General features: G+C 31.4%; 5 protein-coding genes across 11 annotated transcripts; 2 read left to right on the top strand and 3 right to left on the bottom strand.

Moving 5' to 3' along the window:
* Nucleotides 1-12,358: 12,358 nt before the first annotated feature.
* Nucleotides 12,359-13,080, bottom strand: LOC102669210 (uncharacterized). Its single transcript, XM_006589786.4, has one exon. It carries the CDS (start codon nucleotides 12,958-12,960, stop codon nucleotides 12,598-12,600), a length of 363 nt encoding a protein of 120 aa, XP_006589849.1. The 5' UTR covers nucleotides 12,961-13,080; the 3' UTR covers nucleotides 12,359-12,597.
* Nucleotides 13,081-27,759: 14,679 nt separating this feature from the next.
* LOC100783290 (CAAX prenyl protease 2) lies at nucleotides 27,760-33,296 on the top strand. The gene is made up of 8 exons (XM_006588778.3): nucleotides 27,760-28,076; nucleotides 29,122-29,181; nucleotides 29,332-29,544; nucleotides 29,762-29,873; nucleotides 30,805-30,876; nucleotides 31,029-31,091; nucleotides 31,964-32,041; nucleotides 33,053-33,296. Exons 1-8 carry the CDS (start codon nucleotides 27,870-27,872, stop codon nucleotides 33,208-33,210), a joined length of 963 nt encoding a protein of 320 aa, XP_006588841.1. The 5' UTR covers nucleotides 27,760-27,869; the 3' UTR covers nucleotides 33,211-33,296.
* Nucleotides 33,297-37,835: 4,539 nt separating this feature from the next.
* On the bottom strand, nucleotides 37,836-39,819 carry ZPR3B (protein LITTLE ZIPPER 3-like). Of its 7 annotated transcripts, none has more exons than NM_001368783.1 (2): nucleotides 38,759-38,959; nucleotides 37,836-38,416 (listed from the first exon to the last, which is right to left on the bottom strand). In NM_001368783.1, exon 2 carries the CDS (start codon nucleotides 38,371-38,373, stop codon nucleotides 38,137-38,139), a length of 237 nt encoding a protein of 78 aa, NP_001355712.1. In that variant the 5' UTR covers nucleotides 38,374-38,416; nucleotides 38,759-38,959; the 3' UTR covers nucleotides 37,836-38,136. The 7 variants fall into 7 exon arrangements, with proteins under 7 accessions (NP_001355712.1, XP_040861495.1, XP_040861500.1 ...); XM_041005561.1 differs by lacking the exon at nucleotides 38,759-38,959 and adding an exon at nucleotides 39,601-39,819 and having other exon boundaries at nucleotides 37,839-38,416; XM_041005566.1 differs by lacking the exon at nucleotides 38,759-38,959 and adding an exon at nucleotides 39,329-39,590 and having other exon boundaries at nucleotides 37,839-38,416.
* A 13,778-nt stretch (nucleotides 39,820-53,597) lies between these two features.
* LOC102669083 (uncharacterized mitochondrial protein AtMg00810-like) lies at nucleotides 53,598-54,710 on the bottom strand. Its single transcript, XM_006589785.1, has 2 exons — nucleotides 54,594-54,710; nucleotides 53,598-54,314 (listed from the first exon to the last, which is right to left on the bottom strand). Exons 1-2 carry the CDS (start codon nucleotides 54,708-54,710, stop codon nucleotides 53,598-53,600), a joined length of 834 nt encoding a protein of 277 aa, XP_006589848.1.
* A 6,427-nt stretch (nucleotides 54,711-61,137) lies between these two features.
* Nucleotides 61,138-65,013, top strand: LOC100782755 (purple acid phosphatase 22). The gene is made up of 5 exons (XM_041005682.1): nucleotides 61,138-61,464; nucleotides 61,707-61,998; nucleotides 63,456-64,024; nucleotides 64,095-64,183; nucleotides 64,557-65,013. Exons 1-5 carry the CDS (start codon nucleotides 61,318-61,320, stop codon nucleotides 64,771-64,773), a joined length of 1,314 nt encoding a protein of 437 aa, XP_040861616.1. The 5' UTR covers nucleotides 61,138-61,317; the 3' UTR covers nucleotides 64,774-65,013.
* The last annotated feature ends 7,076 nt before the right edge of the window (nucleotides 65,014-72,089 follow it).

Genomic DNA, 72,089 nt, shown 5'->3' with positions numbered 1-72,089 from the left:
GCAAACGTGTCATATATTTTATCAGTTTTCCACTTATTATAGCCATAATGTCAAGTAAGCATGCAAGATTTGAGCTTGGAATATATGACATGTCAAATCAAAGGTTTTTCCGAAAAATCAGGATCAACATGATTCTTTGAAAGTTGTGTCTTTCTTTTTCGTTGGAAATTAATATTAAACTAGAAGGGTGTGTTTGATTTTAAATTTGGATGAATGGATATACGTGCGTTTATGCATGTTTTGTGAGAAATTTCACTTTGTTACTTTTTGGTTCAACATCTATTTGGGAGCTTCACAACGGAAAAACAAAATGCATTATCATTCCTTTTTAATCTAGTAGCTTTTCTAACATATCTGGATGCACCTCTACGATTGGTTTAAATTACGTGCGAGTGGTTCTGGTCACTAATTATAAGGTACATTTTCTTACATTTTATTTTAAATTATGCTAGTATCCTTTTATTTTTGTCAACAGTACGTATTCTCGATTTTGCCAAAAATCAAATATTAATTTCTTGAGATATATAAAAATATATTTAAGTAATTAATTTCTTTCCACACATATTTTTTCTTACATATAACATGTACCTAAATTGAACCTCAAATCACGTGCAAACTTGATTTATCTATCAAGTGTAACACACAATATTGGCATACTAGTATCCTTTCTACTCATTGCATATAAATTCCTTAGCTTCATAAAATAAAAGGTGCAATTGCCCCCACAATGCTTAAGGTGGATCCGTCCATGGATACTGATAATGTTCTTGAATGGTAAGGAGCTGAAAAGGGAAAACGATTCTATTTTGCCAATTGGCACATACGGAAGAAGAGAGCGGGATGATGTATTTTTCACCAGAATATGTAGAAACTACAATATTTAACTTCTTTTACATATTTTGTATTTTTTTTTATTCTGGCTTCTCTCTTCTTTTCTTTTCTATCATTTTCTTAAACTTTTACTTTTTTATTTCCTCTTATACCAAGCAATCTAAAGCTAACGAGAAGAATTTTCGACATCAATCACTTCATATCCCTTATCCAATGGCGACGTTGGTATATCATTAATTTAAACAAAAGTTAGATTTCTTATAAATGATTGCGATAATAATTAAATCTTATAGATTAACAAAATATACTTACACTAGTATTATTTATATAACTCAAATTTATAATAAATAAATATTTTAAATATATATATATATATATATATATATATATATATATATAAATGATGAGAATGAGAATAAAATCACTACTATAAAATATAATTTTTAATATTATCATTTTAATATTGATTTTATCAAAACTTATGTTAAAAAAAAATAATGACATATTTATAAATAAATTGAGTTTGTTATTATCAGTTTTTAAAAAATTAATGTTATTTAATACTTGTTAACATCAATTTTTATTGAAACTCAATCCAATATGTAGTTTGACTCTCTTGTTCTCGTCTGTCTCACCATTTTAACTCTCATCTGAAACCCTCTCATCGTTCTTCCACTCAACAAAACCCTCGCGCACCCACTTGTCGGAGTCCCTCCTCCTCACGCGGCAGTACACCGGGTGGCGCGTCTCCCGGAACTTCTTCCTCCCGGCGATTTCTTGGGATTGCTCGCCGCCAGAAAATAATCCTCCTCCGCCGGCGCCGATGCTGCTGTTGCAGACTTCAATACAATCAGTACCCAAGCGTTCTCTTTTCTTTTGCTCTCAGATTTGTTTCTATTTTTTTCTTATTTCTTAATTTGGATCTGGATTTTTGTTCTAGGCATGGATTAGAAGTTTGTTGATGTTCCAAATTTGTTGTTTTTTTTTATGATCCGGAACAATTTATGAATTCATGTTTTGTAAAGGATTAGAAGAGGCAGAGATGGAGTAGGGTTAGGAGTTGCAGGCTCAATGAAGAAGATGAAGTCATGTGTTCCTGATTGATGGTGATCAGATCTAATGCGGTGTTGAGTGTTGTGGCTGCAGGAGAAGAAGCATAAAAGATAAAAAAAAAAAAATGGTGTCACCGCCAGAAAATTGGATAAGGGTGGTTTGAGTGAAAGGGAAAGGGGAAGGTGAAGAGAAGGAGAGTGAGGGAGTGTGTCTTGAATCTCTTGCAAAACCCTCTTATTCTTCTTCTGTGATAGATTCTTACAAGACCTTAAGAATACAACGAGGTGCCTCTGAATCTGAGGTTAGGAAGGCTTTCAGACAGGTTTTCCTGCAGGTTTCAATACCCTAGCATGCACCAAAATAGGGACAAGGACATATACGGTACATGGACATGGACAGAAAAACGGTAAATTTAAAAACCTCAATATACGGGTAGGATTAGAAAATGACAATTTTTTTTAATATTTTTTATTATTTAAAAAAAATTAAATTTTTTTTATAAAAAACATGAGAAATAAATAGCAACACTAGCCTATTATAAACTTAAAGATAATTCAATGATTTATCAAAATAAAACATTAACGTGCAAAATGTAAAATTAACATTAAAAAATATTACAAACAAGTTAATTCAATGTCTAAAACAACAAATAAAATAAATGATAAATAGTTATTTTTGTCCCTCAATGTGTAATTTGCTGGCAAATGCGTCCTTGAAAGATGAAAATATAAAATTTAGTCTCTAAAAGTGTAAAAAGTGCGACAAATATATCCGGCTGTTAACTTCCGCCCGTCACCGTTAATAAAATAGTCCACGTGGCACGAATAGACAAATTTGTTACGAAAATGATTGTCAACGTGGATTGTCAACATATAGGCATATTTGTCATAATATTTTTTTGACTTTTCATCTTCCCACCCTGCTGACAAATGCATCCTTGAAAGATGAAAATGCAAAATTTAGTATCTGAAAGAATAAAAAGTGCGACAAATATATCCAGACGTTAATAATAGATTGTGATTAATTATTATTATTATTATTATTATTATTATTATTATTATTATTATTATTATTATTATTGTTATTATTATTATTATTATTATTATTATTATTATTATTATTATTATTATTATTATTATTATTATTATTATTATGTGTTTGTAATTTATTCCTATTCGTTTAGTACTTGTACAATATATTTTTTAAATTGCCTTTTAATATATATATATATATATATATATATATATATATATATTAATTATTTTGATTTTTTTGTCAAATCTTAATCTTTGCTGTTAAAAAAAACTTTATCTTATATCTTATAATTTTATCAAATTTCTACTAAATTTCTCACTTTTAATCTTTAAAATTATTTCATATCTCAATTCTAACTTAAGTATCCTTATATTTAGATTGAAAATAACATGTCGAGAGTTTTGAGTAGAATAAACACAACCGGCCACGAGACCAAATTTATTTATTTTTAAAAAAGAATTTAATCAACTATTTTTTAAAAAAGTCTTTTTTCTTAATCAATAAAATGTGTATATATACCTCAAATATGAAATAATCTCTTAGATAACTTTATGTGCTTTCACTTGAGACAACACTTATTATACATAATATGAATGAAACGAAAACACTTACTAACAAATAAAGAACCCAAATAAATTTAAATAAAAAATACAATAATGCTCAAACTAATACAGAGGTTAACTTCAAAATAAAACAAAAAAAAAACTAATACAAAGATTTATTTTTTGTCTTTGGGATGTAGAGTTGTATCTCTCGCTGATTTAGGGGTTACAGTAACCTTGCATTCCATTTGACATACTGTGATAGAGTACGTAATAAAAATTAATAATTAATTGAAGAAACAAGAAATAAAAGGCTTTTTATTTTTTTAAATGGTAACTCAATTTTTTTATATCATAAAACTAAAGAAATTTATTTTATTTTGGAAAATAAGTAGTTATATTGATTAATTAAAAAACTAATTAACAATTTGATAGATGGATAAATAGATAGATAATCAAAGTATAAGAGTTCAAATCTTAAGTTGTATTTTACTATTTTTTTAATCCTTTTTTTTGCTTATCTCTTATACAATTTATTATTAATGTGCGGATATATTTGTTGCACTTTTTATACTTTCGAGGACTAAATTTTGCATTTTCATCTTTCAGGGACGTATTTGTCAGCGGAGTGGGAAGATGAAAAATCAAAAAAATATTATGACAAATATGCCCTTATGCTAACAATCCATGTTGACAATCATTTCAGTGACAAATTTATTCCTCCGTGTCACGTATGTTATTTTATTAACGGTGACGGACGGAAGTTAACGGCCAGATATATTTATCGCACTTTTTAAACTTTCAAGGACTAAATTTTGTATTTTCATCTTTCAGGGACCCATTTGTTAGCGAATTATACATTGAGGGACAAAAGTGGCTATTTACCCTAAAATAAAACATGAAGTATTTTTTCATCATGAAAGGTTGAATTTTGAAAAGTGAAACTTAATGCCCATCAACCAATTAAGCCTATGCAAGCCATAACAAAATTACCCATTATGGCTAACGCTAGAATTTTATAAAAAAAAATAGCAAAATTAAATGAGACCTGATAGGATTCAACAAATTCAAGGCAAGAATGACGTCGAATAACACCCCTTGTAAATAGAAAGAGAGAGTGAAATGCAAATAGCAATGAATGAAAATGAAAAATTAGAACGGAAAAAGATAATCTTTTCCCGGTATAGATAAGGAGACGATGGTGCAGCCAAGATTGGTGAGGAAGACATACATGCTGCCATTGTTAAGTTCGAAGGTCTCTGGTTTGGGGCTCTCATCCGCCATTGGAATTAGGGAGAGAGAGGATATGAATGTCAATGAATGTTCTGATGCGATTAAGTCAACGCTACCTCAATCAATCCTTCCTTTCTCTGGGTTTGTTGATTTTGTAGCAATGATTAAGAGAATGGCAGAGGAGAGGGATATCGTACCTATTTTTTAAGTTCCAAGCTTGTTCGGAGTCCATGTAGTTGGTGAGTCGTGTGATGGTTCACCTCTTCCGTTGGTGGTTTGCTGGTGGTTTGTCGGTGGTGGCTGCCCAACGAGGAGACAGAGTGAAAGAGAGGAGTAAGGAAGCCCTATTTTTTCTGTTCATTCTCATCTTTCCTCTTTTTTATGTTTTCTTTTTTAATTTTGGATTGTGGGGACATGCGTGTAGGCCATTGCCGTCCACGTCTTGGCCAGCCGTACCCAATAAATTATCAACGAGGCTTATGATGTGTGTTATACACCTTTTTCTCTATATTTCAGTTGCATAGTTATTTTTAGCTTTTGGAAATAATTAGGGTTTGAAATATTTAATTTTACGCTGGCAACATTTCAGAATTATAAAAATAGGTTATTAGTTCTTTGTGTTGAGGTTATATATTCAAGGTTTCAAATTGTGGTTAGACTTTCGACATGTGACTATATGGTCTCTAATTGAATGTGTAGAGCTGACACATGCATTTAGATATACTCTGCATTGTAAAAAATTCCTTGGTAGTTGGTATATAACTATGTTCTCAAACTTATTTTTTTTAACTCAGAACTTTGGAGTGTGGTTAATAACAATTTTGGTCATTATTTCCCGTGTACCAAAAAAAAAGGTTTTGGTTAACATATAAACTTTGTTCTTACCCCTTGTTTGTGGATTATTGAGCTTGATTTGTTGATAAGACTCTTGGTTGATATTTAGATTCTTAGCATGAAGTTACATAGCATATAATTTAATACACGCAACTAGCAAATATGATGATGCCTTAGTGGTTGATATTTAGATGTAAGGGCCACAGAGAGGTTCCAAGATTTCATTATCGGGTGGTAAGTAACAATCTTGACATTAACAAATTCACATCTTGGGATTGCAAAGGACCAATTACTCAAAAAATAAATAAATTGTTATGTTAAGAAACAAGACTTTTATATCTCTAACATGTCCCTTCATATAAGAGTCCTTTAATATTAAAGCATGACAATGGACACACCACTTTACCTTGCAAAGTGGAGAAGAAGGGGTTAGGGTTTGGGTGGGCATTTGGAAAGGAGGAGAGTGAAAAATCGTGTTTTTCATGTTGAAGAACATATTTATAATTTAAAGATCTCACTTAGCGAGACGAGCTCGCTAAGCGGGAGTCCACTTTTGGTGCTATAGCATGACTTTTTGAGCTTAGTGCAATTCCTCTCGGGTTGGGATTTGTGCTGAACGCGATAATTCACACTGAGCGCAATTCCTCTTGCGCTAAGCACGACAATTCGCACTTAGTGCAATTCCCTCTATGGTTGAAATTGTGCTTAGTGTGCTTGTTGCGCTAAGCAAGAGGTCAACAATTGTTATTTCAAAAATCTTGACATTCAAACCGTGTGCACATGGGTTACAAATCTACAGTTCAAATTTGAAGACGATCTAACGGTTATTGAATCAAGGATCGCGGTTTTACCATGATAGGTTTAGGTAAAATTTGAAGTTTCTTAATTTCAACTTAGGTCAATAAAACTCCACATAACTTAACATCCACATCAAGCAAATCACACATGGCTTATTCACACCATACCTCAACTCATCCAAGTCAATCATATAATCAAATAACAATATAAATACATTTAAACATCAATATATAGTTAGCGAAATTTCAGGATGTTACAAATGTGAGAATGAATCATGTGTGAGAGAAGCTCGTAAGTGAGAGAGCAATGTCGGGATTGAGAATCAAAAATCGTTGTGGTCGAAAATGGCTTTGATGGTTGCAGCTATGGCTTAATCACGACTTCGATTAGGCAAAATTTTCTTGGGGCCCTTAGAGATCGGTAAAAGGAGAGATTCTATCGGTTTAGACTTAGAGGACAAGATTTAGGGTGGTTGGAATCAACATTGGTCACGATGGAGCAAAGGTAAGGTGAGAGAGAGAGTCTGGGTTCGAGCAAAAATTTCAACTTGGTTACAAGAATTTTTGTGTTAAAAGGTGTCTAAAAGTATTTAAGTTTAACTAGGAAAATCATTTTAGTAGCTAATACATAGATAATTAGCTTTAAAATAACTACAAAATTTATTGGTAGCTAAAATTTGTAGCAAATCTCAACAATTCTTGTAGTGAGTAGTAGGGCTTTCGCGATGCCTACTAGGACTTCTTTGGGGATTGGGTTTTGTACCCCTTGGAACAACCTGTAATACGTTCCAACATGTGTTGTGTCTCTTGATAGTGCGATGTGTGTTGTCCACACAAGCCCGATCTTGAGCATAGGATAGAAGTGTGACCACACTGGGCCCAGGCTAGGAAGAGGCTCAAATTTTTATTGGGTAAATAGTCATTTTTGTCCCTGAATGTGTAATTCGCTGACAAATGCACCTCTGAAAGATGAAAATACAAAATTTAGTCCCCAAAAGTGTAAAAAGTGCAACAAATATATCCGGCCATTAACTTCCATTCGACACCGTTAATAAAATAACATATGTGGCACAGCGAGATAAATTTGTCATTGAAATGATTGTCAATGTGGTCATCTCTAATTCCCAACATAGGGACATATTTGTCATATAATATTTTCTTAACTTTTCGTCGTCCCACTCCCTGGGAATATGAATGGGTAATTAGCAACTTTTGTCCCTAAATGTGCAATTCGCTGACAAAGACATCCCTGAAAGATGGAAATACAAAATTTAGTCATCGAAAATGTAAATAGTATGACAAATATATCCAACTGTTAACTTCTGTCCATCACGATTAATAAAATAGCCAAGATTCGAAGAAATGAAATATGAGATATATTTATCTTTTATGGTAATTTGGAAAAATTTATAATAATTGGTACACTGTTACAATGTTTTATTTTGGTAAACTAGTACAATGTTTATTTTGGATATTTATCTTTTATGTTTGTCAATATATTTTTTTAAATGATTATTGTAATGTTATGCTTGTAATGATAAAAATTTATCCTAAAATTATAATTTACCATTAAATGAAATTAAATTTCAGGTCTAACAAATTAGTCCAATAGAAACATACTAATATTTAGGTCCAATAAAAAATTACTAACATTTTTCGTTTAATAATGATAACTTATTAATATTTTTTATCCAATGGAATGTACTGACATTTTTTCTCTAATAAAAACATATGGACATTTTTATCCAACAAAAAATTACTAACATTTAGTCCAAAAATAGTATCTTATCGATGTTTTTGTCCAATTTAGTCAACATGATTACGTTGACAATCATTTTAGTCACAAATTCATCCTTTTACACCAAACAAGTTGTTTTATTAACGATGACAGATAGAAGTTAACGGTCGGATTTATTTATTGCACTTTTTACTCTTTTGAAGACTAAATTTTATATTTTTATCTTTTAGGAACACATTTATTAACAAATTATATATTGAGAATAAAAGTAATTATTTATTCATTTTTATTTTACCCTGGATATATCAAAAGAGAAATCTAGTGTGATTGTTTGTCTTTGTGGCTTTTCCGATTCTACTCATTACGTAACCCCAAATTTTAACTTCCCAATGACTTAGCATTTAATTTTTATTAAAACATAACATAAAGCAACCCCACTATTTTCTAGGTTTGTTCGTTTGATAGCAAAGAGATACTTTTTTTCAATAACACTTACTGATTATACGTCGGTACAAATACACTTTGAATTATTGATATATTAAATTACCGGAATTTCATTCAATCTTTAAATATTGAACGGCTAAAAAGCATAAAAAAGTAAAAGAAAACTTTAAATATTAAAATTTTCATAAATGCCCATATATTTTAAAAAAATTCTATATGAACTTTGAAGGATATTAAAAATTAGTAATCATACTTGATAATTTTTAATTTTTTAATGTAAAATAAAAATATTTAAATCATAAAATTTACATTTCTTGAAATAAAAAAACATTTAAAATAGATTAAAACTGCAGTTAAAATTTTTAAGGGTCCCTTATCTATTTGTTTTCCTCTGGGTTGCTAAAACGTGAGGACCGATCCTATCTCCACATGTCATTGATGAACAACCTAGACTCTATAATGACATCCAGAGTGAAAGAACATTAATTGAGACCCCATTAACGGTATAAATAATTGTGAAACCCCCTTTATACCACATGCACCCTCTTGGTACCCCAATCTAGCTTTTGTCCGTTAATTGATGAATGGTATGATCCGTTCGTGAACACATATATAGTTGAGATCATTACAGTCAAACACATAAGTATGCATTACAATGATAAGATTACAAAATGCTAACAGATAAACAAAGATTTGCATGCATTCCTAATACGATTATTAAATATTAAATTTATTGTATTCACATTAATAAGAAACAAGACCATACAGCATCACAACATATAAACATAAGATTCAAAATAACATGATATTAGTCAAGCAATGAAAGTAAACATGACTCCAAAGAGATTCCAAATTAATACTTTGAGTGATAAGCCTGGCATGTCCCTTAAACATGGTTTAACAATAGCAATAAAGGACCACACAGATCCACAAAGAGACACACCCCGAAAACCGTTGGGGTGGCACCGATCTTGATCTCAAAGTAACTATAGCTTTGTTAGGATATGCGTAAGTGGGTAGTTATCATCACGACTCAGAATTTACAAGGGTGTCGACCATGTGTGTTTTTCATGCATTCACATATCCCCAAGGATACTATGGTACTTCTACTGGATTTTCGAGCGTTCCTCAATGACTTAGGTACGAAATGTATAGTCAACCAATAACATCCATATTTAATCAACAGTTTCAACAACATTTCTGCTTAGATTTCCCCCCTTTTTCTATGGATTATGTACATTAACTGTATGTCAATCACCTTATATGGATCGGGCCTTTCCACCAAGTACTAAGAAAAATGTCACCTTAAACTTATGGTATAACATTAGAAAATTTGTTAGTGTGTTTTTATTGAACAATTTAATAGGGATTTTTTCAAGGAATTTAAAATGATTCATGATAAAATAGCTTTTGGATAGAGTACTTAAAAGGAGATTTAATTTTTGGTATTTTTATGAATCATTTTGATAGATTAAAACAGTCAGATTTCAAATTCTCTTAAAAAATATAGAATTTGAAATTCTTTTTTTTGGAGATGCTCACTCTAACTCACGTTATTACTCACGACTCTTTCTGGCTCAATACTCACTACTACGTGTGACCAAAGTTTTTACGGCCGATATTGACATAAGTTTTTTTTCACTGACGTTGGCCAAGGTTTTTTCGGTTAGAATTTTTTTGTATGATATCAACCAAAGCTATTTTTTGCCGATATCGACTAAGATTTTTTTTAGATGATGTTGGTTAGGGTAATTTTCTCAATGATGTCAATCATGGGAAATTTTTGTCAACGTCGGCCAAGGATTTTTTTGGTCGTTGTTATCCAGGTTTTTTTAGTTGATGTTAACCAATGATTTTTTTCGCCGATGTTGGCAAGATTTTTTCTACTGACATTAGTCATGACTAACTTTTGAGTAGACACCTGTTAGGATTTTTCAACTGACGTCAGCTAGGTTTTTCCATCCAACATCAGCCAAAGCTATTTTTTAGCCAATATCGGTTAGGGTTATTTTTTAGCCGATGTTAGCTAGGGTGTTTTGGCTTATGTCAACTAGATTTTCTTAGCCGACGTCGGTTAGGATTTTTTTGCTGACATCGACTACGGTTTTCTGGCTAACATGAGCCAGAGTTATTTCTTAACCACATTAGCTAGGTTTTTTGGTTGATGTTGGCTAGAGTTTTTTTTTGCTAACACCAACTAGGTATTTTTGACCGACATCGGACATGACTATTTTTAGTTGACATCAACTAGGTTCTTACAGTAGACATCCATTAGAGTTTTTTCGGTCGACATCGGTCAAAACTATATTTTAGCCAACATCAGCCAAGACTATTTTATAGCCGATGTTGGGTAGGGTTTTTTGTCCGACATTGGTCAGGGCTATTTTTTAGCCAACTTCGACTAGAGATTTTTTGGCCAACGTTGACCAATGATGTTTTTTAGCCGACATCAAGTAGGTTCTATTAGTCGGCATCGACCAAGCTATTTTTTAGCCAATATTGGGTAGATTTTTTTGTCAACGCCTGCTAGAATTTTTTAGGCTGACGTTGGCTAAAAATAGCATTGGTTAATGTCATTCGAAAAGACCATAGCCGGTGTCGGCCAAACAAATCCTAGTCGACATTGGTAAATTATTAATATTTTGTATTTATAAATTATTAAAAATTGAAAATATTTTTTAATTAATATTTCAAAATTAGATTGTGTTTATTTTCTATAAAGTTTAATATTAAAATTTTATTTATTTAAAATATAAAATCGAAATTTTGCATATGGAGGAAATTGAATTGTCCTATCCAAACAAAGAATTTAAAATGGAAGAAATTTGAATTGATTTATCAAATTGTCCTATCCAAACAAAGAATTGTCCTATCCAAACAAATTTGAAAAATGAAAAAAAATTAAAATCAAAGCAATTCAAATTCTAGACATTTCAAATTCCTTCAAATTTTGAAATTTCTTATCCAAATACAAGGTTACGACTTTTTGTCAACAACTTTTCAACTTTCACATTTTTTCTATCTATGAAGTATAATGTACAACATAAATTCTTATGTAGCTATTTAAATATGGATTTCACTTGAGTTTTTTAAATATTTTCAAAATAAAATAAAATTAAGTATTGTCAACTCTAAATTAAAGTTTTATTAATAGTTAATACTATTATTTTTTCATAAAACTTAATAAATCTTTAAATTACAAAACTATTTCAAATGGATATATTTTAACAAAAAAATTATCTCATGCTAAGGGACCTATCATGTACTTGCAGAAATATTTAAAAGTCTTTTAGAGGTAAATTCACATTTTTACCCCAAGCTTAACTAAATAATTAAAATTCATGAAAATTAACAAAAAAATTATGAAAAATGCCCTAAAACTTTAATTTCATGGTAGTTTACACTAAAATGTATTATGTTTAACATATAGGCAATTCTCTAAAATTAAAAAGACCATTTTTCCCTTACCATTTTTCTCATTAAAATAACACTAGTTGACTAGTTTCTCATTTAATTTATTAAAAATAAAAAATAATAACAACTAAAAAAATTACGTTACACTTTATGTACAAAAATTAATATTTTTAATTTATAAAAAACAAATATTTAGAAGTTATATTTTATGAATTAGTTTGAGGTTTTGGGCCTAAACTATGCTTAGATTTGACCCTTTTCCAATTCTAACTAATGTAATTAATTTATGTCCCAAGCTTATTTATATTTTAAGATTTCTTTAATTAATATCTTTTTTTTTATAAAAAAAAAAAAAGAAGCGATATACTGATCCTCATATCTTAGTTCGTATACTATTCGTGCAAACAAGACTACATACGAAATAGCATTGCTTAAAAGAAATAATGGTATTATTACTCATAACATCAGCACTGATGATTTCATGAATCACAAAAATTAGTAAACGTGATAAAACCTTGTCATATAATAGTAGGAACGTTATTTGCACAAACTGCAGTTTCTCTTAAAAAAAAGGAAGGATAAGTACTAAAAAAGCAACTAATTAGATATTTTCCTATGTTTCTCCTGCCTATAAAATTGTGTAATCAAGCATTTTCCAACTTTTAATTAGTCATCACTAACGCTGAAACTGGAAATGAAATTGTGCTTCCATTTTCTCGTGTATAACTCCAAGAGTCCCCAAGAAGGGTAGCCTAAGATACTCCCCCAACGATGTGGGCTCTGTAATCAACACAACATTGGTCCTCTCTTCAAAAGACACTGCAGGAATAGCTTTAGAGACATCAGATATGGGTAACAAACAATTGGCCAAAAGGGCAATATTCCCTGTGGAAGTGTAGTAACAACTTTCCAAGAAATGGGGTGGTGGAATGCAATTCACTGCCTCAAGATCAATCTCAAACAATTCCTCTTCCTCCTCCAATTCAAAATCATGAGAAACTTCTTTGTACTCTTCTGAACTCTTAACTGAAGAAGTCATGACTTTTTTTTATTGGTGAGAATCATATATTGGAAGATTTACAATAACTCATACATTCTATTAAATCAATACAACTAGACGCTAGGTGAAGAAGTCATGGTTTAATTTGTCTCTTGGTATATCATCATATATCATAGGGAATGTAACATGTATATATAGTGGCAATTTGGGGGTTCAGGTGGATGGTGGCAAGTATAACGCTCCCCAACAAATCTGCAACGGTCAAACATGATCAAAGAGTGATTATATTATTATTAATTAATATGTTTTCAGAGAAGCAACTCCTCTAAGCTGCTCCACCATAATTCAACGCCCGTGCTGCTGACTTTGCCTTTTCTTTTGTCTCAAGTGTGAAACCAAAGTGAGTATTTGATTCACTTTCACCAAAATCATATCATGAAGTCAAACGTACAGCCACCTACCCAACAAAATGGGAAAATGTTGCCATCATCATCTTAGTTAAATAATGAAGTAACAATAGCAAGACTCCCCACTTCTGTTTCACAAAGCTACCAAACTGAAAGATTATAAGATTAAAAAGTGGAAAAAAAATTATGGTGATTTGCATTTAGGTGAAACAACAACCAACAGACTAGTGAACAAACTCACATTCAAGCTTGCCATTGCCAAAAAATATTAATATCACTAAGTTTACTTTTCATTTACTTTTTATTCCATTTATATATTCTTGTTTTTTATTTTAATTTTTACCGATTAATTTGGAATTGTATTTATGTTTTATTTTTTTAGCATTCTTGAATTTTCATGTTTCTAACCTTTATAATTTTTTTTCTATTTTTATTTAATTTTTTTTATATGAAATAGCAATTAAATGCGTATTAAGATTTAAGGGACACCTCATAGAGGGATATCTCATGCACGCTCAATTCTCTTAATTTTGAGTCACGGTTTGCAAATTGCAACCCTTGAAATTATAGGATAGAAGAGGAAATTGATTATCAATTCATTGGGGGTAATGGATGAGATAGTAGCCCAACCTAGTAAATTGAAAAAATAAGGAGCCCAAACATAAAAAGAGGAAGCATCCTGGCACTTGATATATACACCACTATATTTACTAAGTGCACCATCCCCCTTTTATATTTTAAATACCCATTATACCCTTTTTCCTTAAAGGGTTACACTCCTTTGAACCTCCTTTTTCTTTTCAATAATTTTTTTCTAGAAGAATACATATTTCAAAAATGTATTTCTATAACTATGACACATTTCTAGAATAGGTATATGTTATTTTGGAAAGATATTTTCGGTAGTAAAAAAAATATATCTTAACCAACTCACTCAAAAGACATTACATCCTACAATCTTTCATGTTGTAAATCTATATTAAAAAAATGAAAGCTTATTTGAACAAGCTTAAAGGAGATAAGCCATTCTCAAAAAGCTTTGCTTTGTAATTAAGGAATATAATATGTGAAATTAGTGATGAATGTATCTAGAAGGTAGTGTCCCTCAAAGGAAAACACACAATGTAACATGTAATATACATAGTACTATATAATGAATATGTGGTGAAGGTGATGTTCAAACTTAGAGTTTAAATAATAATAAAGATAGGGTGAAAATAAAATTTTAGATAGGACTTAAAGAACAATAATGATAGAATGAAAATAAGACTAACAAATATGGGGTGTAAGATATGGATTTAAAAGGATAAATCTGATAGGAAAAAAAATATAAAAAATGGTAACATTGTGTTTTATTTCACATGACACTTCATGTCAAGGTACATTCATCACTAATTTCATCTATTATATACCTTAATTGCAAAGCAAAGCTTTTGACAATGACTTCTCCTTTAAGTAAGTTCAAAGAAGCGTTTATTTTCCAATCTAGCTTTATAACATCAACAATTACAGGTTACAATGACTCTTAAGTAATTTGGTTAAGATATGTTTTATTCTACTGGAAATGTCTTTCCAAAATAACATTTCTGGAAAGAGAAAAAGGAGGTTCCAAAGGGTGTAACCCTTTAAGGAAAAAGGGTATAATGAATAATTAAAATAAAAAAGGAGGTGGGAGTTTACTTAGCATAAATAACGGCTGTAAATAGCATATGGCCATCTTTATATAGGGATAGATGAAGGCCCAAATGTTGAAAAAATAGTCAACCCAAAATAGTTACCTTCTACGGTTGTTGGTTGTTGGGGATCACAAGAAAACCATTTATGATGTAAAACTTATTTTAAGCACCATGGCTAGAAAGGATCATGAGTAGCACTGCCTACATCTGATAACATAAAAAAGAGAAGCATTATCATTCCAAACTTTGATTTCAAGTGCCCTTTATGCGGTTTGGAGGAAGAATCAGTGGATCATACCTTGGTTTGGTGTGGTGCTATACAACAAATTTGGGTACGGTGCTATTCATGGTCCAACACTTCTTCGGTTTGGCCGGAGCACATTCATCAACACTATACTCAACACACTCTGTTAACAGGATCAACATAATCGAACAGAGTTCGGAAGGTTCTTTGGTGTGCAACTATATGGATTATCTGGAACTGGAGAAACAACATTGTTTTCAGAGGTACAGTCCAATGCATGATAACCTATTCCAAAGTTGGTCTTGGCTGAAATCCTATGAGCCAAACTTTGATTATTCTTTTGTGCAATGGGAATCAAATACTGGACCTTGTATCTTTCATTAGTCATCTATGACTCTGGCAGTTGAAAAAGAACATTTATGCAGTTGGAAATGCATGATGGCCATTTGTTATTTCAGATTTCGAAGGTGCATCTTTGTCCGTGAGCAACTTGTTGGAGAGCTTTGTATTATAGAGTAGTTAAAGAGGGTTATGTGGTCTCATTCCTAGTATCTTTTTATATGCATCCAATGTGTATATTTCAAGATTATTGTGGATGTAGTGCTCCAAAATTTGTGCTATAATATATCTTTGCAAGTAGGGATGTTATTCTTTGTTTAAAGTGTTCACATTGGATTTTTGCATTACTGGAAACACTTCTTCTGTATCATGGCACTAGTGCTACTTATTAATATATTCACTTTTTCCTTTTAAAAAAATTTCTTTCAAGCCCTCAGAAAATCCCTATTTAAGTATAAAAGAGAAGGATATTTCCCCAAAACCTCCATACTCTAGGGATATGCAAATTATGCAAATCGATAGAAGCACCTAGACCATGGAAATGTCTAATGAGTTAAAGTGTGAAAGAACATGGCTTGTAGCTGGACAGGTGTCCCCCACTCTCCTATATATTATTTTTTGAAATTATGCATCACTAAAGAAAATCACTCCAGTCTCCACTTTAATGTCTATTTTGTTATTCTACTTCAAAATTACTCTAGTGATTTTGTGTGACCATATTGAAAGATAAGTTTTAGAGACTTCTTATAGTTAATACTAATGGTAAATCTAGTGCTATTTTGGCTATGCTATGATTTAAGTATACCAGAAAAGTCCAACTCAAAATTAGTCTATTAGATGGGAGAGTCTTATAACTTACGTATGACATCAAATTTCTTATTCTACTCAATGTAAGATTCATATCATTGTGAATTCTTCTAAGGATCGGTGTTAACGAGTTTACTTTATTGACATTGACTCAATAATAACTCCTTTCTCATACATTGATAGCTTGACTCACTTATTAGTATTTGATACATTGCACATTAATTTGATCTACAAGTAGCCCTTTTATACTCAACTCTCAATATAAACACCAATGATATTTCCAAAGAGATTAAGGATAACTACAATGATGTGAAAAAATATTATTCCATGATCATTTCCCCACCATATTCTACTATTCTCTAATGATTCCTTAATCAATCCCTAGTTTTTTAAACTTTCTAGATATGTATACCATCACATAAAATCCTTTAGGTATCTCGGCCTCATCGTGGCTTATTTAGATATTTTGAGAATTTGTTGCTCACTCAACTTTTCGCCATTCATGAACTCAAAATTCAAAGATTTTTTTTGTCAGCCTTCAAACTTCAAAGATTGATTAAGGACATCTACAACGCGATGCTTAAAAAACACCCATTCTTAAACGAAACTGATGCTTATCTAGTTTTGTCTATTAGAGTGTAGTGCTTGTCAAGCATTAAGTACTTATAGAAGCATCAATGCTTAACACAACTAATAGGACTTAACAAATAACTTTTAATAATAAATTATAGTAAAAAAAATTAAAAATAAAACATACTTGTGGGATGAAAAGATAAATAATGTGTAATGGTGAGATTCATTTAAGATATTAAGAGAGAGAGAGAGAGATGGGAAGTTAGAGAGATTGGATGCTTAAGTTGAAAAAGGATAAAAATTACTAATATGTATAAGGGAGTTCCTTGGGGCATTAGTAGAATTACTGGTACAGCAAATAAATTTTTAAAATTCCTATTATATCCCTCTGTTATAAGTTGTTTTTCAACGCTTTCCTTCTTCACAGTTCTTCACGTGACCTTTTTTATCCTTCACCTTCGTTCTCATGAGAGGTGTTCCGTGAGAGTTTGTCGTTTGATCTTGTGTCCTCTTTGGTGGAGGTGCATTGTTTTCGGTGGTTCGTCGACAAGTGGTGGTTGCTTTGGCCATTAACGACAGAGGTAAGTTCTTGATTTGATTTTTTTCGCATAATACTTACGGATTGATCGATAATCCTATATAACTTACAGATTGGTAATTTGTAAGCTTCCTAGGAATTGTCAATCCGCACGTTTTTTTAAAATTTATTTGTTATTTTTATAATTTTATTTTATTTTTTAATTAGATAAAATTAGAATTGTTAATTAAAAAACTTTTAAATAGATATAGTTTGAATATTCATTTGAAAGTTGTTGCTTGTATAGTTTGAAAGTGATATTAATGTGAAAAGAATTTATACACAATTTTTTTTCGTTTTTAATTTAATGCATTATATTAATAAATATAGTAAAAAATGTGAAAATTATATGATAGTATAATTATGGTGTGGTTAGGGGTTATTTGTTTGTCAGTGAAATTTTTTAATATTTTGTTAAGATGAACGAAGATCAGTGGATGTATGACAATATAATGTTTGAAGAAGTTGATATGAATGAACAAAATGAAGACAAAGCTAGTGTGAATGAAGAACATGTTGATTGTTCTGATGTGTTCAATACTTCTCAGATATTAATATGATATATTGTTATTAAAGTAATTAAATGAATATCCCTTGAAGACTAAACTTGTATAGATTGCATTGCAGGTGTTTGTTACCCGTGATGATGTTCTACATTGGGCTCGATTTGTTGCTTATGAAATTGGTTTTGAGGCAGTGATTATGAGATCCGACACAAATAATGATATTAGAGGAAGGACCTAATTTGTTTTAATTGATTGTGAAAGGAGTGGTCAGTATATGGCCAAGAAGAAAGATTTGGTCAAAACAGTTACTGGCAGTAGAAAATGTGGGTGACCCTTTAAGGTGCATACGAAACCAATTGTGGGAGGCAAAGGATGCATGGTGAAGTTAATTTGTGGGAGTCATAATCATGAATTGGCGAAGTCATTAGTTGGACATTCATATGTTGGTCAACTAACTAAGGATGAGAAGACCATTGTTGCTGATATGACAAAGTCAATGATGAAACCAAGAAATATTCTTCTAACGTTGAAGGAGCACAATGTCAATAGTTATACAATAATCAAGAAAATATACAATGCAATAAATGTTTACCGTTCTTCCATAAGAGACAATAATATTGAAATGCAACAACTAATGAAACTTCTTAAACAGGATCGGTATATTCATTGGCATAGATTGAAAGATGAATATGTTGTACGTGATATATTTTGGAGTCATCTTGATGCAATCAAATTAACTAATGTTTGTAATTTGGTATTTTTGATAGATAGTACCTACAAAACAAACAGGTACAGATTACAGTTACTTGATATTGTTGGTGTGACACCAACAGAGATGACATTATCTGCTGCTTTTGCCTATTTGGAGGGAGAACGTCTGAATAATGTTGTTTGGGCTCTACAACAATTTCGAGGTCTTTTCCTCAGATGTGATACACTCCCTAGAGTTATTATTACCGACAGAGATCTAGCATTGGTGAATGCAGTGAAAATTGTATTCCCTGAGGCTACCAATTTGTTGTATTGGTTTCACATTGATAAGAATGTGAAGGCAAAGTGTAAAACCTTGGTTCGTAAAAAAAAATGCATGAGATTATGTCATGGATGCCTAGGGGAGTTTGGTCGATTGTCCTTCTAAGCAAGAGTTCAATTAGTGCCTTAAGAAGTTAGAAATTGTTTGCTCACCATGGCCAATGTTTGTTGACTATTTCAACCAAACATGGTTGATTCCCTATAAAAAAAGATTTGTTAAAGTCTAGACGAATAAGGTGATGCACTTAGGAAACACAACAATTAACAGGTAAGAAAATTCTAAATTTTTGTTGTTGGTAGGGTTCACGATTGAATGGATAATAATAATTGTGTTAGTTTACTTGGTCGTGTATTTCATATGCAGGGTTAAGTTTGCTCATTGGGCCTTAAAGAGACTACTACAGAATAGCCTTGGAGACCTATGTAGCGTTTAGGAAGCCATGAATAACATGATCACGCTGTAACATATTGAAATTAAGGCATCTTTTGAGACAAGTAAACATGTCGTTAGACATTTTTTTAAAGTTACCTTACATAAGAGACTACTTGGCATGGTATAAATGTATGCTTTAAACCAGATTGATGCTGAGTTTGAATGTGTACATTATGCTGGCAAAAACCTTTCTCGTTGCGGATGTATCATGAGAACTACTCACGGTCTTCCATATGCATGTGAGCTAACTAGATATGTTGTTAGTACCATACCACTTAAGACAATCCATATGTTTTGGCGAAGGCTAAGTTTTTTAGACCAAGGGTTATCTGAGCCTAAAGTTAGCATAATCGAAGATATGAAAACCATATCCAAGCGGTTTGAAAAGCTTGATGTTTGTAGTAAAGTTAGTCTGAAGAGTAAACTTCGGAAAATTGCCTACCCTGATCTAAACTCTATGTGTGCTCCTCCGAAAAAGGTGAAAACAAAATATGCTCAGAAGAAATCGATGACCAAGAAACAAAGATCAACAAAGCGTGATCTGTCTTACTAGGAGTATGTTGATGCATTACATTGTGCAAAATAGTAATTCTTCAGTCAAACATAGTGCATCATCATCTGAGCAACCAATTCAAAGAAGGACCATGCCGATGTTGGATCAATTTCATCCATGCATTCATGATTTCATTGAAAACATTGTTGATGTCAAAACTGATGGTAATTGTGGATATTGTGTAATTGTTGCCTTGTTAGGTATGAGTGAAGATTCATGGTCATTGGTGTGCAACCAGTTGCTTAAAGAACTTACAAAATGGTTTGATGAGTACATCAACCTGCTTGGTGGCATAGACAGATTTGAGGAATCAAAGCGGTCCGATTATCCATGGTATATAAGTTTATTGTTACATTTTGTTCGATTAAACTTGCTTTAAATAAATATAATTGTAACTGTTACATGTAGGTTTCCATGGACAAGCGGATGAATATAACCGACATGGGATATGTCATTGTATTTAGGTATAATGTCATCCTTGTTTCTCTTTCACTCCAACAAAGCATAACATTTTTTTCTCTTAGAAGTCAACCACCAATAGATTCTTTTGTGCATCGTGTCATATGTATCGATCATGTGTATGACAATCATTTTGTTCAAGTAAAAGCATGATCATCTTGTTTGTGTAATTTTTGTATAAAAAAAATATGTTCTAATATTTTGAATGTGTATGTCCTTATGTAACAAGTATTTCTAAGAGACTGTTGTTTGTTACTGCCACTAGCTTTGTTATGGTCTACACATTGTCATCATCAGGCAAAACAGTAGCTCACACCATATATTAGTAAAATGTAGCAGTATACAAATTAGTCAAAGTTGAAAATAGAATTTACTGATTTAGGTGAAGATTGAACCTTTAGTTACTTATGCGGATGTCATGTAATACGATAATATACGTGTGTTTCATTGGACGTTGATATAATTATGTATTTCACTTAACTTTGAAACGGTATTTACTTGGAGTATGTTTTAGTGTGTTTATGACAAAGACATTTCACTAATCAGGGTTTAGTGTCACGTAAGTAATTAGGGTTATGTTTAGGGTTACTATAGTACATAGTGTCTACGGTCACGTCACTAATTAAGGTTTACCTAAACCTTTCCAAGTAAGGAAAGTTTTTACGTCACTATTTAGGGTTTACTTATACCTTTGCAATTACGGGTTAGGGTTAATTCAATACTTAGGGTTTAGTGTTACTTGAATAATTAAGGTGGTTTGACTAATTAGGGTTATTAAAGGTTTAACATAATAATGTAAATTGGTGATTACTTTTAAATTCAAATACAATTTAAATGGAAATAATTAAAATGCTTATCCAATAACATCAAATAATAAACATTGTTCATTCGAATTGTATACATAATTCATATAAAACCTAAAGAATAAAAAAAGTCTTCATGCGTCTTCCATATGCTGTCTTCGTCTCGAATGAACGTATGCATTTCGTTGCACAATGACACCTCATGCGATCCTTAGGTAGTCTTCAATGACAGTGTATGTTTTTGTCCCTTCGATCACTATCTTTAGGTTGAGCAACCTTTCTAACCTTTCAACTATGGATAGGCAAGCCTCTTAGGAAATTGAGAACAACAGAAAAAGTTTAGAGTTAATGAATGTTCAGATAAAATGACTAACAATCACAATTGAAAATATATTATACCACTGCATGTTGAGTCTGGTCTACATCAACATGTGCATCTGCAAGTGCTTTGTCCATAATAGTTGCCGCCATCGGGTGCTGAGGAACATCTGGTTCAACAAATGTGTTATTGTGCACCATGGGCGAATGTCTAGGAGGATCCCCTGGTTGTGCCAGACTCATGGAGGGATGAAATATCAGGTAGAATCACTTCCTATAGTTTACTGAAGACTGTCCAGGCGCAACACATATCTGACCAACTGGTGCAATGTATTTAGAAAACTAAATCCATCTATCATCGATGTCTTCAATACATAGAGAAGAAGCAACAGGGTGTGGAGGAATGGTCTGCACATACCCAAATTGTCGTACAACCCTCTCTGGTCGATGTATGATAATAGATGGACCCCATCTGATATGTCTGGAAAATAAAGAGATAATCTCAAACTCTCTGAATGCACGGTGGTCACCATAGGGAATCCAACACGTAACATTAGACATCAATCTATCCAAACGCTTGTGATATGTCGAAACTGGTAATGCCTTCCCAGACTTCCAACGACAGACAGGTGGTTTCCTTTCATGGTAATCTTTGACAGCAATAGAATAAGCAACAAAAGGAAAGTGTTCATAGATCCAACACTAGACATATTTTAAAAACAAAAAACAATGAAAACAATACTCAATATAAACTAAAGAACTAAAAAAATAAAATTAAAATTAAAATTACCTATAAAAGTGTGATATATCCTGTAAGTTGTATAGCGGGGCTCTTTGACACATCATTCAAATTCTCATACATATGGACCAGTGCAACAGCTCCACATGCGTAGCTTCCACTTTGCATCAGGTCACGAAATGTGTCCAAGAATACCACATGAATGTGTGTGTCACTCTTGTTAGGAAAAAGTGTTCAACCTATCAGATGCAACGAATATGCTCGAGCTGCTACAGTCCACAGTGTTGCGTCACATTTGCTCAGATATATGTCTCGCATCCAGGATAGCCTAACATATGCCTCATGGTATTGTATTATCTCAGCTCTTGCTTCTTCTAAACTAACTTCAAGTAATTCAACTAATAGCAAGACAACTTTGTCCACATGCAGAGCCTCGAAGTTGTGGAAGGCCCCTGTAATCGGAAGATGTAGCAACGATGCCACATCGTCGAGGGTGATAATCACCTCTCCTACAAGAAGATGGAAACTAGTAGTTTCCTTATGCCACCTCTCCTACAAGAAGATGGAAACTAGTAGTTTCCTTATGCCACCTCTCCACAAATGTCAATATAAGTCCCCGATCACCAGTGTCCAACGAACATGCGATCAGAGGACTTAATCATGTGCCAACCACTAAGCCTTCAATCTTTGGAGCAGGCATGCCAAATTTATCAACCTTCCTTCCATGGGAGGATAACTTTAGCTTAGGACGTTCCTGAAAATCATAATTTAAATCATTTCCACAACAATAACAAATACTTATGAAAAAATTATTTATTTAAAAATATAAATTCCTCTTCATTCCAAACTTTTGTTGCCACATGATAAACATAGTACATCAAAACTGATGTGTCATGGGACCCGCCTGGAAAACCCTCGGCATCAGTAAATACATCATCAACAACTGCTTCTCGAGGCTGTTCATGAACCTCTCATTTGCATGATTCACATGTTGAACATCCTCATTAACAGGTGCAGCTTCTCATTGCTACCATGCATATGCTGTGGGCCTTCGCCACTAGGGCCTTCATCCGCATCACCACTGACTTCTCTCCCTAGGGCTCTTCCTATAACTCTGCCTAAAGCCCGACCCAAACCTCTGGTTCTAACCATAATTTACCTATTAAAACAGTCATAACAATTTATGTAAGCGTTCAAAAAATACTTCAATCAATTACTATTTAATAATTCATAAATAAAATTTTAATTATGTTTTAAATAACTTTTTCGTTACTTTAATATATTCATAAATGTATATAGAAATTCTTTTTTCAAATATATAGAGTTGACAACACTAATTTAGTAAACTTAAATTAATGACCAAAATGAAACTACAATTTTGGTTTTTATTTCTAACAAAATACTATTTCATTTTTCAAAAAATTACTATGACAATAACTTTAATTTTTTTCAACTAATGAAAAAAAAATTAATTTTATACTTCTAAACATTATTTATATAAATATTTAATACTATGACTGTAATAATGTATATACGACTATATCAATAAAAAAAATTATAGTTACAAATTTACATTTTCTTGTTAAACTAAATTGTCAAATATATACTAATAAAAATTTTAAATTTATGATAGCTAACAAATTTATAAAAACCTTTTTAAAATATCAAATATAACAAAAATTACTTATACTTTTTTAAAAAAATTAAATCACAATAATACATATACATTTTTTTTAAAATAAACAAATTACTTAACTTCTTAATTAAAAACAAAAAATATATATAGCAACATTTATTTATTACAAAAAAATTAACAAAAATATTAATTTATTTAAAATTATAAAATAATTTTTTCTTTCAAATTAAAATAAAAAAATTAAAATAAATTTACAAATTGGATAATCGGTATGCCTTATATGGATTCTCAACCTTCCTCACGCAAATGGAGAAATAAAAAGAGGGAGAAACCTAGGCTACTTATGTAACAACCATTCCATTGGTTTTCTTTTAAATAACTAAATGAATAAATAAACAATCAAAATAAGATTATGTTATTAGAACTCTCACTATATAAAGTAACTTTTAATCCCAGAGCACTTTTACAAAATGTTGTATTCCTTTTTTCTCTGACTCTCAAAAATCCTAACAGAGCAATCGGAGGAGGAGCTCTACAGGACACCAGAGACGTAACCATTGCTAACAGAGAACGCTTAAGTGACTACCTCGAGGTAAGTGATGAGTTACTCACGCTTGAGGATTAGAATGAACATGTGTAAGGATTCCTAGAGGATCAATTTTTGGGTTATTTTGAGTTGTTTTTTGAAATGTAATTTTGTTCTTATGTTTTAAATCGTGAATTGGTTGTGTTTGACAGACCAATTGGTGTCCTAATACGAAATTGTTATGAAATTGATGTGTTCCTCTCTTAAGTGGGAATCCTAAAAATTGGGTCATTTTCTAATTGATGAATTAAGCAAGGAGTACGTTAATATATATGTTCATATTAAGTATTACATGTATTTGTATAGTGGTGTGTTATATATATTTGATACATGTAAATATATTTATAAGCTTTGAAGTTAGATATATCTTATTGTTAAAATATATGCTTATCTATTTGTTAAGTATATTTTGTAGTTAGTTAATAAGTGGGATGTTAAATTATGGACATGAGATATGATTGTGAATAAGTGAGTAGTTAATATTTGATGTGATATTACTTGTGTTGTAAGTTGTTAATTATACAATAACCCGACTAACGTTTATCTTGAGAAAAATATTTATGCGCGAAGTGTTAAAAGAAAAGTGTAGGGTTCCAAGTTAGAAATTTGAAGTGTTAAATTGTAGCATAATATGTTAAACGTGTTTGAAACACAAGTGTGAGGTTGTGTGTATTATATAATTCATGAACAGTGTCTGCGTGCAAAAGTTATTTTTTAGGGGTTGGACTTGAATCAGGAAAATGAGATTCTAACGGATTCTTTGGAGTTTAGGTCTTGGGAGTAAAGACACTCAGTTTGAGTGCTTCATTAAACCTATGTTGATCTCATACGGTTGAAGCATTCTCTCATAATAAAGTGACCTTGATTGGTCACCTTATGATTTTACTTAGTGAGAGTGACCTGACATACCCATTGTGTGGCGTGTCTTGTTATGTATTCATAAGCGCCCAAGTGTGATTTTTCACTGACATGATACCACATTGCATATAGATTCAAGTCTCACTATAATTGTTGCATAACGCCTATGAATTGTTTATCATAAAATTGGTGAATGTTGTTATGTTTTAAATCAACTGTGTGATTCATGTGTAATGTGATTGGTGATTGAAAGATGAATTTTAAATTATAAAGTGGTGAAGTGACGTGGATTGTATTAAGTTGAGTTATGTTATAAATAATTCTATAATGTATTTTGCTTATGTTTTTGTTTATCCGTATTTTATTTAGAAATGTGATAACTCACTCTCGGTGTGTGTTGGTGTTTGGGTTGAATGTCATTTTGTTTCAGGTAAGCCAGCATATGATGAGTTTCATGCTGGAGACAAAGAAGCTTAGCCTATGTTAGGGAAATGCTCTAATAAATGTGACATCGGGGCATAGGGTTTTATTTCATATGTTATAATTCCATGAATAATATAATTATTTTATGTTTTTCCCTTTAGTGTGAATTCTCTTCATTCAGAATGGGCGACCTTGTTTTGAGCCGAGATAATTTTATCATTTATTTGAACAAATTCTATTATGATTTCACTAAATAAATGTAAACCTTTTACCCTTTTGAAATGTTTTTATTTAAATGTGTTTTAAAACTTTTAATTAATTTCACATTCTTATTCTTTTTATTATTAGTATATATATGAGTGGGGTAGAGGGTGTCACTTTTATGGCAGCGGAAGACGACGACCACAACAACGACGGGGCACAATGCAGACGGACCAGGCACAGAAGCTCAAAATCATAGAGATGGCATGGAGGAGGAAGAGAAAGACTAAACAGTGCACGTGAGGAAGAGAGAGGGAGAGGGAGTGCTTTTTAAAATTTTAAGTGAAAGACATTTTTGTCACTTCACTTAAAATGCTGGGTGTACCAGCAATACGGATGGTGCCCAAAGCAAAAGCTTACGTATAACGGGAGTCCATTTAAAACTCCAAAAGACGGATCTAGGTAGGAAATGGCCCATGACAATTATTAAATGTGCCTCCATTATTACTAAATGTACTTTCTTTCTTTTTTAATAACTTCAGTCAAATATCCTTTTATCTTCTCTTTCTCTTTTAATCCATTAAAATATTTGTTTCCTTATATTTTCTCCTCTTTTTTTTTTCTTTCCAATTCTCCAAGTTTTCTCCTGCAAGAATTTGGCAAGTTTTAGATTCAGCAAATTAAGTTTTGAAAGATATCAAAGTTTAAAATAAAAGCATTGTTATTGATATTACTATCTTACCTTCTTGCAGTAAAAAAAAAAAAAACTATCTTTCCTTCTTTAGTAACACGTTTATTTTTTAGATTAAAATTAAAAGTGTGCCCCATTTTTTGCAAAGAATTTGGTGAGATACAAATAAGACTATAAAAGATCTCAAATTTTAGTCTGTTTCATTTTACCTTAGAGTACTAACATTCATAAAAATGTATCATATCAAAGCTAATACTAACTATTCAATTATCCAATCAACCAATAATATAACTTATGGTGGGGTATTTTGAGATTACAGTAGTTCCATTATATCTACTTTTGCTTGCAACATTATTGGGGTGTTCCAAAGCATATGCCTTGCTTTGGAGATTGTCTAGGCTTTAAAACTTTGCTAAGATAATTGTTGAATTTAATTCAATGTGTACTACTCGATTTATTAACCAAAGATGCCCACGGACGCATTGGTTCCTAATGTTTTTTTATGATAAGTATTGGATAAGAAATAATGTATTTAATGTATTGGAAATATAAAATACATTTAAAATTTAATATAAAAGATAGTAGAAGGATTTGTAAGAGGATGAAATGTTTGAGAAGTTTCTCTAGAAGTATTTTTTTAGAAGATAAAAATAAAATAAAATTTTCTATAAGATAAAATTATTTATTTATTAGCTAATTTATAAATATATTCTGGTTTTTAAGAGAAATTATATGAAAAAATTTCTATAACATCTTAGATTTATTTTAAGGATTATCTAGGAGAGATGATTTTTTTTATTAATATTTAGGAGAGAGGATAATACTTCATAAACAATTTGATTGTTTATTCATTTTTAAATATATTTTTATTTCCATAGAAAACATTTATTTTTAATAAAAATATTTTTTTTCTGAAAAAAAAAACACTAATAAGTAAGAAGTAGCCATGAACTTGACTTCTTCAGGTGACCAAAATAGTAACCGTCCTCATTCCTCAAGTAGTCAACCAATGTCCTAAAGAAATAATTCAATTGACCACTTTCCCCCTTCTTGCTCTCTAGGGTTACTACAAGAAGCAGCATCCGCAATGGAGCAAGACGGTGTCGTTTCGCAGCCAGTTGCGTTAATGGCGTGCATAGCAATGGCCCTGTTCTACGTGGCCATCCTCTACGCTCCCACCGTGCTCATTCGTCTCCCACCTCCTCCTTCCTTCAAAGCCTACATGATCCGTCGCTTCCTATGCGCCGTCGTTTCCTCCATTCTCTCACTCTTCATTTCCGCTCTCATCCTCCCCGTATGCACTCTCCCATCTTATTATTAGTATTATCAGTAATAGCAGGCAAGTTAGGTATTGAAAATGGAAAGTTTTCATTGGGAAATATCATGGATTTGTTTCAGCTTAACCAGAGGTCTCGAGTTTGAGTCCTAAGATATATGTAACTGTGTTAAATACTTGGAGTGAGAACTTTGTCGCCTCATAGTGGTCTTATTGCGTCTCGAACAAGGAAAAAAAAAATTAATGTGATTTCCAATGCATCTTTAACATGACTTCGAATAAAAAAAAACATTCTATTTCAAATTACTTAGTGAGGACATTTCTTAGCAAAACCCTTGTGTTATTAAAGATTTAACGAGCTACTGTTGTTTTTGGTGATTTGGATGCATAATTTATGGCAATTTTTTACTGCAAGAGAGATTGAAAAGAACATTTTTTAAAATTGAAGGAGTAACAAAAAGCAAATTTAAATTTGGGGACAAAAACACGGTGACATTAATTTGAATTTCGAGGGACAAAAATACATATTAAAACAATTATTAAAAGACTTAGATGCATTTAGCAATGGGAATTGAGTATAGGGAAAGGGGATAGTCTTAGTCATTGAATGGGTAAGTCACCAATCCTTAAAACGGACTATTTAATGTACTTTATCCACCCGCTGGGTTACGGGTGAATATTTTACCAGATAGCTAACTAAGGTTTGAGTTTCCGTTGGGAGAGGTGTCCTACATGTATTATTTGATAGTGTCTTGAACAAGATTGCTTATGAAGGAAAATTACGTTTGGTAAAAGAAAAACTTACATGCATTTGTTTTGATAATTTTGGTGTTTTGCAATTAGAATTACAGTTTTACTTTTACAATTTTAATATTTTTAACGCAAACCTTTATTATACTGGTTCATGAGGTGAAATTCAGTTTTAAATAAAGAGTAACAAAATACATCTAAGTTTTGTCCTATATTATTGTGAAATTGGTGGGGAATTTGTAGTCATTTTTGTAAAAATTAGCTAAAATAATCACAATGTTTGAGTTTACTCTTGTGATTTTTCTGTGTGAAGGTGCAAACTAAGGAATCGCGGCACATGTTTGGTGTATTTGGCATCCGGAGGGACCATATTGTGAGTAATGTGTATGAAATTCATGGTTCAATTGAGGGATGAAAGAGCATTTTGTCTTGTGTTGTGTGGTGATGTCAAGTTGTTGTTTTTGTTATCATACGCAGATTGGGAAAAAGGGTCACTCATTGCTGAATTTTCTGTATGAAACAGTGGCAGGCTGTGGTTCTTCCTCTTTGCTTGACCTCTCTAATGTATTCTGGGTCTATGTTCCTCAAGTGTCTTCTCTTGCTGGCTTCTTGGAGGCAACACACAAATTCTGGTGCTGCCCTTTCCTTTGATTCCTGTAAATTTGCCTTGCAGAGGTTTCTTGACTGGTTATCTGCGATTTCATCAAATATTTTGGTGTGGCGAAACTATGTTGTGGTTAGTATCATTATCATCATCATGCATGTTTAAGCTTTTGCTATCAATAAGCTGCTGTGTGTGTAGCTTATTTTTCTCTTGTGCTTATAATGAGAATTTAAACATATCTGTTTGCTGACTTGTGAATACAGCTTAGTTGATGTGTGTTTCATGGGTTCAGTTTCATATCTCACATTTATTATGGAAATGATTTATTGTGGTATACTATACTGAACAGGCACCCCTTACTGAGGAGTTGGTGTTTAGGGCATGCATGATACCTTTACTTCTGTGTGGAGGACTTAAGACATACAGTATTATTCTTCTTTGCCCCATTTTCTTCAGCTTAGGTAAGTACATAGATGTCAATTCTAGAAGATGTATGTGATTTCGATAGTTATAGAGTAGAATTTTCTATTGTTGGATGTAAATGAGAATCTTTTATCATTTAATATTCAAAAAATTGTTTTAAGAGAAGGCATCAAACATCCATTGTAGTATAACAATGCTATTGTAACAAGTTTTATTAGAGCTGAAGTTCACTGCACTTTTGAGAAGTTTTATTTTTAGTAAGAAATTTTATATAAAACATTTGGAAGACTTTGTCCTTGAGAATTTGGTTTTTAACAAAGTCCAAAGGTGTTATGTGATCCATGTAGTTGAACTCACTCAGTGGGATAAAACTAGTGTTGTTGTTGTATTGAAGACTTTAGAAGGGGACATAATAAATTCATTTTATGGTTACAAGTTGAAGAAGCATGTGTGTGCGTATGCACGCATGTGCATGCATATGTATATGTATATGTATATAAGAGATTCCCTTTGTCCCTGTACTATAAGGAATTAGTGGCCAATATCTTAACTGTCTTGTTTAATTAGACTATATATGCAAGAGTAACTTGCTGCCTTTATATTTTAAACAAGACACAAGAATAAATATTAACTACTAATTAGCAAAGGGTACCTACCAGAAAGGAAATGTAGTGTCGAAAACTCTGTTCAGTGTTCACACTATCTCTCACATGCACAATCCTTTTCAACAGTGTTGTCCTAAGATGTAATCTTAGAAATAATTTTGGAAATTCTTTATACTTTAATGAATTATTGTATATTTTGCATTGCATAGATACCAGATAAAAAGTTTTAATGGTGAGCTATAATCCGTTAAATATTCAGCAAATTTTCGTTTGGTTGTAGATTGAAGAAAATAGTGAGCAGAAATTGTTGTCCTTTTCAAATGCAAGGCTAAATAAGAAGTTTTACTGCATTATTGGTTTGCAGCACATTTAAATCATTTCTTGGAGATTTACGCCAAGCAAAACTACAGAATAGTGAAGGCTGCTATGGTTATAGGTATGGTCAATGTTTATGTTGTTCATTACCAATGTCACACTGGCAAAGTTGCTGTATCTTTTATAGAGAATTTTAGATTTTGGGGCATTTCAACAATCTCAACTTAGTATTGTTGGATAATAATCTCACTGCAAAATGAATTTTGTCTCCAGGTCTCCAGCTTGGCTACACTGTTGTCTTTGGGTCATATGCATCTTTTCTTTTCGTTCGAACTGGTATGTGGTGTTTGGGCACTTGATTGATTGGTAATGTTACTGGTTATGTTGTGGTTATATTTGGTCTGACTTCTATTAAGTGATGATAGAATGTGCTTCTGAAACACAAATATGAATAGATTCAGCATTGCTAAAAAAATGATTGGATAATGACGTTTAGGGTTAAAATGACTCTGGATTTTACCCTTTAGACTGGAAAGTTTTGTTTTTAGTCCCCTTATAGTTTTATTTATTTATTTGGTTTTGGTCCCTGCCACTAACGATATACCACAACACATATTCTTCGAGAGACAACCATCAAGGCTAATTTTTGGTATGAGATCTAAACCTAAACGGAATGAAACTATAGGAACCAAAAACTAAAACAATGAAGTTGTGACTGAGACAAATTTTTAACAAAAAGGGACCAAAACCAAAATCATGATAAACAATAGAGTCCAAAAATATTTTAAACCTTTCTATAATTATATATGCTTGCCAATATTATAAAAATCAGGAAGGTAAGTACTAAATTTACAAGTTAGTGGATCTAACTCCTCTTCTATTTTAAAGTGTCCCTAACAAGAAAACACACAGAATAAAGCCAATATTAAATGTGTTGGATAAATGTAAATTCCAGCACTTGCCTTAATATACAGAAAGTTTATCTCTGTTATGGGTTGAAATGATAGGAAAGACAGATAAGTATGATATATTGATATTATATTATTATGACATGCTATCATTCTCTTCACTGTTCATTAACCTTACTTTTCTTTGAGCTATATAGCTGTAGTTAGCAATTTGATATCATTCTCTTCACTGTTCATTCTCTTGTGTTTGGTTGCCGTTTTTTTCCTGTCTCTCATTTGCTAATGGCTTATGCTTTGCAGGACACCTTTTAGCTCCCTTAGTTGTGCACATATATTGTAATTTTATGGGACTGCCTGTATTGTATTCGCAGAGAAGTGGTACGTGTATCAAGTTGCTTATGGAGTAAATTGCAAATTTGACTTCTTTGGTTATTATATCAAACTACTATAGTACTATTATTATTATTATTTACTTTTAATCTTCTTACCCTTTTTCTCTTGTTTTTTCTTTTCATCCCAAGCCTCTTTGCTTTTAATTTGTCTTTCATTTCTTGAACTATTCTCTACTTACTATATAATCTAGAGCTCAAAAAGTACTGCCATTTTGTGATGAACTTATGATAGATTTGGAAGTTTAGTTTCAGCTGGACTTCTGACTGGAGGCACAAGTTAAGAATTTTTAAATTCTTAGTAATTGCTTAAATTGTACAGTTAATTAGTTATTTTCCTCCATATCTCTTTTCATTACGAATTATTTACTAAAAATATGAAGAAAAGAATGTAGAAAATATATAGTTATCAGTTACAACTTTAACCTGAGACCTTTTCCTCCTTTCCCTCCTTCTTAACCATCCAACCAGCCTTATATCTCCTAGAAAAGTACAATATTATTGGAGTAACTAAGACATTTCACTTACAATAAACAAAATTTTAATTTTTTAACAGTTTGGTACATATGGGACTGAAATTTTACACTAACAGTGAATCAAGATTAAATCACTAGTTGTAAAAGTTTGATCTATGATTCTAAGTATGTTTATTTTAACCGTTTCTCTAGCATGAAACTTGAAATATAGTTCTCATGCTTCTGTGGCCATTATCAAGTTTTAGATCTAATATCTGATGGTGACACACCGACACCCAATGAGCTCTCCCTCTTCATAAGACCTTATATTATGCATGCATAGGAAGATTTATTTTATTTTATTTTATTTTTTCATAAAAAAAAGAAGAGGGGGCCAGGGATAAAAACAGTGCTAGTTAGTACGATTAACTGTACTCATGGTCTGCTCATTTTTTTCATGGAACTATGAATAAGGTGATTTATGGCTTCACTATACATTTCCATACAAATGTTGTTTTGGACTTATTCATCTGTTTCTGTTTCAGGGATTGTAAGTGTAACATTCATAATAGGATTCCTGGGCTTCTTGTGGCTTCTTTTCCCAATGACGGGCCCAGAATTGTATAATGATAGAATAGATAACTGCAGTTGTTGGCAAAGGTACTGCACATGGAGAGAAACGATAAGAATAACCCAGATGTAAATGTTACTATCTTTTTTTTGGTGGCGAAGGAAGAGTAAACTAAGAATGATTGAATAAATTCTAGAAGAACACGGTTTCACTCAAAATTGCTAGAAGTTAAAATGAGTTTAACTCAGTTGGTTAAGTAAAATGTGTGTTATAAATTTTCTAATATTGTTTTTAATTCTTACAAATAAAAAATACTTATAAATATCTTATTGTAAGACGAGATCAAACAAGTTCAGTAAAATTCATGCAAATGACTCCATAATACAATAAAAGTGAAGAGGAAGAATGCTTGTAACTCATTTTGGCTTGAAATGGTGAAGGTTTGGTAGTTTATTTGTCCTTCAATTGCTCAACTACCGAGTTAAATCTTTGTATGCATTATTAGTCTCGGAGGCTAAGCAAGCCAATTTCCTAATCTTAGAAATGGTGAGTTTCTCCATGTGCATAAAAAATATTACTGTCTGGACCTTTTACTTAGATATGGGTTTTTAATACATTTTATTTTCTTTTCAAATAAGTATTTTTAAGAAAATGCTGCACCAACACCGCATCCTTTTCTGGAGTGATGATAGTTTTACTGTATTTTTTTTAAAAAGAAATGGCAGTTGGTTGAAAAAAAAATTAAGAGTTTAATTTTTTTTATATTATTAAGGTAAAATTTTTACACTACCAATCAATTAAAAATTATTATAGATATAAGTTTTAAAATAATTTATGTAAAAGTTAATAAATTTATAACATACGACAGTTTGTATTTAAATGATAGTATAAAATTCATTTTCATTTAAAGTTCATCCACTATTTACAATTATTCCAAAATTGTCACCCATTTATTCACATTGTGAAAATAAAACATTGTGAAGATTCTCTAATTTATTTATTTATTCCTGAAGCGGCTGTTAAGTGGGATTCAATATTACAATTCACCACCTCAAAACCTTAACCTCAAATTCATATTCACGCCAAACTAATCGCAATGTGACTTGGGACAATTCAAAACCCCAAGATGATGACTTTGAGTTATGAGATTCCTTTTAATTTTTCAATTTGCCACTCGAGCTAATCATTTTTTTATTTTCAAAAGCCATTTTTTTATTTACATTTTTTGTTTTTCATTTGTCAAACCCGTCCTAACTCCATAATATAGTCTTAGATATGGTTATGATGGCCGAATCTGCAGGCTGCAGATACTCTGTAACAAAGAGAATATAATTTCAACAAACATTTAATACAGCTAAGTTAAATCCAAGAGGGGGCAGTGGTAAAATGTTAGATATGTTGGTCCTGCTCTGAGGCATCTCTTGGTTTAGCCATATGGTTCTGTTATACTTCAACTCCACATTACTATTGGTTATTTTATTTATTGTTTTATAATATATATAATTTTTCTTCAGTATCTTTCGTCATATTTTTGGACCCATTTATTAAAATCTATAGATTTTGACTGACTTGTGGGTCTTCAAAGGGAATCTCAGTCATCATGCCCCGGTCCTTAATTCCATATCAAAAACATGACATACTGAGCTGGTTTGGTGACCTTAAGAGGTCAGTTTCAGTTAGATGCAGGATTTACATGATGAAAAATTTGTGAATTCCCTTTGGATTTTGATTGGACATTCTTTATTGTATTTTGAACGGAGATAAATGCAAATTTGTTTGCAATTTTTTTTTTCCCATTAGAAGTTTGAACACGAACTTGTATTTTTCACTCTGAAAATGATGATGTCATGTTCCTTAAAATGTCATCTGTAAATCGAATACTTGGCAAAGTTTTTTAACTGCATGCTACTTGATTTGGTTTATTCAACAAAAATTTAATAAATACAGCAATAATTACAATAGTGTAATGTTAACCAATAATAAAATTTTCTCTAAAACAACAATGATAAAATAATATAATAATTAAATTAAATATTTGTGATATTTTAATTACATTTTGTTATGTTGTCCTTGTGCAAACCTAAGATGAGGAACAAAAACACCAAAGTAGAGGTACAAAATGTTTTATTAGACTAGTTGAGTCAATCCATTTATTTATGTTTCTGTTTTTGTAGGGTGGGTTGGAGTCTTCAATCCACCAATTAATCCACTTTGACTTGCTCTGCTTAACTTGTCAGCCAAATGAGGTGAGGCAGGTTGGCTTGTTGGGTTAGTTTGTGGGTTGGCTCGTTAGATTTGTGTACTTGTTTTTTTTTTGTGATGTGTTTTAAAACATTGAAATTAATTTGTGTTATTGAGGTTGTGGACGACTGGACTTATGTTAGTGGAGACTTGAGAGTAGTTGGTTTCAGATTTCTAATATTTTATGAATTGTGGGACTCATTGAAATTGTGATTTTTTTTTAAAAGGCCTCATTGAATTTGTGGTTGACTGGCTCTAGTTATTGGTTTATATGATGAAATAATTCATAACTTCTAATTGTTGGAATTGTTAGATGAATCCTAATAATTTAGCAGTGTAGTATTGTCATGACATTCCCTTAGATCATATTTTACATGTTGCTTGAATTTTCTATGAAATATGAATGAAACACTTAGCATTGTGCTTTATAGTTGACAACTAGAGATAGTATTTCCTATTTTATTTTTGGTCATAATTTTGTATAGATGAGTAATAAAAAATTTTATTTAGATAATCTTTATTCTTTTCTATTTGTATTATTATTTTTAGTAAGTTCATTAATTTTTTAATAAAAAAAGTACAATACCTCAATTCGTCAACCTGTCTATACAGAGTAGGTTGAGATTTCCAATCCATTTTGTCTACGTACCCCTTGATCTTAGGCAGATCAATGGCTAGATGAATTGCTCCCTTTCATCACCCTTACATTCGAGGTGTTGCTTAGGAAGAAATGAGTTCGTAAATATAGGGATGAGAGTTTTTTCTTTATTAAGAGAGGATAAATTAAAGAAATATAGGGATGAGAGTTTTTTCTTTATTAAGAGAGGATAAATTAAAGGTTAAATAATTGGCTTAAATATGTTTTAGGTGTTAGTTTTTTCTTTTTTTGATCGATGTAAGTCTATTTTTTTAATTTTAGTCCTGCTAAATTAGCATTTTTTTAATTTTGGTTTTTGTAAGTTTTTTTGTTATTTCTATTCCTTTTAAGTTTGTATATTTTCAATATTAATCGTTTTAAGATTCTAATTTTTTCATTTATAATCTCCATAAATTTATGCATACATGAATCAAAATTAAAAAGACACAAACTTATAAAGATTACAAATGAATAAAATATCAAGGATTAAAATTAAAAAGATACAAAATTATAAAAATTAAAATTTAAAAAATAAACTTATAGTGACAAAAAAAGAGTGCTAGCTTACAAGAACAAAAAACATATTTAAACCTAAATAATTTAACAACTTTTCAAATTATTCTAATATTTTTTTTTACCAAAGAAATCAAATTATTTTCATCCTTTCCACTCCTAATTTTTTTCTCTACCAAACAGACCATAATAGAGGTATTTGTGCTCGTGCTTACTTTTAAAGAACCCGTGCCTGTTAATAATTTTGTTAGAACTTCATCTTATTAAGGTCAAGCAACATTTGCCTTTTTTTTTTTGTTAGTAATATGTGCTTACGTAATTACTACTTTACTAGTGCTAAATTTTTATTGTGGACCTTGCAATGTACATTTTATTAAATAATAATTGCTAGTAATTAATGTTAATTCAATCTAAGAATATAAAATTATTTGGGAAATTCATTTAATAAAATATTTCAAGTTATTCGGTTGAAGAAAAAAATTACTGAAGTTAGTAAAAAGTAAAAAAAAAAATAAAAATTGGTGTAATGGTATAATTAACTAAAGATGGGTAAAAAGTAAAAAAAAAAGAAAAAGAAAAAAAAATGATGTTGAGATGGACATACTCATAAATCTTAATGATAAATTGCTAATATATGTTCAATTATATATAATTTTTAATTTGAAATTAAATAATATTTAAGACTTTTTGACACAGTTGTTTTATGATATGATACGTTCTGCATCCGAATTGCAGTCAACCGTAATTGTATGCTATGAGGCATTGACAATGTCATGTCCTCTCTGATATTTTCTGGGTTGCCTTTGTTTCTTCTTCTCCCATTCTAATGAATCCTCTTTGACTTTTATTCTTGAATCTTTTTATGACTTCTTTTCTGATAAGAAGATATCTCTTATAAAAAGAATCTGAACGATAAGCCATCTCTGTCACCCTTCGTATTCATTTCTTTTTTTTTTTGTAATTTTCATCAAAATGTAACATATCTTTTCACTTTGAAAGCTGACTGAATGACTAACCACGTTTTATTTTTATTCCACCAACTTAATAATTTTTTATTTTATTTTATTTTTTCACTTTGAAATTGAGCTAATACACTGGCAAAGGTTATTTGTTTAATTTACAAAAAAAAAGGTTATTTGTTTGTCAAGCCAAGTGAAAATAATAAAATAAAACTTGCAACATGACACCATTATACAGATTATGACTTTGCTTCTTGGGGGAGGTTCATACTTGATATAGAATCAACTTATTTTAATATTATTTATTATTAATATATGGAAAATCAACTAGAATTCATGGTAGCTAATAATTATGTTAGTATATATAATTTCCATAATCACATAGAAACAAGCAGAGGCACTAGCAATAATGAGAGCTAAGCATATAATAAGTTTATATTCATTTCTAGCAGATAGACCAGATACACCATCATACAACAATGTAGTTCAGAAATTCATATCTAAGGAAAATATGATTAAACATGGAAATGGAAGCAATAGTGCCCTGGTAGAGGATTAATTGCTAGTATTGTCCTATGGAACAGAAACTACAACTACACTGCTCCTCACATTGGTTGGTTTTACACAAAAAAAAAAGGATTAGAAAAAAACAATTACAGTCACTAGAGGGGTCACAAGATGCTTCTCATAATCACTAATTTAGCACATTTAATTGGTGGAACTAGAAGGGTTTTGACTGGAACTTGAGCTGAGACTCAGGTCAAGAAAGGTGTTTGGATTACTAGCATTATTGGCTTTCTGATTGCCCTTGGAGAGTTTTTGTTTGAGCTCAGACAACAGGGCCTGATTCTCCTGATTCAGAAGCTGTGCCTTCTTCCTTAGTCTCTCATTCTCCTTCATTATGTAACAGTTCTGCAGGTACAGCTTTGAGTTCAACCTTTCCATCACTACTTAATCAAATCACCAAAATTTCCTCCTGCACTTAACCCTGAAACAAAAAGATACTAATTGTTATTAATTGTTTCACAAAACAAACTATGATGTATCAAGCAAGTGAATCAATCCAAAGGGGTATATTATATTTATATGAATGTAATTGATTGAGATTTTTTTGAGAAGAACAAAAGGGAAAAGAAGGTAAGAAGAAAACAAGAAAGGAACAGAACCACCTTAATAAAATTAAATAAAATAAAGGAATATGCAAGCTTCCTAGTGAATGTGTTGATTTATGAAATGCTTTGGTACATATAATTATGACACTTAAGAGAAGAAGGCAATATCAACAGGGAAAAGGCATAGAAGAAGAACAATTGAGTCTTTTTTGGACCACCTTGTCAAATAAATAGAGCATATGGGGTTGTCTGAAAAAACTAAAGAAGAAATTGGGATGAAATGATGCAGGGAAAGGAAAATAAGTTAATAACAGTTGTCCAAATCCTGCACTGACTTGAAAGCAGAAAAAAGAAGAAGAAGAAGAACATGGCTTCTTCTTTCGGCTATCCCAAGAGGGAAGAAAAGGATAAAATAAAGGTCCTACGTAGAAAAGGAGACAAGCTTCGTACACCAAGATCTTCTGTGTGTCTATGCAAAAGCCACAGTTCCTTGGTGTTCCAAGCACACACACATTATATAAGAGGCAATGCAAAAGGGTTTTAGTATCCTCAAAAGTGCCAAAAGTAAAATGGGAAAAAACGAATAAACAAATCACTTAATGGGAAGGCTATGGCTAGAGAAAGACAAAGAAACCATTGAGGGTGGTTTTCCTTTTTCATTTTTTTTATAAACAAAAGAAATTATAAAATAAAATAAATGAAACAGAATCTACAAAGAAAAAAAAAAGATTTGATAGGCAACAACAAACATTCCTTCCACAAAGGTGGAGTGAAAATAACTAAGATACCTCAAACAATGTCTATCCTTAAGTTAGATAGAAGAAGCAACTAAAATAGTACAATACAAGTGATTTGGACTCAGATATCTAAACCCCAAAAAAACACCAACTTTGCAATAGCCTGAAATATACCATGTTTACATTTGTTTGTGAAAGTAACGAGGAAAAACAAAAGTTACAAAACAATAAACATAGTGTGTTGTGTGTGTGTGTGTGAGAGAGAGAGAGAGAGAGGTGGGGTCCTCTTGTCTTTCTCTCTTGAACTTTTCGAAAAAGATCACCTTCTGAAGAAGGGTTGGTTGGTTTGTGGCTAAGTAGGAGACTTTGGTGGAGGGAAGCAGAGTCTCTGGATTTTGTGGAAGGATTGTTGCAGTGTGAAAAGGGTGAAGAGGAAGTGAGGGACAAAAGGAACAAAGGGTGTTAATTTATAGAGGAAAAAAAAAGAGAAAGAGAAGAAGAAGAATAACACAAGACATAAAGGATGAGAGAGAGAGTGGGGAGGGACGTGCCCCTCCTCTCTCTGACACAACAATCATGCATGTGTAAGCATGGAAGGCGGCCGGTTAGTAGCCTAAAAGATTTTATGTTTCGCCTTCTATTATGATGATGCTTATGGCGTCATGCCAATGATGATGCTTTGTTTGCCTTTCATTTTTTTTGCCTTTTCTATTTATTTTTAAGGGTACGTTGCTGCATATTTTAATCAAATCTAACATGCCAACAATGTTTTTTTGGTTAGGATTTACAGAAGTGGTTAAGGATATGAAGTTAGCTTTATGTTGTTTCTTCTAGATGCTGGTTCGGTTTTATCTGGAGTTACTAAAATTCAATTTGATGGATGACCCTTTTTAGGGAACTGATGCTTAAGAGTTATGGGAGAAATTTAACATGTTAATGTTAGTTAGGATTAACATAAGTAGTTAAAGGTTCTACACTTTTGTTTCTTTTAGATACAAGTGTTCGATTTTCTCTACCCTTACTATAATTCAATTTAGTTGGTAACCTTTTTTTTTTAGGGAAACTCCTCATGCTCAAGAGTTATGGAAAAAATTTAACATCCAAAGTCGTTTACTTAGAGTTAACGTTCATCTTTTCTGGAAGTGATTTTGGTTTCCTTTTCGTTGACGTTATAAAATTCAATTTAAGGGACAGTAATTCTTTGCGATGCTCGAATGCTACAGGGGTTATATATAAAATTATTTGCGATTTAGGTTCTTGTACAACAACCCTTCTCTGGATAGACATCTATTATAACCTACCATGTCATTTGCGTCCTATTTGATAATATTGGAGGGCGATTAAAAATAAAATAAAAAATTTAAGAGGAGTATCTATCTATCTATCTATCTATCTACTTATGTATAAATAAATGGTCACCATTTGTTACCAAGTAAAATTTCCAGAGAACTTGATCTGATTTAAGATAAATTTATTCGACATTTTTGTGTTTCTATGGGATTGTTTGTTGTGTATGGAAGAACAATACCTTGTGAGGTAAAGGGCACAGTGGGAATAAAAATGGGCATAATGGACAGGGGAGGAACAATAATGGGGGCTTTGAGTTAGGGTTTGTAAAATGATGATGGGCTAGGCCGTCCCAAGATATGCAATGATGGTTTGGATTGGGTCCAAAACCACCATCAGCACCCTTCCTTACCCCCTCCCCCCCTATCATCAATTACTCTTTTGTTTTTATTTATGCTGTGGTGCTTCTATTTTTAGGCCTCCATAATTTACACTTTCGTTTTTGAAATTTTCATGTGTTGGGGAAGTGTTGGCAGTAATCATTCTCGTTGCCGTAATGTTATTCCTCCTTTTGTTGAAAATGGCCATTTTTGTGCCTTGAGACCTGAGAGAGAAGGGAAGAGACTGCCACTTGTTTGTGGACTTGTCTCCACTACACGGCACTTCCTTAGCTAGCCACTTGTGTTTTAATTCTTTATCATCGTCATCATCGTTTCCCATAATATTTAATGAATATCTTTCATTTTTTACATTTTAGTGATGATACCAAGTTTTGTTCATTTATGCCAAAATCCGTTGCCTTAGCACATCAACTAATTCTTTTTCTTTGCTTTTATTTTTATATGCTTGGGAGAGTGCTTTAACTTTTTAACAAACTAAATGTGAAATCATGAAAAAGGTTTCACAAAAAGGGCTAAAAAGAAAAAAAGGATGAGAAGGGGTGTCATTAGTACCACAACATCTATTTTTTTGAGAATCAATTCTTACTCCTAATCGGATTCCATTCACACCAATTACCCGGTGACTCATATTAGCCTAATTAAAAGAGTTTTTTTTTTATATATAAAAAAAAAAGGCATTGATGGTATTTTGTTTTACGTTATTGTAATGATAATAATTATGAGGAAAGGTGTATAGTAGGGTGTTAAGTAAAGCACTCTTTTTGTTGCCAAATTCAGGTTGAAATAATTGTTGGGGGGAGTAATATAGGGGGGGTTGGATGAGAGTTTGGGCCAGCCAGCCCCCAATTCCCTCGTGGGTTATGAGTGGCAGAAACGTGAAACATCATGGTTGACAGATGGTGTTTTTGGATGTGTCTATTTTACTTATGTGAGTGAAGTTGTCAACCAGTTCATGGGTGTCCCCCCCGTTTCAACCCCGTTTAGGGACTTTGCTTGCATCAATCTATGTTGTCTAATTATGGGGATTCAACAGATGATGGGTACCCCTTAAGATTTATAATACCTCTTTCATCTCTATAACAATTATTATATTATTAATTTTAAAACCCATCAGTTTCTTAAGTAAATTGTAAAGGGTTCGAATCATGATTTTTATATATGAAAAGATCTAATTGAGAGGAATAATTCACTTTTGAATAGCTTTAGATTATTAAAGAAGATTAGTTTGTCTTACTGAACGATCAAGAATAATATTCTTACAATCGTATAGGTAAAAAAAAAATCATATATTAGTTTTAAACACTCATTCTAGATAACAAAAGGCGTTTATAATATGTTCTTTTCTTAATAAATTATGTGTTTTTTCTTATATCAAGTAGCTTACGTTTATTTTTTTTATACTTTTTATTCTTTTTAAATACCACTATTTAAATTTAATCAATCTTAATTTAAATCTGGACACAATTTATGATATTAATAAATAGAGGTGATTTTTTTTTAATTTATAGATTTATTTTTAATTTCAAAAGTCAAATTTTAATTTATTCATGTTAAAAAATAGGTTAAATTAGTTATTTAGTCTTCTAATTTATTTTTTAAATTCAATTTTAATTTTTTTATTCAATTTGATTCTTTAATTTTATAAATCAATTCAATTTGGTACTTTAGTATAAATAATAAAAAAAATCACACTTTGTGGCGATTTAAAACTACTATGTGATTTTAAATCGACAAAAAATACACATTTCTAAAAAGAAATTAAGTCGGTTTTAAAAATTAGAGAATCAAATTAAAAAAAATTAAAAAATTAAATTGAACCAATTTTAAAAATTAGAGGACTAAATTAAATAAAAAAAATTAAAGAACCAAATTAAACCTAAATAATAAATTATAGATCAAAATATTAATTTATCCTAAAAAATAAAACAAAATTCTTATTATTTACGACGAAGATATCTTTGTTATACTATCTTCTTTCTTTTAGGTATGTAATTTCTTTATTATTTGAAAATAATGACATTTTTATATAGAAATGGTGATATTCTATATCTTAGAATATGTTTGGAAGATGGAATTAAAATTATAATTTATAATTTTGATTTCAAATTAAAGATTAAGTATTATTATGATAATTAATGAAAGGTGACATAGGTAATATTAATGATAATGGTATTAGTGATGAAGATAGTTATCAAAGGTATTTATGGGTCTAGGTCAATTGGTAATCCAACCTAACTCAATTATATAGGGTTGATTTTGTAAGTATTCGAGTTAAATATGATCCAATCCACTTAAGATTAGATCATATATGGGGATAATTAATTCTATTTTTTTTTATCCAATTCAATTCATATCATATAATTAAATTTATTATTATATAAAAGCTAATTATTAAATATAAAACATATTAATTTTTATCTCACATAATTTATTAAATTATTAAATTAAATCATCCATATTTTTTCTTTTTTAAGTTGTTTTTTATAGTTATCTTGATTTTGTTAATGTTTTTCATATTAATACAATACTTTATTTATATCTAAAATAAACATATTATATTAACATTGAAATCATTAATTATATTAATTAAATATTATCATAATTTGATCTCTTTGAAAGTATTTAGTCATTATCTACTTATAAAGCTTTAAGTAAAAATAAATTATAACTCTAAAAAAATATTTTTTACAAAATAAAAATATTTTTTTTAAATATTCAGACTCAATTAAACCAACCTATTTATGATTGGAATCAATAGAATCGGGTATGTAAAAATTACAGAAATCCAACCCTTTTGAACATCCTAGTAGTTACAATAATTATCATAGGGCTACTTAGTATGGTTAATGATAATGACAACAATAGGTTTAATTTTAATTTTAAATTTCAATTTCATGTAAAAATAATTACACGTACATATAGAGGTGAGAAATTAAAATTACTTGCGTGTTGGTAAAATTGAAAAATAGGTTTAATTTTAATTTTAAATTTCAATTTCATGTAAAAATAATTACACGTACATAGAGGTGAGAAATTAAAATGATTTGCGTGTTGGTAAAATTGAAAATGACTGAAATTAGTTACTTATTTAATTTTATGAATTTCTTTTAAAATTTATTATTTAATTCTAATAGAACATAAAAAATAGGTTAAATTTTAATTTTAAATTCCAATTTCAGGCTTTTTATGCATCAAATGGACACTTATATATATATATATATATATATATATATATATATAAATTGACTTAAATTTTTAAAATATGTACGCACATTATAAAAGTCTGGCCAGTTATGAAAAATGTGAGAAACATAACATATTTTTTTTAATTAATAGATAAATTTTATAATGAATTATACTAAATAATTTGTTTCCGTTCCCTGTTTAATAATATTTATATAAATTTATCTAATGAAAAAGAGTTTAATAGCGACACTATATAGTGATAGTTAAATGAAACGTAATAAAATGTTATATAACTGTATTGTCAAGTTACCTCATATTTATTAAAGGATGATGCATTACTGTTAAATGAAACATATTTTACAATTACATTAAAGTTTCGTAAATAACGTTTTAGCACTGTTATTTAGTTTTTTTTTTTGTCTGTTCACTGTTTTTTAGTTTGATTTCTTTTTTATCACATATTTTACTACAATAGCGGGTAGATGCCCAATGACGAAAGTCATGGTAACAATGTAGAATGAGATGGAAATAGTCATTAGTACATCATTCCTACTCATTTTATTTCGTACTAACAAGTAAAATCCATAACATTTGTGTTCAAATACTGGAAGAGAAACATGGCCAACTTTCAATTATTGTTTCTCACAACTTTTACTGTCTATAAAGTCAATCAAGTTTCATGTGTTTTTATTTATTTAAAATTATATGTATCTTTTATGAAATATAATCTTATTTGAGTTTCAAAGTATTTACAATAAAAAGCTGGAACTCTTATTCTGGCATTTTTTTTTTTATCTTATTTCATAAGAATCATACATTTATTTATCATTTGATACCAACTATCCACATATCTTAGAGAAAGTCAATTGCATAGAAAATTAACATATCTAATAAGAAAACTAATTCTATAAGAGGGAGATAAATAAATTTAGGTCATACAAATATATATAAATAATTAATATATTCATTTATCTTACTGTTATAAAATAAAGGTCCTATATAATCTTCTCTAGAGAGAGAGATTTTTTCTGAGAATGTTAGTTGATGTGAGAAATAATTAATAACAATAAATATAAATATAGACGATTAGATTACATTTAAATGATCAAGATTAAAAAAATGAAATAACTTTTTAAATAGTTACGTGACTAAAAACTAACTTATAATTTTAATTATTCATATATAATTATATAGCTTAAATTTATAATTTTTGTTTCTCAAAATAATTAAATGTTGTAGCAAAATGGCCACATATATATATATATATATATATATATATATATATATATATATATATATATATATATATATATATATATATTACTTTGTCAGAGAAAATTAAAAGTTTAAAGGTATTAAAAACAGTAGTTCAGATTATTTTATTCTAAAACTAGTCTGGTATATTTTTAATTTTAATTCAATTTAAAAAATGTGTACCAGAAAATGGATCAACTAATTTAATTTAAAACTAGTTTAAGACTAATAAGAATATTTTATTTGTCTTTCTAATAAATGCGACATATCTTAATAAACATATCTTATATTGAAATGGAATATATTGAGAATTAATGTAGCATGAGTATTATGTTATTTTAGACAAATTAGTTGAAAAATTAACGGGTAGTTAAAAGTTAAAAAATTATTTTATTGAATTATAAGTATACTGTAGAATTATATAATAAAATAACTGAAAAATATAAAAAATAAAAATAATTTTTTTTACCTAGAAAAGATTAAAAAGGAAATGTAATAAATGTTTAAAGAGAAAAAAGAATAAATATAAAAATTTAAAAACTACATAGTATTTCAAAAAAATAGAAATTATTAAAAAAAACTAATTTATGAAACACATTCTAAAAAGTAAAGAATAGAAAAAAAATATACCCAAAAGATTAACAAAGTTCAACAATTTATCTACGTTTTCAAAAGCAGAGCGGTTGTTTATTTTTTATTAATAAATAAGATTGTAATTCATTTATATATATATATATATATATGGTGAACAGTATATTTTTATAAACTACTCGTATAAATCTGCTTATCATAAAATAAGACTCATCTCAATATATATAAAAGCTGTCCAGCCATATGTCATCTGTTAGTTGGACAATATTATCAATATATTATTTTTTTACTTGTTTCTCTTACTCTTTCTCTTTTTATTTTTTTTATTGTTTTTTTTCCTACCATGCAAAGCACGGGCACTGGAGCCCGTATACACTACACAACAAGATATATGAAAAGTTTGGGAAATTTTGACTTTGATGACCCATCATTAAGTTTATATAAACTCTAATACTACCATACTAAAATCAAATGTAATCCACTCCAAAAATTAGCTCTAAGAAGATTGTTTGAAACTTAAAAAGAATATTCTTACCACAATCTTAATTGTTGTGGGGTATCTTAACAAAAGCGTGGAGTATGAAGTTTAATTTTATCAATTTGTGGTGGATTAACCCGGGAATCAAACAATTCATAAGAACAATAATTCTTTTCACTTTAACCAATTATAACTTTTGATATTTAACCCCAGACATGGTTTATATACTTCGTACACACTTAAACCAATAAATATTGTTAAGTTTCACACTTTTACTTTTCATATTTCTCTCATACAAATTGATTATTTGTGGTGAATTCTAAACTTTGTTGTTTTGTTCCCTTAACCAAAAATTGGAACAAAGGTGTCTAGCTAGCCACTTCCTCGTGCTCTGCATAGTTTAGTTAGGCCAATTGAATGAGACTATAAGTTTGGCCAAAAATTGCAATTGGTGAGTCCATAATTATTAAGTTTAGTGTGTGCCTTTTCTGCAAATGAATCACTACACCAGCATTTTGTCCTATATCCCCTTTTCTTTTCTTCTTTAACGGCGATATAGCTGCGGCTAAGGCTTCCTCTGCTCAACCAAAGTTGTAGCCTCATGAGTTCCTACCCCATCATATCTTCAAACATGTTCACTACCCTAACATGTGCTTGGTCAACAACCCCATATGCCATTCAACTTCAGATAATAATAATAATAATAATAATAATAATAATAATAATAATAATAATAATAATAATAATAATAATAATAATAATGGCAGAGTCAAAGAAGTGTATATAGGGAGGCAAAAGGGTATCTCTCTCTTCTCTATATATATCTCCCCAACAAACAAGCCATAAGCGCAAAACACAGGTAGTAAATTGGCGTAAATGCGTGTATGAATCTAATAAAAGGGTGTTATAAATCTCGTCAGAATCAAACAATGATGGCAAAGGCACAACAATAATGGTTCTCTTCCCCTAGTAAACCCCTTCTTAAATAACCATTTTGCTTTTCCCCAGCAAAAAATTGAGTCATCTCCCTTTTTTTTCACCATAATAGTATTTGGTATATTTACTGGTTTTATCAATAATTAATTTTTATAAAAAATTTGACTAATTACTTTAAATAGAATCTTTTTCTTTTAATCATATTTTTATAAAATTCGAATTTAGATCTTACTTGACAAATCAAGTCTAGTTTCATTGGTAGGACAATATTGGTAGTTACCCCCATTTAATAATTTATTGAAAATTTGCACCTTCATTATTTAAGGGGTGGTTAGTTTTTTCTTAAATGTGTATGACAGTGGTAAAGATTTTTCATTTTGTTCTTTTAATATTTGCATGGCCACAGAAATAACTGGCACTCATGAATACCCATCATCATATACCTTGTCTATAATTACAATTATGCAGCGTGGTAATGACCCATCTTTATTTTTACCAAAAGGAAAAAGAAAAAAAAGGAAAATTAAAAGAGCAGGAGATGATTGCATCACCCAGTGAGAAGCAAACCAAAGTAACTGATTTTTGGAGCATCAAGGACCAACACACGTGAAGGACTTTGAAATTTCATCCCATAGTTATATCTGCTCATCATGGGTGAGCGTGTGATACTATTGGCAATAGAAAGATCTGAATGTGACCCACCAAAGGGTAATGAATTGTGTAAGAAAGAAACTAAAGGAAAAGAAAGGAAGGTTAGGCATTTAACCAGACCAAGGCCAAATGCCATGATTTCATCAATATTTCAAACCCTTCTTCAAGTCTATCCTTATTCCTTCCTTCCTTCAATTACTACTTTTTTTTTTCTGAGGTCATTTATAATGATTTCGCATAATACCAATCCCTGCACTGCTAATGATGAATTTTGACATTATTACGGTCCGTAAGTGCATTGAACCCTACACGTGAGCTTAGGGGTTTAATAATTTTTTTTAGACTCTCAGGGGGACCACTAGTAGAAAAATTACACTTCTTCATTGTGTTCACACATTCACTGATTGCTGGTTGCTAAGAAGACCCGTAACCGTAACCAAAATTATAACTTGCACATTTTTGCATTTCTAATTTTTAATTGGATGCATGAGAGGATCTTAGTCATATAAAAATCTCTTCAACTGGATTTTTTTTTATAGACTTTGACACCAAGTTTGGTACAAAATACCATCCAGGAACAACAGTTGTTATATCCGTATATGCATCCCTAGCTATCCCCTACCCTGTAATGAAATATAATTTACATATTTCTCTTTTTTTGTTTCCTTACAAATACAATAGCATGAGAAGACATTCTTAATAAGTCATACATGATGTCAATGACATGTTGGGGTTTGTCAAAAAAATCCACTTAAAAAGATTATTGCACAAGTTTGATTGCAAAAAAATTCATCCAATTACCGTTATTGACTAGCCCCTAGACGTGAAGGGTTACTCATCAAGCAAAAAAAAAAAAGCAATATTAGAAATACGAATCAACACTAAAGTTTGTTCTAGATTTTTAACCACTTATATTAATTCACGTTGACAAACATTTTTAGGATTCTCTTTGAATTTATGAAACAATATATTTTTAAACAGTTTTAAAAGAAGGTAACACATGAATCAAGAGGGAATGTTTTATTTTAATAATTTTGAATTCAGTTCTAAATTTGCATCTATATTAAAAGTTCATAAGAAAACTTGTACTGATCACAATAACTTTATCCAACTGACCGGTATTATTTCTAGTAGAATATATACGTAATCTTAAAAAAAAAAAAAAAAGCAGATGTGAGGTGTCAATTTTGGAAAAACTCAAAAACGAATGTTTGCAAATTTTGAATAAATCAAACGGAGTTTAATGAAATTACATTATAATTCTTTAATAGAAAACACAAAAAATAGGAGAAAAGTATGAGAATTGAGGAATATTGTTATATTAGAATTTAAACATAAAACAAAACAAAAGCTTCTCTTTTCTACTCTGTTTCCCTTTTTGCATTTTTAGGCAAAAACTATTTTTGTCTTTATCTTACCTAGATTTAGCCTTTTCAGATATGAAGCACGCTTTCTTTCTTTCTTTATTTAAAGATATGAGGCGCATTTATAGTACTATAAGGATTAATCTTTATTACATCACTTCACAATCCTGAATACATTCTTTTTTCTATATGAACTGTAACAGTAAATTATTTCCATTATGTTAACTTAAAAGTTGATTTGGACGTGTACGACGAGTATGTGATATATGGTCGGCACATACATATACAGAGTAATCCAAATTATTTAGGGCCATACCACTGCCTGATTGCAATATTTAAAATAGTACTATATATTATTTCGAGGTGTGTTCAATCTTCCTACAATGTTTTCTTATTAGTCTTGTTGTTTCTTTTGTAGGACAAGAATTAAATATGTTTAATATTTGTGAGACATTAAGTATATGTATTTATTTTATTTAATATCTTTATAAAATAATATAGAAATTGTAAAAATATATATAACTTTACTCATATACCAATATTAAGCCATTTGAGATAGTCCTATCATCTAATTGCATAATATGAAAAGGGAACTTGAAATCATACCCCACTGCTGCAGAAAAAAGAATTTATTTCCTAAACCCCTCTGTTTTTTTTTTTTTGTTTTGCTAAGTCCGAAAAAATGAACATATAAAGGTGGTTTTGTTTAAACTTAAAAAAATATTTTTAAAATATAAAATTTTTATATAAATATTTTTTTAAGAAACAGATATGATTTACTTCTTAAAATAAATAAATAAAATTATTTTTTAAGCATCATCGATTTATACAAACACATTAAAAATTAAAAAAATATTTATTTTATTTTATTAAAACAAGCATTTTATTTCAAGAAGTGTGTAACCCAAACCAAAAGCTTCTCTTGGGTTGAAACCATTGCAGCCCACTTTGAAATCGAGGCCCTGTCAACAGCCGTTAAACTTTCCTAAAAATAAGTAGTTCTGTTTAAATTAATGGATCGGAGTATGCATGCTTTTAAATTTACAAATTACAAAGAAAAAAATGAGGTAGAGCTCACGATAAGGAAACAAAACTTTCTATTTACATCTTGAGTCAAAACCTGGCATTTAAGCCACCGAGGGATATACCGTTGAGATTTTTAGAGGAATGACTTGGTTTAGATTCACTCAAATGTTGGTTTGAAAATATCATACGCATTCAAGTGAACCATACCATTTGGATAGAGTGATGCAATATCTGCTTTGGGCCATTAAGGATCCTATGAGGGGATTTGAATCATGCACTTTCATGTGTATCTTACCCCTTTTATTTTTATTTAAAAATACCAAATTATCCTTTCTCAACTCTAACACTTTTCTCTTTCTGCGAATTCCTCATGTGACAACATCTCCTTCACTCACGACCAACAACTTCTTCTCTCATGACTTCACCTTCTCCACAACAGCCTCAGGACCTCCTCCTCATATGTCACAACGTCACAGAATATCCTTTTTTTGCGCATGGTCATTGAAGGTAAAAATGAAATTCAAAATATGGTATTTTGTCTTCCAGAACAATAAGCCCAGAATTTTTTTTTTTTTATTTTCAACCATTATTCTAGAGACACGATTCCAAAAGTTATATAATAGCCTTTCGCAATGGTTATTCCAGAATATAAATTGAGTTCCATGATCGATTTTTCAGAATACATAAAATATTTTTTTCAATCATTATTTTTTATTGTTATGAAATAAGCATTTTAAAAATTATTTTTTATTATTATGAAAGACGGAGATTATTTTTTATTGTTACCAAACACTTATTTCATAAGTTATTTTTTTTTTACTGTTATAGAATACATATTTTAAAAGGTAGAAGAACAAGAGTCGTAGCATTGTGAGAAAGGTGTTGAGGGAAGGAGGCGACGCAGGTTGAATGGTTGCTGAAGAAGGGAGGTGTTTGAAATGGAGAAAAAGGTGCTAACTCATTAAATGTAATTTAGTATTTTCAAAATAAAATGAAGAGAATGATACACACGTGAGCCTAAAGGATTCAAATCCCCACAATGAGTCTACATGCGTAAGCTCAACAAAAGTCCATACGTTGTGCATTTCGTACATGTCCAAATCTGATTTATTGTTTAAAAGTTGACATTGAGTGAGTGAAGGATTAATTGGTAAATTATAAATATTTTAGTATATTTTTTTTGGATCGCCAAATAAATATATATTAAGTTTAACGGCACCACCGGTACCAAAATTTTAGTATACTCTTAATTAAAAATATATTTTAAAATCATTTAAAGAATATTCTATGATGATTTTAATTAAGTTAAATGGACTATGTTGTATATTTCAACATAAGAGAGGTGAATAGCGTAATACTTATATTTCTTACGAGAGAAAAAGAAATGTAATGTTCTATTTTGAGAGTTAAAAATATTTATAATATGATGGAGCTAATTCATCTTCTAATAACTTTTTTTATAAATGAAAAGTTGACACAAACGATTTGACATTTGTGTTCTTTAATCATAATATAAGATTTGATCTTCTATTTAGACATAAAATGACAACTAAAGGTATTAATTTACTCAAAAAAATAAATCAATCTAGTGAAAGGAGGATTAAATCTCCTAATTATAAAAAAAACTTTCTATATATAAAAAAAAACTCACCCTCATAATTTTATTACTTAAGTTATCCATACTTCATTTTGTTTAAAAGCTTAAACTCACTAGCATTTATATAAGTTTAGGCGTATAATATAAACCCACTCAGTAGTAGGTTTGTAAGATTTTTTTTCGAAAGGTATTATCAAATATAAAATATACTTATAAAGACATTTAGGGGCATGTTAGACGTGGCTTTTAGTCTGAAAATAATTATCCAAACGTGGCTATTGCAAGAAAAAAAAAACCCTAAATTAAGGAAAAAAAAGGAACCGCAACCTCAAGTGCTAATGCTTCCGTATTGTTACATTAGGCTGTTGTAATCTCCTCCATTTATATATATATTTTTTTGGATCAAAGATCAGAATGCCTTTTAATCTATTGCATTAGTGATGTACCAGAAAATTTTACACGGAGAAAAATAAAATATAAGTTCTTTAATTAAATAAATCATTATCCCAGTGTGAATGGAAACAAGAACAAGAAAATCACCCTCCTTTAAAAATCATTTAGAAAAAATCCATTGAACCTAAAGTCCATCGTATCATCCGCGAAGGCCAGTTGATCGTGTTACAACTTACAACTTTCTCCAATAATATTTGGTAGGGCAAAAACTACATGTCAACTCAGAAAATTGAACGTCACATCACAGTTAAAAGTGCAATCACAAACAATTTAAGAACATGAAGATATTTGACTTATTTGCAAACATCGTTATGGTACTAAAAGGAGATTAGCTTTTTTTAGGATGCATAAAAGGGAGGCAAAAATGCCTTTAATCACTACCGGGGAATCATTGCAAGCTATCAATTAATACGAATGACGTATCAATAGATAGCAAGATATCATGCTCATCAACGAGAATTCAATTGGAAATAGGAACAGTCTCACTTTGCATGTGGATGGGATGCAAAAATAGTGGGTATTGGATGGCATGAAGCCATATTGAATCTTATGATCATGAGAAATAATATAAGGTTATTGGAGAAAGATATTTATTATTGAAAATGAGAAAAATGAGTTAATAATCTACAGAAACAACTCTATTAAAGTTTTTATACATACAAGATGCATAACAGAAATTAACTAACAAACTAATTATAATTCCTATAACTAATTATTATCCCAATACCCCCCTCAAGATGGGAGGAAGATATTCTCGATGCCCAACTTGGAGATGATGCTAAAAAAAAGCACTTCGAGGCAAAGACTTTGTGAAAACATCTGCTAGTTGATGATATTTTTTAACATGAATCAACTTTAGTGCTCCTCTGTCAACTTGTTCTCTAACATAATGCAGATCTATCTCTAGATGTTTGGTTCTTTCATTATATGTGGGGTTTGTTGCAATCTGGATTACTGCTTTGTTGTCACAGTAGATGACTGCAAATGATGTCTTGATGTTTAAATCATTTAGCAAGTTTCGTAGCCAAGTAAGCTCACTTGACACAGATGATAAAGCTCTATATTCTGCTTCTGCAGATGATTTACTAATTGTCTTCTATTTCTTTGCCTTCCAAGAAATCAATGAATTTCCTAAGAAAATACAATATCCAATTGTTGATTTCCGGCTATCAATACATGAACCCCAATCTGCATCTACATATGCATGGATGGATGTGTCTAACTTGGCCTTAAAAAGGATCCCTTGTCCAGCTGTGTGCTTGAGGTATCTTAACAGAATGTTTGCTGCATTCATGTGTCCTGAGCGAGGATCAGATACAAACTGACTTAGTTTGTGAACATTGTAACAAATATCAGGCCTTAAGATGGTTAGGTATAGAAGTCTTCCTATGAGTCTTATGTAAGTTCCTGGATCTAGAAGTTGTGATCCTGATTCTGCATTCAATTTGAGATCAACCTCCATAGGTACTGCAGATGGCTTACAAGCAAGCATTCCAATATCCTCCAAAATTGACATAGTGTAATGTCTCTGACACATGAATATTCCTACTTGAGATCTTGAGAGTTCTAGGCCAAGGAAGAATTTTAGATCACCCAAATCTTTTAATTTGAAGTAGTGCTGAAGCATGATTTTTGCAGAATTAATTGTTGTCTTATCAGGGCTGGCAATGACAATGTCATCAACATAGATCAAAATGGCTATGAATGATGAGCCTGTTCCTTTGGTGAACAAGGTGTAATCATACTTTGAATGAGTGTAGTTTTGAGATGTCAATGTGGTTCTAAACTTATTGAACCAGCTTCTTGAAGCTTGCTTCAGGCCATAAATTGACTTATTCAGCTTGCAAACAAGAGGTGCATATGATCTGGAAGGAGGTTCATGGTTATAGCCTTAAGGTATCTGCATGTAGATTTCTTCATCCAAGCTGCCATTAAGGAATGCATTGTTCACATCTAGCTGAGCTAGGTGCCAATGCTGAGAAGCAACAAGAGACAAAAGGAGTCTGAGAGTAGTAATCTTAGCCACAGGAGAAAATGTCTATTGAAAATTTAGGACATATTGTTGTGTGAAGCCACGCGCTACAAGTCTTGCCTTGTGTTTTGCCACAGTTCCATCAGAGTTCAATTTCAATTTGAATAGCCATTTGCAGCTGATAGGCTTCTTGTTAGGTGGGAGTTGAGTGATTGTCCAAGTGTTGTTGAGATCCATGGCTGTAAATTCATCTTGAATAGCTTGTTTTCAGTGAGGAAACTTGACGGCTTGCTTGTATGTCTGTGGTTCATGATTTTCAGAAATTTGACAAATATAATGGGTATGAGTTGCTGTAAGTTTTGAGTAATTAATGTAGTTTTGGTTAGGATATAGAGGTTTGGAATCCACAGTTACATTGTAACAATGGTAATCAACAAGGTATCCTGGTGTGCCACATTGTCTAGTTGATCTTTTGAGCTAATTTTCTGAAAGAGGGCTAGGTTGAGGATAGTTTTGTATAATTGGTTGGTTGTCTGGATGTTGTTGTGTGTGTATAGGATCAGGATCATCACAAATGTCTAGAGTAATCAAGTTTGGAGTAATGTGAGGGCTAAGTGGATCAATGGAACTTGTTAAGAGTCTTTGTCTTTGAAAGGAAAGATGTGTTCATAGAACTTCACGCCCCTCGATATGAAAGTTTTGAGAGTGGTCAAATCCAACAACTTGTAGCCTTTATATCCATGAGGATATCCTATGAATACTGTTGCAGTAGCTCTTGGACTGAACTTGTGTCGTGTGGGCAGAAGAGTTGATGCATAACATAAAGTTCCAAAAGTCTTGAAATCAGAATAGTTAGGTAGTTGTTGATGCATAATTTCATAAGGAGATTTGTGTTGCAGAATAGGACTTGGTGTTCTATTCATAAGAAAAACAACTATTTTAACACATTCTCCCCACATTTTTATAGGAACATTGGATTGATACAATAAAGTCCTAGCAATGTTTAATATATGTAAGTGCTCTCTTTCCACCACACTATTCTGTTGGGGTCTCTATACACAGGAAAATTGATGTAAGACACATTTTTGAAGGAAAAATTCTTTAAAAACCAGCTCTCTAGCATTATCAGACCTGAATGCCTTAATACTAGTTTTGAATTGATTTTCAACATAGGAAAAGAACTATGGTATGACAGTTATACAATCAGATTTATTTTTAAGCATATATATCCATGTGAGCCTACTTCTATTATCAAATAATGTTAAGAAGTAAATAAAGCCATCATGAGTGGGTTGCCTAAAAGTTCCCCATATGTCAGCATGAATCAAGTCAAAATAGTGATTACTGAATTTATTGGGATTTAGGAAAGGGAGCCTATTTTGTTTGGCCATATGGCAAGTACTACAATGATAATTGGAATTAACAGAAGTAAGATCCATTTTATTAGCAATTATTTTGTATACAGGAATGGGTATATGGCCTAATCTTTTATGCCAGGTTTCATATGAAACATTATTACATATATTCACATATTTAGAACAAAAAATGTGTTTTGGGAACTCAAAAACCAGTTATCCTTGCTTTTGCTTAGCAGTGCCAATCCTCCTCAAAGTCTTGAGGTCCTGGAGAATAAAGGAGTCACATTCCATTGTAAATAAAAAAAGATTAGCATTAATCAGGGTGACAAGGGATAGAAGATTAAATATGAATGTAGGTATGAATAGAACATTGTGAAGAAAAATGTCTTCATTAATCTTAATACTACCTATTCCTTCTACTTTAGTTTTTGTGGAATTAGGCAGAAGAACATGAGAGTTAAAAATGGTAGTATATGAATTAAATAACTCTTTGAGACAACAAATGTGAAAAGTAACCTCAGTGTCAATGATCCAAGTGTGGTAATCATTATTAAAATCAGCATTCATACAGATACCTGTAACATTTGTGGCTACTGCATCAATGGTGTTTTTGGTTTTCATGTGATTAGTTAAGAAATAGATCAATTGTTGACATTGAGTAGCAGTTAAAGTTGGTGCTCGAGCAGAAGTTGAACTTTCGGGTGTGTCATTTACTTGATTCACAGAGTTGCTAGTGCGATTTTTGAAGTAATTTGGAAGGTAACCCACAAGCTTGTAGCATTTGTCCTTCGTGTGTCCCAACATGTCACAGTGAGCACATTTGGGTCTTTCTTTCTTGATGTATTTCCCTTTATTGCTGTCATATTGGTTCTTTGATGCAAAATTAACAGAAAAGACTATATTTTCTAAAGTATTGGTGGGTGAGTGAGTAACAACAATTTCCCTTTGAGCTTTTTCTTGAAGGATTAGGGAGAAATCATTGAAACCCATTAAGAATGACATTACATACTCAGATTCGTTGTGAGTTTGGAGTTGTTGAAGACCTCCGCAAGTGCATGGAAAGGTTGGTTTGTAACCAACCAATTCTTCCCAAATTGACTTAAGTTTTGTGTAATACGTGCTGATATCGTTAGTTCCTTGTTGCAAAGACATTAATTGGTGCTTCAATTGGAAGATTCTAAGGCCATTTTTCCTCGAAAACCTAGTTTTCAAGTCGTCCCAAATTTCTTTCGTGGTGTTTGCAAACAAGATGTTGGTGATGATTTCTTTAGATACCGAATTGTAGAGCCACGAGATGACAACATTGTTTGCACGTGTCCAAGCATCATAGGTGGGAGCTTTTTCTTTAGGCTTCGGGAGGGTGTCGTCGATGAACGCCGTTTAGTTCTTGACAGAGAAAGATACCTTCATCGCTATGCTCCAGGTGGTGTAATTCTTGTGATCAAGGGGTTGAGATGTGAGAACGAGGCTAGGACCATCTGAATGATGAAGGTGAAGAGAGTTGGTTGGATCTTGACTTGGATTGGTGGTTGGTGTAGCCATTGAAACCAGCAGAATCAAATCAAGAATATGTTGTAAGGAAATAATAGGTCAGATTGATGTGAGAGTGAAATTCTCTAATCTGATACCATATTGAATCTAATGTGAATTGAATATCATGAGAAAGAATGTAAGGTTGCTGGAGAAAGACATCTATTATTGAAAATGAGAAAAATAAGTTAATAATCTATAGAAAGAACTCTATTAAGGTTTTTATACATACAAGATGCATAACAAAAATTAACTAACAAACTAATTATTATCCCAATAAGTCATGAACTGTGGTTGGGATTTCATAGGCTATGTAGGCTTCATTATATGCCATTTGCTAATGATAAAATTTCCTCGTCTAACTCCTTGTGGCAACTCTAATGAGTGGCCATGATGAGTATGACGAATAACTATAAGTTAGATTTAATTGTATATTTAACTATAGTTATTTTGTAAATTTTATTATCTATGTCTTATTTTTTTTAATTTTATGGATACTATGTGTGTCTAAAAACAGTTAAAAAAAAAACCAACCTTGTTTTGTTATTAATTTTTGCAAAATGACATCATTTTGTTATTAGTATGATAATAAAATAATAAAAATTGAAAATGTAGGTGATAAAATTTGTGGAAAAAAACTTGAATTAGGCATGGCAACGGGGCGGGTCGGGGACGGGTTTTGTTTACCCCACCCCTGCCCCCGAAACCGACGGGGGTGTAAATACACCCCCCATCCCCGTCCCCGACGGGGGTCGGGTTTTCCCCGCCCGCCCCGCCCCCGATATTTTTATAAAATTTTATTAAAAAAATATAATTTTTCATAAAATAAAAAATATAATTTTAAATAAAACATAAAATTATAAAATTCAATCTAATAGTTTCATATTTCAATGTGTTATATATATTAATTATTAGCGGGGCGGGTTCGGGGTGGGTATTGAGAATCCCATCCCCGACCCCGAACCCGAATTTGGTTATCGGGGAAAACCTAACCCCAACTCCGGTCAACTCGAATTTTCTTTGTCAAAATCGGGGCGGGTCCGGGACGGGTCCCACGGGTTCGGGTCCCGTTGTCATGCCTAACTTGAATGATAAAATATGTAAAAATTGAAAACTAAGTTGTAAAAATTGCAAAAGAAAAATTGAAATAGTAAAATTCACAAATAGTAATAATTAAGTGATAAAGCATATAGTCAAGTCTATGGCTCTGATTGGTTCATTAAAAATTAAGGGACACTGGACAAGAAAAATAGTTTTATTTTGCGTTAGATTTAAAAAATGATTAAAAGATAACAAAAATTGAGCATGTGAGGATACGATTAAATATTTAATTTTTATTACTCAGAATATTATGAGACAAATTTTTGTCTCAAATACAAAGTATTAAGAAAACACATATATTCATATTTCTAACTCTTAATTAATAATCGAAAAAATAGTATTTAACCAATATAATCTTTTTAAAATGAAAACACCAATATTTTTTAAATTTCTTTCTCTCTTTTTTTATATTTTGATAAACACATTAAATTTTATATAAAATTATATTAAAATAATTAATATTAAATATTGTAATAAATTTTATATTATTTTATTTATGTTGTCTATTATTTATCAAGTAATATATATGATAAATTATCTTATAACTTGTGTGTGTGTTCTATATTATTCTTGGTGTTCGGTATCTTGGTGTATGGCCAACGCAACCTATAAGTTATAACAAGGCAACAAGGATCAAAACATAGGTAGTTAACGAGACTTTTTAGATTAAATGAGTACAAGTCCAAACTGGTCACAAGTTTGCAGAGCTTCTGTCAATCCATATCAGCGGGCTTAATATGAGTGCTGCTAGGTGTACCCAACATTATTGCTGATGCACCCAGTATTAACCACGAAAAGACAGAAATAACCCTTACGAATCAAGTTGATCAGTAAGTTAATTTTTAAGACTTATGGATCAACTTGATCCGTAAGTCTTTTACGGATCAAGTTAATCCGTAAGTTGATTTTTAAGACTTACGGATCAAGTTGATCCGTAAGTCTTTTACGGATGAAGTTGATCCGTAAGGAGAGAAATTAGCAGGGATAGTTTTGCCATTTTCAAAAATGTTGGGTGCACCAGCAATAAGCTGGGTGCACCTAGCAACAATCGCTTAATATTTGGGTTTCTAAACTGTGTTTGGGCTTCTTCGTTGGAGAGCTCAGTCCACAAAAAATTCTCTTAAGACCTGCCTTATCAACCAAATATTATGAATGAGTTATTTTAGCTTAATTAATTATTTCGACAATAACTTTAAGTAATTGTCTTAAATATTTGAAATATTTTTTCATTTAATATTTATTTTTTATCAGTAAGAATAAAAAAACTAATATGAAATCATTTACAATAATTCACCTATCATATTCAACTAATTAAATTAAATTCCTTTATAATTTTTTTAAATCTAATTGGGCTTTGTAAACCTTTAACATATAGAGAGAAAAAAAATACTAATCTTATTTGTATTTTTATTATAAATTTAACGACAATGAACATCTTTACTATTTATAATTTTGGTCCATCTCTTAAAAATAAAGACATTTAGCACTATAATTTTTAAAATTTAGAAAATTTGATCCTACTGTCCTATTTGATATGCTTTGACCATTGAGTTTTAAATGTTTACTGTGTCTTTAATGACGTGTTAGTCTAAAAAATATATTTTTGAATTTAATTATTGATGATTAGGAAATTAAATTTAAAATCACTTGATAAAAAAATAATTTATGGGATCAATAACATAAAATATTATTAACAACTTTTGCCACTTTTTTTGAAATAGTTAAAATATTACATTTATATGTCTAAAAAATACATTATATTACTTATTGATTAAAAAATTAAATATTTAACTGATCGATTTCTTTTCATACAAAATAAGAAAGATAAATTTTAAATAGCTTTTAAAAAATTTCATTTATCTAAGACCTTGAATACCCCTTTAAAATAAGAAAGCCACAAAGGCGCTTGCTTATATGGTGTTGTCGGATAACATGCATTGCCATTCTGAATAACATACAATATTATAGTTCTTACCAATTCCAAACATTTTTTTTATTTTTATTTTGGGACAGATCATTTCACATGATTCATGCTTTAAAAGTTTAAATTCTCACAAGCTTAATTGACGCTGAAGGAGCACTTAAGTACAACTGTATATGACTACATGTTTAACGCAGGTACACAAACCAATTTGGAACAACAGAAAATAAAAAATTACACAGTCTTTCTTAATATTTTTTAATCGATAAATGTTAATTGTAAATTTTATTATAATATTAACTTTTCATTTGAATTTAGATTTTTTTTTTCTTTTCTCACTTCAACCACCAATTTAATCTATAACTTCTTGGTCTCTCTTAATGTACCATGCCGTTCTCTTTTTGTGTAATTTCTTCTTGGCATATTCCAAAGATATTCTAATATAACGTGTTTACAAGAATATACTATATAACTTCGAAATTCCAAAGTCTTTGTTTACATAAAGTCTAACACATTACAAGTACAATATTTTACATTTTACGTGGGTATATATCAGCTATGCTACCCAAGAAATTATATAATTAAACAATAATAAATAAAATTTGGTGGCACTTGGCATCACAAACGTGGTTGTCCAATTAGAAGCGGAGAAGCAAACCAAGAAGGGATCAAAGGGTCTTCATTGATCATTGCTGAAAGATTATCCAAAATTCATTTTCTTTATATATAGACTAATTACTTGACGCTATTGCAAACACATCCACGTCCTCTCAAATTAAATTATGTTTATTTTACTATTTGAAGTGCATTATTTTAATTTGATCCTTTCTGTCTAAAGCCCTTTATATAATTTTCGTTCTCCGTATTCAGAAAGGTACAAACTACTTCCCTTACCTATTGACAAAGTCTAATAAGCCAAACAAAAAGCAAGATAATGGCAAAATGTAACAAGTCTCTTGTCGTGATTCTCCTCCTCCTTCACATCCTATGCTTGCAATCACAAGTGAATGGTTTTTCTCGTCAACCTTCTCGCCAGTTAATCTTCACACCCCACAAACGTTCGGATTCTGATCCTCAACAGGTTCCTTACAAATCAATCATGCACATATTTTAGTATTTTTTTATCGACCAATATTTAGTTGTTACTAGTGAAAAAAATTTAAACCCATCATCTCTCTCTTTCTTCTTCATCTTCTTTTAATCACCAAACTAACTTTATAACTGGCGTCGTGTCATATTTTAGTATTATTACATGTACAATTGTACATATTTCATTGCTCATGAATCATGATCATGGTTTTTCATATATGTGAATTAATGAAGGTGCACATTTCGTTGGTGGGCAATGATCATATGAGGGTGTCATGGATAACCGATGACAAACACTCAGAATCTGTGGTGGAGTATGGAACAAAGAAAGGTGAATATAGCACAAAAGCAACGGGGGAACACACTTCATACCATTATTTCTTGTACGAATCCGGCAAGATCCACCATGTGGTAATTGGGCCTCTTCAGCCCAACACAATTTACTACTACAGGTGCGGAGGATCGGGTTCTGAGTTTTCCTTCAAGACACCTCCACTAAAGTTGCCTATTGAATTTGTTGTCGTTGGTAAGTGGTGGTTTAATTTTCTTTAGCATCACCATATGCATTTTGTTCTTTAATTTGGTACATATATGATATATGGTTTATAGTTTAATATATAGTAGATCAAGTTGTATTAATCTCATTTCCAAACTTGTGTGATTATGGTACTTCTCATGTTTGACTTGAAAAAATGAATTCTGGCTTGTTATTTGTTATTTATATATCTTATCAAAGTTTAACTTTATTATTTTGTTTCTAATATCCCACTCTAGGACATAAGGATTTATATTAATCTTTTGGTCTTTTGTTATCACTAACATGGGAAGACTAGAAAAGAAAGAACTGCCATATGATACGAATGGAAAGGAAAAGAAAGATAAAGAGCTAATAAGAGTAATAATTAGAATGTGATAAAAATTAATGTTGTTTTAATAATATTTCATTGTATTATTTAAATACACCATGGTTCGTACAAGATAACTTGAAATTCTTCACTGGTTTAAATAGGATGTTTGTCCCGAAGTCAATTGAAGTATTAACTATCAATTAACTCATTATTTTCATGGGTAGTTTGGGAGAAGCTTTCGGATGTAAAAATAACATAACACTTAATTAGAGGACATTTTCTTTTTGGATCAACAAAAAATTTTATTAGAGGGTACCAGTAGTACCAATTGAAGATACAAAATCAAGAATATTACATGATGACTCTATCAAATTCCCATGTCCCAGTATATTAATAACCTGCATAATTAATAAATACTATGACCCAAATTAGAGAAGATTGATACTTATCAGTAATTTTTTTTGACAAACAACTTCCTTATCAGTAATTAAATCATATAGCATACGTACGCAACTTTTGTTAAGGTGTATCATATGTGATTCATAAACCTTCCCTGTTAATTACTCGCTTGTTTTGATAGATTGCTCAATAGACAATATATAACTCAAACAATTAAACATACACCAGTAAATAGTCTATGCATTAACAATAAAAAAAAAATTTCTACGTTATCATTTAGTCACAATTTGTTACATATAGCAAACCTAACAGAGAGAGTGAAAAAAAGTTTTTTTTTTTTTTTTATCATTTGGAGGTAGTTTTCTTTTTAAAATCATCTAATGGAAATACTTTTTGAATTTATTTTCATTTAAGAGTAAGTTGTAAAAGTAGTTATGATTTTGTAAATAAAAGTTGTAAATCTTAATTCAATTTTAGTTTTAGATGTGATCTTGCTGCTAGAAGTCGTTTTCATAATTTATGTTTACAAAATCGTAACTATTTTTACCATTTATTCTTACATGAAAATTAATTTAAAAAGGATCACCATTTGATATTTTTGAAAAAGAAAATTAAACCCAAATGAAAAAAAATCGAAAAAAATAGGAAAACATTGAATTGTAGTTTGACATTGGGTAGAGATTGAACAAATTTTATATAACTATTGACTAAACTCCATACATATTCATGCATATAGGGGATTTGGGACAAACTGAATGGACAACATCAACCCTAAAACATGTGGATAGCAAAGACTATGATGTGTTTCTACTACCTGGAGATCTATCCTATGCTGATACCCATCAACCTCTATGGGACTCCTTTGGTCGTTTGGTGGAACCCTACGCTAGTCGTATACCATGGATGGTTACAGAAGGCAACCATGAAATCGAAACTTTCCCCATTATCCAACCAAATGGTTTCAAGGCCTACAATGCTCGTTGGCCCATGCCATACAAGGAAAGTGGCTCCACCTCAAACCTCTATTACTCATTTGATGTTGCTAGCACCCACGTCATCATGTTGGGCTCTTACACAGATTTTGATGCACACTCCCAACAATACACGTGGCTTCAATCTGACCTAGCTAAGATTGATAGGAAGAGGACGCCTTGGGTGATTGCATTGTTGCATGCACCTTGGTATAATACTAATGAGGCACATCAAGGTGAAGGTGAAGACATGAGACAGGCCATGGAAGAGTTGCTTTATGAAGCTCGTGTTGACTTGGTCTTTGCTGGCCATGTTCATGCATATGAACGCTTTGTATGTCATATTATAATTTTATCTCTTTTTTTGCTTTTCTCGTTTTCATTTTCTATATTTTTTACTGCAGACTCGAATTTATGACAATAAGGCTGATTCATGTGGTCCGTTGTACGTGACGATTGGAGACGGAGGAAACCGTGAGGGGCTTGCATTAAGGTGAGATATATATATATATATATGCCTTGATTAACTTTTTGCTTAATTTTAATAATGAAATTTAGTTTGTTTATACTTTTAACTTTTATAAAATATTTTGTCTCGGGGCTCCTACATAGGACTGAAATCAATTGTTTCTCTTTTTTTGTTATCTTTCCCTCTCCCTCCAGTTAAAAAATTACATGTTATTGAAAGCAACAACATTCCCTCTTCATACTTAATTACTTATTATTATTTTTCCTGCTATTTTCTATAAAAAAAAATTGGAATTAGGATAGAAAAAATAGAGACATAAGCTATTCATTATTGAGGATTAAAATCCAAGACAAGTTAAATAAACTTAGCAACACGAATGTGTTGATTGTTGAAACAGGTTTAAGAAGCCTCCTAGCCCACTTTCTTTGTATCGGGAGCCAAGCTTTGGTCATGGAAGGTTGAGAATAGTGAACGAAACACATGCATATTGGTCGTGGCATCGCAACAATGACACCGACACATTTGTAGCTGATGGTGTTTGGATTGAGAGTTTAAGCAACTCGAAAGCTTGCTGGAATGCACAAGGCCAGCATGTTGCTCATGAAGAGCTTTGAAAGCTCAACTTTGACACCCAACAAGAAAGAGAAGCACTTTAGGAAAAATTATTAAATATACTCTAAAATTACAACTACTATATGATCTATAAACACATGGCTAGGACTATAATATTATTTTTCCTAGAAATAAGTTTATGTTGAACATTTTCTCATTTTTATTATGTTGTGTGAAAAAAGTATTACTCACCCTTGCTGTACTTTTTCTTTTGTAAACAATAATGATGAGGTTTGAATTTACGAATTCATGTAATTATGTTAATGTTAAAACAAGTTGAAGCACCCATATAAACAAATCTCAAACTTCACTTTGCTATTTTCGAGACTTTTATATTATTTGAATGAAGAGTGAAATAAAACTAAGGAAACAAAGGGATTTAAAGAAATTAAAAATAAATTTTATTTAAATGGATAAAAAGAAGGAATAAAAAACATTTATTTGAATGGTCATAGGCGGCCTAATTGGCATGTTGATGTTGCCACATGAGATTGTTCCACACTACCGTGCGTGATAGATATATTGCATCATATAATCATGAACCACATAACTGATCACTGCACGTATGAGAACTCAACTTATTGCATGTACTCTCTTTTGAATTTGGTATAGTTAAATTTTGATTGCTACATGAATCAGAACAAGAAATCCCACAAGAAAATAATAAATTCATGAGTTTTCCTTTATCTGCACTCTGAAATTTAACAAAATGATTTCTAGCATGTGGAAAATTATATTTGGTCATATACTAGTTCCTGTGAGTGAGAGAAACCGAGTAACATCATGAACAGAACTACGGAACCATGTGTTTGGAAATAATAGCTGCGAAAGAAGAGAGGGTTGAGGATGATATGTACGTGATGGGATTACAGAAGACTGAGACAAGACAACACTGAGATGAATGAAACTGTGAGACAAACGACACCGTGAGAGCGTGTGTGCGAAGAAGAGACGGGTTTAAGGGTGGTCCAAGGGGTGTAACTGTTTAAGGAAAAAGGGTATAATGAGTAATTAAAAAATAAAGAGAAGGGATGAGAGATGTACTTGGCATAAATGAAAGGTGTAAATAGCAAATGCGGATGATAATGTTCGCAAATCCACGCAGTAACTTATTGAATTTTAGAGCAGGACCAATTTGGTCCAAAGATACTCTAGACTATATTTAGACACAACCAACCAACTTATAAATTGTCTGGTTTTCTTTTATCCCAAGTGGTGTGGGACTCTAATTTTCCAACACTCCCCCAGGAGTCCAGTTGGGCTAATTTTTTTCTTTGTTCCAATTGAGATTAGTTTCTATTTTTCTATATTTATTTTTTGTGTGGGGTGGGGGAAGCTTTTAATCAATTTTAAAGCATATGTGAAAATGGACGTTATAATCCCTTCATCATTAGAAAATATGTTTTTTATATTGGTTATTTATGACTTTCTACATCGATTTTTAACCGATGTTGAAAGTATTATTGTTAACATTGATTCTTTAAAATCGATGTTAACGTAAAATTGACAACATCGGTTATTTAAATAACCGATGTTATATAATAAGAATTACAAAAAAAAATGTATGACGATTGACAGTTCACATTGGTTTTTATACAGAACCGATGTTAACTTATACATTAACATCGGTTTTCTATAAAAATCGATGTTAACGTATACATTAACATCGGTTCTGTATAAAAATCAATGTTAACTTCCAAACGTTAACATCAGTTTAAGTAAAAAACCAATGTTAACTTAAAAAATTCATGTTAACATTTTTTATGTTAACATCTGTTTTTAACAGAAACTGATGTTAACGTATAACTTAACATCGGTTTTTTACAAAAATCGATGTTAACATTTTTCGATTTTAACATCGGTTTTTTTAAAAAACCGATATTAATATACACAAACAACATTGGTTTTTTACATCGATTTTTTTGAAAAAAATCGATGTTGTTATTAGGAATTTTTTTGAAATACTCTTTCCGTCTTTACAAAAAACCCAAAATTTAACCTGTAAATTTAAAATCTGACCACACAACACAATATATATCATTTGCATTCTGCTTTCAAACAGGTTTTAGTAGAAAGCTAGTTAGTAAACTATCAATTGTAAAAAATCAATTGATAACTATGAATAAATAATTTATTAATAAATATCAACAAAAATTATTCAATGTTAAAATGAAACAACAATTGTAAAAAATGTAATGCAAGTTAGTAAACTAATTAAGTAAGCTAAAGTTACATAGTTCCCTAATATCCTAAGTTTGATTTCTAACTTTGAGATAATACTGTGCCCACTGGATGCGAAGCGCCTTCAATCTCTCTGCTTTCAATGGTCTAACATCATTAAAATACTGCATGATCAAATAAAACATAAGTTAATAATGTAATACCAATGATAAGAAAATCAACTTTGTTTGAAATAAACAATTACCGTTTCACAATTATTCTTGAAACTTCCTAAGATTATCGTGGACATCAAGTGCATGACGTAATAGCCGCACTCAGTGCTTGCTTTTTGTCTATTGCACTAAATACATAATGAAATTTGGATGTTAAACGTTAACTACAATTAGTGTACACACACATAAAATATATATATAAGTAGAAGTGTTATTTAAATCACGTACCTTAACAACAATCCACCTAGCACCAGCCTTGAATTTAGGTTGTGGAGTATCTCAAGTCCTTTCAAAGCACTATTGAATACAAGGAACATTAAAATTTTGATGTTGTTGAGTTATGCTAATGCAAGTATTGAAAAACAACACTGACCTGTTAATTATTCCTTTAAGGTAGTTGTCTGGCCTGTTATGCAAGGAACAAAACCAGACAACAATATTTTCCTTAGGCAAAATGACGACCATTTGCCAGTGTGCGTTGTAGTGGAGACCAATATGGGTTATTGTAGTATTATACATTATTTAAATTCAGTTGTTCAGTTTGACTTACCTATTCAGGTAGGTTCCAAGGTAGACATTGCGTTTTTGAACTCTACATCCAACTCTTCATGTAACTTTCTGATTCAAATTGCGATTGTCCAGCTCTTTGAATGGATTATGGCTCGAGGAATCCATACACATCAGAATTCCCCGCTCGCATACTTGTCTCAGTTAGATGCCTATTGTTGTTAAGACAAAGTTAATTATGTATGAATTTAAAACAATAAATTAGGTAATTAACAATAATCTAAATTGACTTACAGAATTCACAATTGTATAATAGATATGTTGAGCCATTGACCATCGTGTGCAATTTCATAGAGATCTTTGTGCTTTATGTACAACGGGAAGTGTTCATTAAACACCCCGAACATGGTAGCATCCCACATAACCTGGAGAGGCTTCAAAAAAAGTTGTGAGATGGTCAATGTCATCAAATATAGGGGATCATCGACCTCGTGATTTGACTTATCTGGAGGTTTTGCTGGAGACATAGTTGCATGTTTATCCAACATAGTCAATTAACATAATTTAACTACAGTGAACAATTCAATTGAAAAAAAGAAGCATATAATGAGAGTAAAATACTTATTCTGATAAACGTTTCACGAGATGTGTCGGTCAAGCAAGGAAGGTGTTAAGTATCTGCCCCACTAACTTAACCTCGTCAGTGGGTACAGGAACGGGAGCCTCTGCATCTTTAACCTCCTCAACACCAACCTTCACTTGGCCATGCAACAAAGGGATGTTGTGAAACGTTGTGGATCCCTCATAAATAGATACCAAAACACAAAGAATGAAAATCATAAGCCAAGAACATGTAGAACACTCTAAGTGGAACAAAGGAAGAAAGCACACTATTCCATTCAGTTGACACTCAACCAGAGTCTCAATCATATACTATTGTACCTGCATATTTTATTGTTCCCGGTTCTGGCATACATCAAATACCACTCATTCTCTTTATTCCTCAAAATACTCACTTAATGCAAACCAGATCCAAGACTGGAATTGTGCAACACAAAATTCATCCTACTCTTGTTCTTGCTCACATGGAACCAAAGTTTACCAAACAAGCCTTGGCTGGTCCTACATAGCTAGCTGCCATGAAAGTTGAATATGATGGATTAATTAAGAATGGTACTTGGTCACTTGTTTCTAAGCCTCCTAACAGGGTTCCTATTGGCTATAAGTGGGTTTTCAGGATTACAAAAATCCAGATGGTTCAGTAAACAAGTACAAGGCCAAATTGGTAGGTAAGGGATTTCATCAGCAATATGGAACAGATTATACTGAGACCAAAAATTAGGATCTAGAAGGGAATTGTTATTTGAACACGAGCAAGTTAGGACCTGATAATGGAATTCGAGGCAAATGTATATTTTGAGGGGCTTTGTAGAAGCCTGGAAATGGCATAGATGAACCTAGTAAGTAAGAAAACTGTGGGTCTTTTTTGTTATTTTTGGTAAAACTTGACGGGTTTTTTGTTCCCATACAATCAAAAAAGAAATTATTCAGCTACTAGAATTATTATTGAAAAGTGATTGGTTTGGGAACTTTGAAGAGTTGGATTTTTTTTGGTTTGGGTAAGATGAAGATGAATCCAAAGATGTGGCTGCGACAATGAGGCACAACATGGAAGGAAAAAGAGATGAAAGACTGTTTAAGAGGGATAGTATGAAAAAATATTAAAATAAAAATAAAAATAACTAACTTAAAAGTATACCTAAAAAAATTAGTGCTGGTGACCAATGGTATGATCATCAATCAACTATTGGAATAGTTGATTGTTGGAAGAGATGACACTGTTTAAGTGTAAATGTCAGGATGAGGGTGAAACACAGGCATTTTAGCCTTGAGCCAACTGTAGGATTACAAGAAGCTGTGGTTCAAGGAATAAAGGCCAAAAAATGCACCATAATAAACCTGAATCCCTTCAAACAAACATACATTACAACATAGAGTGTGTTTGGGCAAGATAAGGACAAAACTAGGCAGAGAACAACACAAGTCAATCAGCGAAAAACAATAACTAGAAACAGTGATTTTTTTTTTTGTTTTTAGCAAATGCTAGTTGTTAAATTTTGTTAGTTTTGGTTAGTGGGGGATTTGTATCCACGACCTCCCCCCCATCCCTTCTCCTGACTCTTTTTATATCAAGCATAAGGATCCTAAGGTATCTAAAAGGCACTCTCTCATGGGATCTTTATCTAAAACATGCTACTGCCCCTTTGGCTTTAGTCTCTTCTAACTGAACTTGGTCTCTCACACAAGCTTCCTATCATCCATTGTGACAACACAAGCACTGTATCTCTTGCTCATAATCTGGTTATTCATGCTCATACCAAACACATGGAGTTAGACTTATTCTTTGTTGAACAAAAGGTTCTGAACAAGCTACTCCGAGTGGTTTATGTGCCAGCTATAAGCCAGTATGTTGACATTCTTACCAAGGCTTTATCTCCTAGCAACTTTGAAGCTTTCAAGGCCAAGCTCACAATGTTTGATCCTTCAATCCTTCTCGGTCTCACCCACCATGAGCTTGTTGGGGGGGGGGGGGGGGGGGGGGATTATTAGAGTTTCTTACTCCACTAAGTAAAATGTATGGGTTTTTTACTTAGTGGAAATTGTCAACTGCAATCTGTTAGAAGTTTGAGCTGTAAGTTTCTGTTAGGTGGTTAGAAGTTACTAACTATAGGTTCTGTTGGTCCCTCTATATAAAGAGTTGACACATACCTTTGTAACTTGGCTTGATATTTTTCTAATCAATGAAATCATTTTTCCAATTTCTATCAGTCCATAATAGATCTCACATCTCTAACTCTAAAACAACACTCCAATTATAAGTTCCATCCAGATGATTACATTACAATCCAAATCTGAAGTGAGCTTGTTCATTTCACCAACTTTTTTAGTCATATTTAACATTTTATGTTCTTCATTTTTAGGTTTTTATTTTGATAGGCATGAAAACGAGTTGGGTTCCACCCTACTTTCTGCTCATGGATTCAGTCTATTCTCTTATAAACCAAATTGTTCCTTTCAGTTAATGGCAACTCCATTGGCTATCCTTTTTGCTTTTTTTGCATTGTAGAAGAGGTTTTTAGTATGGGAATTTCTGCTTTAGTGGAGAAAAGGGTTTCTAACTCCTATGGCTAGTCCTAAAAATTTCACCACCCATTCTCATGTAATGTTATGCACATCATGCAACTTCTAGAGAATTATGATTAAGCTTTGGGACAGTCTATGAACAAGGCTAATTGCACTTTCTACAAAAGTTGTATGTCTCAAAATAGGATTCAACATGTTGCTTACTTACTGAGATTCAACCATGGCTTTGTTCCTAACACATTTATCTAGGGGTACTTATTTTTCAAGTCAAGCCACAAAGGATGCATTTGTAGCAACTAAAAAGTAGGTGTTAAAGTTTAAAGACATTATTTAACAACCAAGTCCTCACATTGGTAAATTTCATTTGAACTCACCGAATATAAACCAATAACAACAGTTGTTAAGGGAATTAACAAATAGCAGAAATTTTATTCAATAAATACAGACACCAACTATAGAATAAACCCATGTTATACAACCATATGTTTAGTGAAATGTTATAGAAGAAAAGCATAATTTTACCTGCAATGTTCCTTTTGTGGATAAAAGAAATAGCAAGTACAAGTCCTAAAGTTGCAGCAATGGAGCTTCATCAACAACAACACAAATAATAATCACTAAGAACAAAGGGGTAATTGCCAATAGGCTCACTCACCTCTGATATAGTGCAAATCAAAGGGCCTGAGCCTAGTCTCAGGGTATCTGAAGCTTGAAACAATCAAATTACAACTTTCCTAAATAGATCACATGCAGGTTACAACCAACTAAGGGAGGTTAAAAGCTGAGTTTACGGGAAGTTATAACTAAGGAAAGTTAACATAATGGCAAGCACAAGCAAAACTTACCTTGTGATTGTGAGTACAAAGACGAGCAAAGAATGCTTTCGTGCCATAGGAATGGTTGCAAGGAAAGCAACAAAGGTCGTTCAAAGACAATGACAATGACAAGGAATGCAATGAAGGTCGTTCAAAGACAATGACAGTGACAAGGAAAGCAACGAAGACCGTTCAAGGAAAACAAGAAAGCTTACCAAGACACGACGGTGAGTGTCACAACAGACACGACCAGAGCGCGACCACAGCCTCACAGTGGCTTTGCGAGACTCAGCCTTAGGGGTCAGGGGCAATGGTAGTGACGACGGTGGCGACGACGGCCTGAGGGTGGCTTTACGAGACTCAGCGAGGGGGGTTTGCGAGAGACTAAGCGTGAGATGAGACAAGGCTTTTCAGTTTTTAAGTTTAATTAAAAATACAACATCGATTTTTAAAAAAATC

This window comes from Glycine max, chromosome 10 (assembly GCF_000004515.6).
Source record: "Glycine max cultivar Williams 82 chromosome 10, Glycine_max_v4.0, whole genome shotgun sequence".
NCBI lineage: Eukaryota > Viridiplantae > Streptophyta > Magnoliopsida > Fabales > Fabaceae > Glycine > Glycine max.
This window is presented reverse-complemented; position numbering and strand designations above follow the sequence as displayed.

Bases quoted from the DNA above. Each gene is read 5' to 3' on its own strand.
- LOC102669210 (XM_006589786.4), bottom strand. From the start codon at position 12,960: ATGACTTCTTCAGTTAAGAGTTCAGAAGAGTACAAAGAAGTTTCTCAT.
- LOC100783290 (XM_006588778.3), top strand. From the start codon at position 27,870: ATGGAGCAAGACGGTGTCGTTTCGCAGCCAGTTGCGTTAATGGCGTGC. The intron at 28,077-29,121 runs GTATGCACTCTC...TTCTGTGTGAAG, and splicing joins TTTCCGCTCTCATCCTCCCC to GTGCAAACTAAGGAATCGCG. The intron at 29,874-30,804 runs GTAAGTACATAG...ATTGGTTTGCAG, and splicing joins CCCCATTTTCTTCAGCTTAG to CACATTTAAATCATTTCTTG.
- ZPR3B (XM_041005561.1), bottom strand. From the start codon at position 38,373: ATGGAAAGGTTGAACTCAAAGCTGTACCTGCAGAACTGTTACATAATG.
- LOC102669083 (XM_006589785.1), bottom strand. From the start codon at position 54,710: ATGGATCTCAACAACACTTGGACAATCACTCAACTCCCACCTAACAAG. The intron at 54,315-54,593 runs GCAAGACTTGTA...TATGGCCTGAAG, and splicing joins GAACTGTGGCAAAACACAAG to CAAGCTTCAAGAAGCTGGTT.
- LOC100782755 (XM_041005682.1), top strand. From the start codon at position 61,318: ATGGCAAAATGTAACAAGTCTCTTGTCGTGATTCTCCTCCTCCTTCAC. The intron at 61,465-61,706 runs GTTCCTTACAAA...GAATTAATGAAG, and splicing joins CGGATTCTGATCCTCAACAG to GTGCACATTTCGTTGGTGGG. The intron at 64,025-64,094 runs GTATGTCATATT...TTTTTACTGCAG, and splicing joins TTCATGCATATGAACGCTTT to ACTCGAATTTATGACAATAA.